We start from the raw sequence: 59,651 nt of genomic DNA, 5'->3' as shown, positions 1-59,651 counted from the left end.
TATAGGTGTGTGTAATAAGTGGCCTACCACATAATCTGGCCTGTCCTATTTGTCCATTCACTTGTGTGGCCAAATTGGTTCCATTTATTACTCTTTATTTATAATGCACCAACATATTATATAGCAGTGTACATTGAGGAGGCCATGATACAAATAACAGTAAACCATTTAAAATAGAAGGTAAAGGTGGCCCTGCTCAAATTAATTTATAATTGCTGCAGTATTGGAAACAGTTGATATATATGGCAGGTGGAGGTGGTGAAAGTGTATATGTCTGTGGTAAGCAAATATTGGCACTGCCATTGGTGACTGGCATTTCTATGCAGCTTCCGATGGTGTGGTACGTTGGAAGGTGGAGCTATGAAATATGCAGAGGCTATCTTACTTATTTGAGACACCACACCGCCAATAGAAGTCCCAGTAGACCATGAGAAAGTTTATGCATCTGCCAGAGGCACCTCGAGCATGGAAGTTTCGTCCCTCCCTCCATGTATGCACAAATGTTACAAATTGTACACGCTCATACAAGGTGCTGGGCTCCTTGTTTTAAAGTATGAAATTCGCCCTAAAGTGGCCAACTTCTGGTTACTAGTTCACAACTAAATCCTTGAAGTAACAGGCACCAGACTCCCAGTGTTCCTCTTCTCAGAATACATACCAGGCACGGCTCTCAATCATTTTACAGACAGCTAGGTGACTATTGGAAACCCCTGGAATAAGTGCTTACAGCAGTCATTTGGCAGACCCATCAGCTTGAGCGTGTTTGTAGTATTATACATGAAAGTCCAATTCAGTTTAATAGCATCGGGACACCCTGGTCCTCCAATTTAGACATGAGCTGCTTAATAATTCATAGATACTATAATACTAGACTGCACCCAAGGAAAAATGGAGCAACCCAAAGTGCCCCAAAATAGTATAAATGGGCAAAATTATTCTTTGGTGCTGGTTTAGATGAAAAATAAACGGGTGTATAACGAAAACTTGTTATGGGATCAACTCAACCATTGTGGTTCCAGTAAATAGGATAATGACTTTTCTAAGGCCGACCTGAATTGCAAGCTGGATCAATCCTTTAAACTCACTGTACAAATGATCTGTAAGTAGATTTGGATGTCCATCCAGCATTTGAAATTCAAATGTAATTTATTTAATCCATAATGCAAAAACATTTTATCGGGAGTACGGGTCTCCAGGAGGAAATGACTTGGATGCAATACTTCTCCTGGAGTGGTCTCCAATAATATACCTTGTATCATGCCTTTTCCACAGTCTCGAGCAAAATGTAATTCAATAGCATGGATAGTACAGATAACAGATAAAAATAGATAAAAATTAAGTCATTTTATAAAAAATACTTTTTAAATAAAGCCTAAAAATAAAATGTTTAAAGGTCTTGATTCAATTATGGCATGGAAAGCATCTGCATTTTCAGGCAAATGGATTAAATTAACTGGCTTCCTTGGAAGGACTTTAGAGATTCACAGGTCTGTTTCCTTCTGTAAATGTGTGACATCTATGGAAGGTATGTGGTAGTTCAAGGAATCATGTTAGCTGATACTATTCAATTATAGTAAGTCTTTCAATGAATTACACACTGAGACCTCATCAGGGTATATTTACTAAAATTCGTCTAAATAGGTGGTTCTCAAACTCTGTCCTCAGGACCCCACAGAGGTCACATTTTCCAGGTCACCCAGCAGGTGCACAGGTGTAGCCATTACTCACTGTCACATTTTAAAAGATACACAGGTGGAGCTAATTATTTCACTTGTGATTATGTGAGGAGTCCTTGAAAACATGCACTGTTTGGGGTCCAGAGGACCGAGTTTGAGAACCTGTAGTCTAACTCATATATTTACTAACAGATTGTTTAAAAAAAATGTCAAAAATCATCAGTTGGTAAATGTGTGATTTAGGGGTGTATTTTAAGTCGATTTGGGCTGAATTTTGTTTGATATTTGGTTGAGTTTAGGTTCATTTTGTGTTTCAGAGTCTAAAACTCACATTCACTTAGATGATTTTTTTTGACATCGTTTAAAAAAAAATAAAATCTAAATCCTCTGAGTAAATGTGTGATTTAGACCCTGAAAACAAAATCGACCCAACATCAACCGGAATCAACTTTTAGTAAGTATACCCCATGGTGTCTTAGAAAACATATTTGAAGGTGCTCGCATAACTCCAGGTGCTTCTTCATTTTTATTATTTTTTAAATGTTTTGTATTTTCTCTGTTCACGTGCTCTTGATGGCATTCTACGCGGTGTGTTGCACACTTTGTTTTCTATTACTTTTTCTATTTTTTTATTTTGGCCACAGTAAATTTTGCAGTACAGTATCTTGTACATCTCCACACTTTGCATTGATCTGTAGGGCAGGTAGAGAAACTGAGATTTGTTATTGTTAAATCCTTTTCTGGTAGGAGCATACAGTTATTACACATAGGACCACCCTGAAGCTTTGTATGGTGCATGAATTGCTTTCTTCTTTCTGTGTCTGCTCCTCAGTCTGCTTATTGCCCATCTACAGTATATTTGCACTACCCTTCTGCTGAGCACAAAACGGAGGGTGGAGATGGGGAATTTCTCTGTTTTGCCCACTGGTAACAGCTGCAGGCAAACCCACATATGACACTGACTTTATGGAGTAATAAGCAAGTGAGTTAATGGCAAAAATGCATTTATTTATTAAGTTATTTATATAGCTCATACATATTCCGGAGAGCTTTTACAGATATCTGGCCATTCATATCGGTACCTGCTCTAGTGGAGCTTACAATCTATATTTTCTACCACCTATATACACTAAAGGTAATTTTTTTTGTCGAGAGCCAATCTACTAGTATATTTATAATGTCTATTTCTTCACTGTCCATAGGGTTCCATAAAGAGACAATGGGGTGTAGGTGGTACTTGGAGGACCGGACACTAACAGCAAAGCTTTTTCATGTCCCAGGATGCTCCAGTCCTTCCCCCTATACCCCGCCCACAACCTGAGGGCAACTCTGTTTCGTCGGTGTCCAGCAGGAGCTGGATCACCGTTAGAACAGTGGGGCTGCTATTAAGCAGCCCAAGCTTTATTTTTGTAATTTAATTTTATTTTCATTTTTACTACAGAGCAGCAGCACTAGACAGTCCTCTGGTTGTCTGCACTGCTGTTCCATCACCCCTCGGCGGTGCCACATCAGCCCTCGGCTAGGTACTCTTGGCCGGGCTCCCGGGGGACCTAGCTAGCAGGGCTCCTCAGACCCCAGACTGCAGCCGGGACTCAAGGGGACAGATAAAGCGGATCCCCGCTTGCGGGGACCCACGTCTATGCGCAGTCTTGCCTCCAGTCTCAGGAGACAGACCGGAGATGCTGATGTGTACACCGGTTCGTTCGGGACTCCACTAGCCCACCAGGGCATTACAAATACTGACGCAGGGCACAGATTAAGGCCAGGGACCCGGTTGTTGATGTCAGCATAGGGGAGAAGGTTCTCTCCCTGCGGCCCCTCCCCCAACTCAGGGCGCCGTTCCACTGCCACCCCTGAGCTGCTCCTTCCTCACCCTCCACCCCCTCTGAGATTCACGGCAGCCATTTTCTGCATTCAGGTATCCTGGAATGGTGGGTTCGGTCTCCCTGTATACCTCTCCCAAGGGCCAGGTTATTCAGCGCTATTTCCTACCAGCCACTGCGGTCTGTGTAGTTGAATTTAGTGCCCACTGCAGTTACATTGTATGTGACTTGTGCTAGCACTGCTGTCTATTTTTTCACAACTGTCAGCTTATACCTTTTTTCTTTCATTATAACCCTGGAATACTGAGGTATAGGGGGTTTATTGTACCTCACAGCTAGCTAGTGCGCTTCACTTTTTCCACATTTTGTTATGTTACAGCCTTATTCCAAAATGGAATAAATTCATTTTTGTCCTCAAAATTCTACACACAATACCCCATAAAGACAGTGTACAAAGTTTTTGTTTTTTTTGTGCAAATTTAATTAAAAAAAACAGCTAAAATCACATGTAGATAAGTATTCACAACCTTTGCTCAATACTCTGTTGGCGCAGCAATTACAGCCTCAAGTCTTTTTGAATATAATGCCACAAGCTTGGCACACCTATCTTTGGTCAGTTTCGCCCATTCCTCTTTGCAGCACCTCTCAAGCTCCATCAGGTTGGATGGGAAGCGTTGGTGCACAGCCATTTTCAGATCTCTCCAGAGATGTTCAATTGGATTCAAGGCTGGGCTCTGGCTGAGCCACTCAAGGACATTCACAGAGTTGTCCTGAAGCCTCTCCTCTGATATTTTGGCTGTGTGCTTCGGGTCACTGTCCTGCTGAAAGATGAACTGTTGCCCCAGTATGAGGTCAAGAGCGCTCTGGAGCAGGTTTTCATCCAGGATGTCTGTGTACATTGCTGCATTCATCTTTACCTCTATCCTGACTAGTCTCCTAGTTCATGCCACTGAAAAACATCCCCACAGCATGCCCCAACACCATGCTTCACTGCAGGGATGGTATTGGCCTGGTAATAAGCGGTGCCTGGTTTCATCCAAACATAATGCCTGGCATTCACAGCCAAAGAGTTCAATCTTTGTCTCTCATGGCCTGAGAGTCCTTCAGGTGCATTTTGGCAAACTCCAGATGGGCTGCCATGTGCTTTTTACTTAGGAGTGGCTTCCGTCTGGCCACTCTAATATACAGGCCTGACTGGTGGATTGCTGCAGAGATGGTTGTCCTTCTGGAATGTTCTCCTCTCTCCACAGAGGAATGCTGTAGCTCTGATAGAGTGACTATTGGGTTCTTTGTCACCTCCCTGACTAGGGCTTTCTTCCACGATCGCTCAGTTTAGACGGCCGACAACTCTAGGAAGAGTCCTGGTGGTTCCGAACTTCTTCCATTTACGGATGATGGAGGCTACTGTGCTCATTATGACCTTCAAAGCAACAGATATTTTTCTGTACCCTTCCTGAGATTTGTGCCTTGAGACAATCCTGTCTCGGAGGTCTACAGACAATTCCTTAGACTTCATGCTTGGTTTGTGCTCTGATATGCACTGTCAAGTGTGGGCACTTATATAGACAAGTGTATGCTTTTAAAAATCATGTCCAATCAACTGAATTTACCACAGGTGGACTCAAATTAAGCTGTAGGAACATCTCAAGGAGGATCAATGGAAACAGGTTGCACCTGAGCTCAATTTTGAGCTTCATGGCAAAGGCTTTGAATACTTATGTACATGTGATTTCTTAAGCAGCATGGTTGGAATGAAAATCTGGTAAGGTATGAAAGCAAATGACAATCAGCAATTTGCTCCCAAACGCCGGAAAATGAACAAAAACTGTTGTTTGAACAAATTGTTTAGATCAAACATTTAACAAACTTGTCTGAACTTACATTTTCATCTGTGTTCTGGCATTAAGGAGCAAATTGCTGATCATCAGTAAAGGCCCCCATACATCAGAGATTGATTGCAGCAATCGTGCAATTTGCAATCGATTGTGTATAAAAATCTTTCCCTTTTTCAATCGATTACAGATTGCAGAATTGCCACAATCGATTGAAAAAGGGAAAGATTTTTATACACAATCGATTGCAAATTGCACGATTGCTGCAATCAGTCTCTGATGTATGGGGGCCTTTACTCCCATATGTTACCAGATTTTCATTCCAATCAATCAACTAGTTGGATGGTTGGACAGAAAATCTTTACGTGTGTATGCAGCATTAGTGTGTTTTTTTTTATTATTATTTAAATTTGCAAAAATCTCAAAAAACTTTTTGCACGTTGTCATTATGGGATATTGTATGTAGAATTTTGAGGACAAAAATTAATTTATTCCATTTTGGAATAAGGCTGTAACAACAAAATGTGGAAAAAGTGAAGCATTGTGAATACTTTCTGGATGCACTGTATATTTGTGAGGGCTATCACATATTGTATATCTGTGTTATGCACTACACTGCCATATTGTACATATATCTGGGTTGCTCACTGCACTGTGCCAGATTGGTTGCTACAGTTATCCTTGCAGCTATGTCTAGCAAAGACAAGAATAACAAGCAGCCTGCTGCTCCCACTCTGGTGTCTTGTAAGTCCTGTTTAGCAGGCTTAGTTTCAGTGGATCTCATTCAAGATGGTCCCCTGGGCTTCTTTTTCACAGGTGTTGGTAAAACGGCGGTCCCTGTGGTAGCTCCTCCTATTGGGATGGCCACAGCGGGTACTCCCTGTGAATCCTTTACCTCCCCCATGGGTAGATGTACTTTCTACCTGCAGAGTCTGGCAGCTACCTCTACAGCCTTTCAACAAATGCTGCAAAAGTAGAGTCCCTTAACTAGGAAACCTACTAAGCATTTGGGGTTATCATTTGGGGAGGCAGAAGAAGCAGACCTATCTCACTCTGACTCCCCCTAGGGAGAGGGGGAGCTCCCCTCTAATGTGACTATACCTGCACTTGTAAGAGCCGTAAAATCGAATCTTCAAATAGAAGAGACGGAACCCGCTCCTAGGGCAAAAGAGACACTATTTAAGCGACAGAAGGTAGTTTTGCCAGAGTTTCCTCACTCGGATCAGCTATTTGATCATGTGTGAAGCATGGATTATGCCTAGTAAAAAGTTTCAGCTGCCTAAATGCTTGATTTTCCTTTTACCCTCTTCCAGCTACTGATTGCTCTAAGTGGGAAGTTCTCCCTGCAGTGGATTCCCACATGACACGTCTAGTTAAGAACGCTACCTTACCTATCCACACTGCAACCTCCTTAAAGGAGACTATGGATAGAAGTATGGAAGCTTGCCTGAAGTCTATATGCTCTGTTACAGGAGCTATTACTCGTCCTGCCAGGGCTACGGCCTGGGTGGCAAAAGCAATTGAGAGTTGGGCAGGGGCCCTAGCAGATACATTTCCCTCTGATGTTTCAAGGGAACAGCTGTCTCACATTAGAAATGCAACCTCCTATTTAGGGGAGGCAGCTTTAGATACTTGCCTCCTAGCTTCCAAGGCATCTGCTACTTTCATGGTATCCCGCCGTATGGTTTGGCTTTGCTCATGGAAAGCAGATTCAGACTCTAAAAAGACTTTGCAGTCTCTGCCTTATTCTGCGTAGATCCTGTTTGGCCCAGAATTGAACAAGATTGTGACTACCTTGGCAGCTTCCAAGACAGCGTTCTTGCCCTCTGCATCTACACGAAGCCTCGGATGTCATCATTTTGGTCCTTTCTTCCTCAAGGAAAAGCCAAAGGTTAGTCCTTCCCACGGCAGTCGGCATCCACTAAGGCTTCCAAGCCTAGGACCAAACAGGCATGGGCTACAACATGTCCAGCTACCAAATCTGAGGACAAGCGTTTAACCTGACGGGGCGGGCCTCTCCCTGGGGGCTCCAAGGGTGGGAAGCCGACTTCTGCAGTTAGCCCAGTTCTGGCGTCAGACCACCTCAGACGCCTGGGTAAAAGAAGTGGTCTTCCAAGGATATGCCCCCTCGTTCCTGAGCTGGCCCCCCCAGCACTTCTTTTGCACAGGACCTCCATCAGATCCAAGCAAAGCCCTGCTCCTCCAGAAGGTCATTCAGTCCTTCCTGCTCTCGGAGGTAATAATTCCGGTACCCTAATCACAGAGAGAAAAGGGCTATTATTCTACCCTTTTCTTGGTTCAAAAGCCTGAGTCTCATCGGCCTATCCTCAAGTCTCTGAACAAGTTTATTAGGGTGCCCAGGTTTCGTATGGAAACCCTACGCTCTATTGTCCTGGCTATGGCTATGGTGTCTCTGGATATTCAGGACGCTTGGCTACATGTACCTATAGCGCCTTCTCATCAGCAGTATCTCCGGTTTGCTGTCCTACGGCAACATTACCAATTTCAAGCACTGCCGTTTGGGCTTTCTACAGTTCCTCGGGTCTTTACCAAGATCGTGGCAGTTATGGCTGCCTATCTTCGTCGTCAGGGGATCAGACTGCTCCCATACTTAGACCATCTCTTGCTCTTCGCAAGCTCCCAAGAAATTCTACACTGTCATTTACAAGTAACCATTGCCTTTCTACAAACGCACGGTTGGCTGATCAACTGGAAAAAGTTTCCCTGACCCCTTCTCAAAGAATGGTTTATCTGGGAGCTTCCCTGGACTCAGGCACAGTGAATCTTCCTGACAGCAGACAAAAAGGAGTTATGGTAAAACTTACTCTTGTTAACTCTCTCTTCAAAGTCCATAGGGTCCACAGGGCACCCGCCCTGACGCACCTGGCTTCTATGGGTTTCTTCTTTTGGTCACTTGTTTCCTTCTCTGTGTGAGAGTGTGATTCTTCAGTGTACCTGTCTTCCTTCTCTCCTATCCTGCTCCTGCCTTGGGCTTGTTAACAAAACTGAGTTGCCCTCAGGCTGTGGGCGGGGAATAGGGGGAAGGACCATGGCATCCTGGGACAGGAAAAAGCTTTGCTGTTGTTGTCTGTCTGGTCCTCCAAGTACCACCTACACACCCCATTGTCTCCCTGTGGACCCTATGGACTTCGAAGAAAGAGAGTTAACAAAGGTAAGTTTTACCATAACTGTCCTTTTTTTGTTCCTGAGATTTTCTATAAACTACACTGGAAATTGTTAATGCATTAACATGAATCAATATATAACTGTTATAGCAACAGTGATGAAGCTGTGAGCATGACCCTCTGAATGTAAAATGTGCACACAAGCTCCTCAGTCTCGTGTCCTTTGTTTGGGCTACGCATATGAGAACCAGCAAGTGCCTTTTTTTTTTTTTTATATACAGTATTTTTCCGTTTCCATTAAGATAAAAATTCATTTTTGCTTATCCTCATATCCATAACTATATCATGGTATCAATGTCTTGAGATGTAGTGATGATCTAGATTAAATTTATAACAATCCTCATCTGTTTTCATTTTTTTAATTAAATGCTTTAACAATTTAAATCAAAAAACAAACAAAAAAAAACCTCCACTCAACTGCCTTGTTAATGATGTGTGAAACATATATGATGTTTCAAGGGATTTATTGTGTTCTCCTGATAGATCATAGCCAATTATCACCTGCTTCAGTGAAGGAACAGGTGTACCAGGTAAACGATATGACACCTTTTTGCTAAGGAAGACCTATACTCTGGAGAGCATGCCCAATAACGATGCCATCTACTCTTATGGCATGTCATTTCTTATCACTATTCACAGAAAGCAAGGAGACTATCCACACATGGCAGACAATTGCTTATACATTAGTCCTGCTGTGTTTAGAAGATGGTTACCTATATTTATATATCAAATATGTTTTAAAAGATGCTAATGTGAGTTTATTGCGTGTTGAGTTTTAAACTGTATTGGCAGGGGGTCTCTAATATAACTTGACAATGTCCCTACATCTCAAACTGCCTATGAAACCTGGCTGGCTGATGACCCTCCAGAAAAGCATCCTGGTTCTAGGGCTGCAGTAATTCTCTTGTGCTGTAGTCACCATTTAAGTGGACCCTGAACTAGAGCTCGTTTAGTGTGTTTTTTTTTTTTTTTTCTGCTCTGTATTGATCACATTTGTAATCTAATTTTAGTAGTTAGAACAAGGGTGGCCCTATTCCTGGCAGATGTGGCATTATTGTTCATGGCTCGCTGCATAAAAAATGTGTCGTGGTGCAGTAATGCATGATTTTACCCCCAAATTCTTCCTAAACATTTATTCCCCCCCCAAATGTGAGAACTGTGGTGGTTCCATGCAAAGGCCCCCACAACTTCTAATAACTTATCCCTGCCAGCGCTGTAATTGCTTCTTAATGCAAGTAGTCAACCATCAGACTTTGTGGAGAATTCGGATTTGTCTGGCTTTCAATTTTCCTCAGGTTATCAATGCTGGGAAAATAAAAATTTTGGTGCTCTTGTGAGAACGATCCTTGAATGGTATAAAAGTCATCACTTAATATTTCTGTGAAATTAGTCCCTGATGTCAAAAGATGCTAAAGCTGGGTAAACACTGGGGCAATGTTGGCCCGATTTGCCGATTCGTAACGACAAATCGTCTACATCGCTCAGTGTGTGCATGATTGCATGGACAGTCACTGGTGGTCCCTGCTGCACATTAAACCTAACAACACTAGCGATATGGTGCACACCGACTAGTGGATACGGACAACCAGGCGATATATCGTTCCGATTTGGCCTCTGAAGGCCTCACCTTTTGCCACTCCCAGCCAGTGATCTTAAAGATTGTTGTTCGAGTGTGTACTGGAGCAGCGATAAATCGTATCCGAACAAACTATACAGTATATTGTTTGGTCATTGGCAAGATTGTAGTGTGTACGCTCAATATTGCTTGTTCTGGGCTCAAGGGAAAGTCGGAATGAATTCCGGTTGCTCCAGTATGTACTCAACTTTACAGTTGATACAATTTTAAGCCTTTACAGGGCTAGGCAATGTGGTTATTGTTTTAGTATAAATATATATACTGTATATTGGATTAAATGTCCCTATATTGAGTATATGAAGTTTACATCTCTTGCTTTTATTGCTTATTAGCTGATAGTATTATCTCTATATTCTAGCCAGCATGACCAAACTAAGAGATAACCACATGATGCCCAACTACTGTCCAAGGTTTTTGTACAGACATATTGACCATACACATATATTGGGGGTGATTGAATTGGGTGCATGTTTTAGCAAGGTAAAAAAAACTTGGCGCCTGACTAAAAAAAAAAAGTGGTTGCAGGGTTTTCAGCGCGTAAAAGTAATAAAAACTTACCTATTCGGGGGTCTCAGGTGGTCTCCGCAGCCTCTGGTGGCCTCCCCTCCATCTTGTCACTGACAAGGGGGCGGCTGGGAGGTGCAAGGGTTGCTGGGAGATGTAGTTCTGCCAGCATGGCTACAGGGGGCACAAGCACCAGGGGTTAACTAATACACACTTACAAATTATCACACACACTCACCCTGCTGCAGAAGACCTGACGCTGGATGCAGAAGACACCACTTCGGAAGGTGAGTAATTAAGGACTAATTAAGCTAATTGGAAACTTCCAATTGCTTAATTAGTCCTCAGGGGGGTGCCGCCGGGGTTCAAGAGCAAGTCCCGCTAATATTTCCTAAAATTAACAATTTTATGAAAACTCAGACTTGCTGTGGAGGTGCGAGAAAAAAGTTGCGGTGATTTCTATAGAATTCACTGCGTCCTATTTTCAGTCCCCTAATTGAATAGCAATAACACGCGGCTGTGGGAAAAACCCCACACCCGCAATTGGATTCCCCCCCATTGACTTCAAATGAATAGAGAAATAGTGAATTGAGATTGTTTTTGTAGCATTAATTTACAAGATGTAAAGTATATTGCAATTGTTTTATTAAAATAGGTTTTTATTTTTCTGGTGGTAAAAGAGAGGGTACAGACACTACATAGTTTGGAAGGGTGATAAATTGTTATTTTGGCATTGTAGGGTTACCTGTGTTCTACTCCCGGGTAAACCTGGTACCACAAAACCCTGAAAGCTGAGGATTTATTTGCACTGCGTTGTGAGGTTGAGTATGGTGAGCATTTCATTTGTTGATGAGCTGTGTTCTGCATTCCAGATGGTGAACCCCCATCACTTTTACAGGACATTTACCTTTTAGAGACAGTACTAGTTACAAATATTCATATTGTAGTCATCCGCAGTCACAGGTAGAGAAAGGTGGCAATTGTCATTCATTTTTCCTGCACCATTTTTAATGGGATTTTGGTCAAACAGATATAGTTATTGTTGTATTACAATTATATTAAATGCATATCTCTAAATATGACCTGTTACAGCACTATGCATGTCCTGGAAGTGGCAGTGGTCTTGCTCAGATCATTTGCATCATTCATTTTCTGTTCTATGCTTTCTTTGTCTTGTAGTTCATTTTCAGCACAATCCTTTGTATTCCCCGACTCACTGGATGCTGGTAGAGAGTGAGAAAAATATGTATGCAATACAGTTCCTGCTACATGTTGATGAACTTATCATACACTGTTTTTGAGTCCCAATCCATGTAACATTTTGGCTCTATTTTAGAAGATAATCTAAATCTCGCTTCTAGGAAGGGCTCACATACTTTTTTAAAAGCAAATTTAGATATTGAGTTTTTCAGTCCATTTTAGTCATTCTGTTTACTGTTTGAGCATTGAATGGAGTAGGACAGCTATGGGGTTGGTTTATCAAATCTTGCAGAGAGATAACGTGGATAAGTTGCCCATAGCAACCAATCGGCTTCTGTAAAATGACAGAAGCAGATTGGTTGGTACTTTATCTCTACAGTATTTGATATATACTCACTAATTTGAGTTATTACCACTAATGTTAATCTACATTCAGCAGTTTTTTTTTTATTCAAAATTATAATTTTTTTACAATATAACAGACATGTTATTTTGCTAGATGTTTTGTAGAATAATATAAGAAATAAAATAAAATGAAAGAAACAAAGAAGAAAACAGACAAAAAAAGAGGGTAGAAAGCAAAAAGGGGGGAGAGAAGGATATCAATAATAAGGGTACATCATCAAATAACAAACAGGCACACTGGAAACATACTGCAACTGGTTACAAGTATGTAGAAAAATATTAAGAATGAACAGTAAAAGACACAAACCTGAATCAGAATGACCTAATCCCCACCCCTAAATAAGTAATAAATGAAATGTAACTTATTTTAAGACTGCTCAATTAATTTAAGTTAACTGAAGTACCAGCTGTTCTAGCATCTGCTCTATAATTGCTCTACCATAACCATTTTATTACCGGGTTAGTAGCTGAGGAGGGGTAGGATGCTCCCGCTGTTTCAAAATCACAATGAGTTTGGCCATATTCTACCTATTTGCTTGTAAAGTACAATCATATGACTCCAGAAACTACAGTACATCCCCTTGGTGGAAATGGAATAATGCTACAAGGGGATCTGGGGTTATAGAAGTCCCAGTTACTTTACAGATTAGCCCAAAAATCTTGGTGCCATAACTGTCTATGTTTTGGTCATGCCCAGAAAACATGGTAAATATTTCCAATCTGACCATAATTTCGCCAGCATTGATTAGAAATAGGTTGCACAAAATGTGGCCTTCTATCAGGTGACAAATGCACATTTCGGCATGTGAGATACATTTAGAAGAATATAGAGCTCCAATCATCTTCTCTAAGGGACAGAAAAATCTACCTCCCATTTTTATAGGTCCGAAAAGGGACCAGGTTTCGAGGAGACCAAAAGTAAACTACCTTTTGGGCTCCAGCAGGAGTTTTCTAACATTCCAAACCTATACCAAGTCATAGGCTTCCTGTGGCAGAAAGCAGAGCACAAGAGAGTCTTAACAGAGTGTGTGAAAACCACACAAGAAAATAAAGTTGTACATCAATGGGTTATTACTTGGCTCTGCAGGCAGGGTTGTTTCTCTTCTATTCTTATTAAAATGTAAGTTCTCCGAAAGCAGGATCATCCCTAACCTTTGTTTCTGCAACTATCTTGTCTCTGTTTTCCCCTCTGTCTGGTGATGCCTTACAAATCAATAACACTAATAATCCCCTATGAATAACACAATGAAGGTGAACACAAGTATTCCAAGTTAGAACTGGATGGATATATAAACATCATGTTTTATGTTCCTGTCCGCACATGGGACATGGGATGTTCTTCAAGTATGATGGGTAAGAAAAAATAAAAACAGCAGCCATTCTGTTGTTAGGTGATGAACTGCTAAAAATAATTTAAGAAAAAAAATATTTTTCATCTGTATTGATTCCACAAAATGATTTGTGTAGCAATCATACTGTGGAACATAGGAGAAGTGAAGTTACACCTGAGCACCATAAATAAAAAAGATAACGCAATTGCCCTAGGTGGCACCCACCCATGTGTACTTAAGGAGGGATGCATTAATCATTGCAAAAAAAACCTTACTGTGCCCATTACCCACAGATCATCATGCCCAATTGCAACCTCTACACCACTCATTCTGCAGGAATGTAATCATGTGAACTTGAATAGAAAGCTCCTCCAGTAACGTGCTGTCATGACTTACAGGCTTTGAATTTCTCAGCAGTAATATGTATAAAGATATGCAAATACGAGCAGCCGCTAGTGGAGAGGGATTCCTTGCCGTATTGTTGCTTAGAAACTTATGAGGATTGCTCTGACAAATAAAATGTCTGATACAGGTTGCGTCTCCCATATCCAAATATTCCGAAATATGGATTTTTTTTTAGTATGACTGAGATAGTGAAACCTTTTTTCTTTTTGATGGTCCAATGTACACAAACTTTTTTTAAGGCACAACATTATTAAAAATAAAGTATAAAATTACCTGCAGGGGTTGTGTATAAGGTGTTTATGAAATAAATTAATTTCATGCATGTACACAAACTTTGCTTGAGTCAAAAAATTATTGAAAATATTGTTAAAATGGTCTGCACGCTGTGTGTATAAGGTGTATATAATACATAAATGCATTCTGTGTTTAGATTCGGGTCCCATTCCCAAGATATTTTTATGGTATGCAAATATTCCGAAATACCGAAAATTCTGATATCCAAAATACCCCTGGTCCCAAGCATTTTGGATATGGGAGACTCAACCTGTACCTGCTGCAGATCCCTGCTCATACATACGGGGAAACGTAACTGATGCGGAAATTCTACAAAAATGGCCCCTTAGTTCTGATGGACCACGCTTTCACATAGTTATGGGCTCCCTCATAATCGGCTCAGCGACACACGATTGGCAGAAAGCAGGTGTGGTACCAAGCCTAAAAAGGGAGCAAAGTTGGAAACCCAAATTTCTATCCCTGAAGGCCTGACCTCTGTCAGGAGGGTGAGATTCTAAAATGGATTGTAGAAAATAGTTTGATAACAAGCTTGTCATCATGGCTTCATGGTGTTCCAAAAGCATTGTTACTGTTCTGCATAACAGTCTGATACATAACATTAGAGTACCTGGTCTAGGGGGAGAAAGTATGTGGATGGAAAGCCTATAGACTTATAGAGACCTGGTTGAAGGAGAGAAGGCAAAGGATAGTTGTCAATGAATCATACTGAGGTTTAATTATCAAGACATGCCTGATTATTCATTTAATATTATTGCTGCTTTAAATAATATGGCAAAAAAATTGACGTTTGGAAAAATGCCCCTTGATAGATAAACTCCCCTGAGTCTGGGTTGAGGTTATTGGTGGTCAACCAGCGGATCACTTAATATTGGGCCCTTTCTTTTTTTTTTTTTTAAATCTTTTTAGTACTGAACTTGTAGATGATATAGAAATGAGTGTTTTTTTCTGTAAGATGCAAACAAATTCATTGCAGAATACTACATTTAAGATATAAAATTATGCTCTAATATTAGTTAATGTTCTGTTGCATTATGTACTAATTTTGCTTTCATTCTATTTGGTTATTGCATTTCGTGTTTTCTTAAAATTCTAAAAAGAAAGTAAAGAAATTGTTTTAGATGGCAAAATATGCTAAGTGGATAATCGCCTGAGAACCCCCCCCCCCCCCCCCCCCCCACACACACACACACACACACACAATTTTGGCACATGGAGAACACAGATACGTACCTTCAATCTGGTTAGCGTTTGGCCGAAGGTCACAATCTTTTGTCCCGCACATAATTTCCTCTTCTGAAATCTGCAAATTCTTTATCAGGAAGTACGTGTTCATTTTCCCTTTGCCTTTTACTTCAATGACTCCCCTTTCCGTTATTTCATAGTCTAGGTGTTTCAGAGCACTGCCGAAATAACAGGTGATCACAAAATCAGAAAGGTATGGCTTAATTACATTTGTTGTTCACAAAAAAGTGTGTGTTGCCAACAGGGACGGTTCTAGGGGCGGGCTACCGGGGCCATCGCCCGGAGCGCTGGCCTCTGGAGGGCACCGCTCCGGGCTATGGCAGCAGGTCCTAGACGCAGCCGCCGCCCGCAAGTATCCCCAGGCCCCTCCACCTCCAACCCATCTCTAGCTGCTCCCTCTCCTCCACCCTGACAGGATCAGTACCCTCGCTGCACTCATGGACAGGCTCCCCACTGCTTGTGTTGCTGCACTGCAGTAATTAGGCACGGAGGGCCGGGGCCAGGATCACATGACCTGGCACAATAAAGTTTTGGTTTTTTTTTTTTACCTGCTGCGTGTGACGACACTAGCGCGCTGAAGAAGAAAGAGTGTCCGTGAGGAGCCCTGTTGCCGTGAAGAGAAGATTCAAGTAAGTGTGAGCCACTAGTTGTAGCCAGGAGGGGAGAAGACACAGTCCGGGAGTTAAGTGCACTGCAGTGAGGGGAGCCGTGGCCGCCGGAGGACGTGAGATTAGGTCATGCTGTGGTATTAGGAGGAGGAGGGGAATGGGAACACAAGGGGGAAGGGGAGCCATGTATAGGATGTGGATGGGAGAAGTGGATCACTGTGTGGGTTCTGGTTGGGGGAATGGAATCACTGTGTGGGTTCTGGTTGGGGGAATGGAATCACTGTGTGGGTTCTGGTTGGGGGAAGGGAAGCACTGTGTATTCTGGCAGGGGGAAGGGGAGCACTGTGTGGGTTCTGGCAGGGGGAAGGGGAGCACTGTGTGGGTTCTGGCTAGGGGAATAGAAGCACTGTGGGTTCTGGCTGGGGGAATGGAAGCACTGTGGGTTCTGGCTTGGGGAAGGGGAGCACTGTGTGGGTTCTGGTTGGGGGAGTGGAAGCACTGTAATATGGGGAAGGGAAGTACAGTGTGTGGGATGTGGACAGGGGAAGGAGAGCGCAGTGTGTGGGCTCTACTGTGGTGAAACGTGTATAAATTGTACTACTGCACGGTGTAATGTGAATAACGGACACTAGTGTGTGGTGTAATGTGAATCGACACTATTATGTGACCACGCCCCTTTCCCATTAGGCCACACCCCTACATTTTTTGCCGACGGCTTCGGCACGCACTGGCCCTCTTTCGGGTATGGGAGCGCCAAAGGAGACTTTCGCCCTGAGCTCCACAAGGTCTAGAACCGGCCCTGGTTGCCAATTTAAGACCGATACTGTGTGTATGTTTGAAAACCAAAGTGAATTCTAGCTAAAATGTGTCATTTACTCTACATACGAGGTATGTCTATTAAATAACGAGACTGATTAAATAACTTCTCTTTAATTATTGGTATTACAAATGTAATGTTTGTCCCCTTCAATATACTCCCCATTTGCAATAATACATCGCTGTAGTCTTGTTTACCACTGGTCGAAGTCATGGAACAAATCAATTTCTGTTATGTTGAAACAACTATCTGCCGTTTTTTTCTCTACAGCATCAGCTGATTCAAAATGTGTCCCTTTAAGCACGGATTTAACTTTTGGGAAAATATAAAAGTCGCAAGGTGCTAAATCGGGCAAAAATGGAGTATGTTCAAGTGTAGTAATGTGATTGTCGTCAAAAACTTCTTCACAGAAAGTGCTGTGTGATCAGGCGTTTTGTCCTGGTGAAGAATTAAACCATTTTTCCACAGTTGCGGACGTTTCTTTCTGACTCTCTCAGCTTTTTCAAAACTTCCTTATAATAATGCCGGTTAACTGTTGTGCCTTCTGGAACCCATTCTTGCAAAATTACACCCTTGATATTGAAAAAATTTTACTAAAAATTTCAAATTGACACATTGTTCAACTTTTAAACTAAAGCTGGCCACACACTAGACCAACTTACATCCAACCAGCCAACTTGTTGATTGGTTGGAATGAAAATCTGGTAATGTATGGGAGTAAATGATGATCAGCAATTTGCTCCTAAATGCCAAAAAACAGATGAAAATGGTCGTTCAGACAAGTTTGTTTAAATGTTTGATCTAAACTATTTGTTCAAACAACAGTTTTGGTCCATTTTCCAGCGTTTGGGAGCAAATTGCTGATTGGTTGGAATGAAAATCTGGTAAGGAATACAATCAACTAGTTGGCTGGTTGGACAGATAATCTTTAGATGTGTGGCCAGCTTTAAGCTGGCCACACACTAGACCAACTTTCATCCAACCATCCAACTAGTTGATTGGTTGGAATGAAAATCTGGTAAGGAATGGGAGTAAAGGATGATCAGCAATTTGCTCCTAAATGCCAGAAAACAGATGAAAATGGTTGTTCAGACAAGTTTGTTAAATGTTTGATCTAAACAATTTGTTCAAACAACAGTTTTTGTCCATTTTCCAGCATTTGGGAGCAAATTGCTGATTGTCATTTGCTTTCATACCTTACCAGATTTTCATTCCAACCAATCAACTAGTTGGCTGGTTGAACAGATAATCTTTAGATGTGTGGCCAGCTTAAAACTGGCCACACATCTAAAGATTATCTGTCCAACCAGCCAACTAGTTGAGTGGTTGGAATGAAAATCTGGTAAGGAATACAATCAACTAGTTGGCTGGTTGGACAGATAATCTTTAGATGTGTGGCCAGTTTTAAGCTGGCCACACATCTAAAGATTATCTGTTCAACCAGCCAACTAGTTGATTGGTTGGAATGAAAATCTGGTAAGGTATGAAAGCAAATGACAATCAGCAATTTGCTCCCAAATGCTGGAAAATGGACAAAAACTGTTGTTTGAACAAATTGTTTAGATCAAACATTTAACAAACTTGTCTGAACAACCATTTTCATCTGTTTTCTGGCATTTAGGAGCAAATTGCTGATCATCCTTTACTCCCATTCCTTACCAGATTTTCATTCCAACCAATCAACTAGTTGGATGGTTGGATGAAAGTTGGTCTAGTGTGTGGCCAGCTTAAAGCTGGCCACACATCTAAAGATTATCTGTCCAACCAGCCAACTAGTTGATTGGTTGGAATGAAAATCTGGTAAGGAATACAATCAGCAATTTGCTCCCAAACGCTGGAAAATGGACCAAAACTGTTGTTTGAACAAATAGTTTAGATTAAACATTTAACAAACTTGTCTGAACGACCATTTTCACCTGTTTTCTGGCATTTAGGAGCAAATTGCTGATCATCATTTACTCCCATATGTTACCAGATTTTCATTCCAACCAATCAACAAGTTGGCTGGTTGGATGTAAGTTGGTCTAGTGTGTGGCCAGCTTTAGAATGTTTTCCGCACTCTACGGAAAACACAACCAAATTAAATGGCGACTCACAATCAACTGCACGTTAGAGTGTTGCTGCTTGTCATGCAGGTTCAGACAAGTTCAAGGTTACTACGTATGCAGTTAGAAACGGTTCTGACTGCTTTGTTTACTAGGTGGAATCACAGTCTCATTATTTTATAGACATACCTCATACAATATAGCTTTCTGTATAATCTATAATTCTATACAATCTCCATGTGTACATATTCAAAGAGGGATAATATTTGTAATCGCTAATTGTTGTGAACCATCCGGCCAGACAGGTCTTCTCTTATAGCCACAGTCACCAAAATCCTAGGTAATCAATCTATTTAGCTCTTTCTACATGCGAGCGTATAAATATTTATCATTTGTTATGAACGAAGTAATAGGAAAGCACTTGTCCTTGGTGGTGAACAAATTTATGCGACACCAAGGAGAACTGCTTTCCTCTTCCTTTGTCTATATGAAATGTATATAGTTGTCAAAGGCCGTAACCCCAGAGTACTAATCAAAACACTTTGAAAATAAGGGGTAATTTAGAATACTGAATAATGAATGGATAACTAGTGCAAAGAATCAACCAATCCTCTTATCCTGCCTGAATGGATAAACAGTACATATTTTCATATTTATGAGTGAGTTTTATCTGTTTTGGGGGTATCAACATTTGTTGCTTGGGTAGTTAGAGATACATGGTAATAACAGAGTGAAAGATATACAATGCTGGTGCAGCATGCATCAAATTGCAATCATATATTTTAACGGAGGACCAGTTAACCCTTAATAAAAAAACAAATGTTCTCCACCTTCCTGTCTCCTATTCTCCCCTCTCTCCATCATCCCTCCTTATCATCATCATATATACTCTCTGGGTTACAGTTACATTATTAACCGTGCAGACAAAACTGCTGTTATTATACTTCATCAGGGAAATACTGAATTATAGCTGCCACACTCATTACTGGAAGAGGCGTTTCAACTTGGTCTGCCAGTGCTAAATCCAGCAGGTTTTCTGCGATAGGGCAAAATAGGGCAGTCGTAGAAGATGTGAAAAATGTATTGTGTATTTACTGGCTCTTTATTCTACTTCTAGATCACATTTTAGGCTAAAGCGCAAAACAAATACACATTACCCTTACTGGAATGTTGTTGGGCTGAGGTGAATTTTATCTGGAACACCGTGACTTTCCATTCGGGAAGCTGTGTTCACTGTATCTCCAAACAAGCAGTACCTGGGCATCTTATCGCCAACAACCCCAGCTAGCACAGGCCCGGTGTGAACTCCAACTCTAATCTGCAATAATAAAGAAACGGTTATCTGTTACTTAGAGTATATTACCACCTTGCTTTTTTAATTGTAATAATTATGATGATGGCATAGTCATCTGTGGCTACTGACTGCCTAAAGCTGGCCACCCACATGGCGATGTGCACACGATCAGGCGATGTGAACGATTTCCCGTGAAACTCTCCCCGGCAGCTCTGCACACGATTTGGTGTCCAATCTTCATACGATCTCTCCTGCATCCAGACTTTCACAGTGCATCGCCTCTTAGATTGTCAGATCTGCCCTACTGCATGGCAGATCTGAAGATGCGATGTGCGACCAGCTGGGATGCGCATCGCATCGTGATCGTGAGTGGGAACTCGCGATTTACTCAGGATTTGGCCATATTTTACACGATCTGTCGTTCCGATGTGTCGGAATCGGCCAGATCGGGTAAAATATATCGGCATGTGTGTGGCCAGCATAACCGTGCCCTAGTTCTAGAGATTTCAGGGGCAAGTCAGCCCACTGTGGCTGCTAATAGGTGAAGAACCCAATGGATCAAATCTATAGAGCATGTTATTCACCTGAATTGGTTCTCCAGTTATAGGACTGATAACTTCCCTTGCTGCAATCCGCATGCCCAGGGCAAAATTTGCCACTCTCTCCACATGGGTTTCTACAGGAACCGGCACACCTCCCACCACCATATATGCATCGCCGATAGTTTCAACCTGTGATAAGGATACATTACTGATTGTACCACATTCATTTATTTGTAGAAAATGAGCACTTTGCAAGGACTTTTGAACTATAACAAATGGGATAATGTAAATGAAACATACAGGAGCAGTATATAATGTGCAAACGATAAGACTGTTTGTAACTGCATTGTAAATTGTCAAGTACAAGCAAATAAAAACAAAGCAACCCGATAGCTCTTCCTATCTAGGGAAATACATCTATTATAGCGGTCTATTAGCTCCTCCGACAGTGATTTGTCTGTCACTTGAGGAAATAGTGGGATTACTGTACCCTTTACTTTCACAAGGATGGCAATACAACTGTCAGTGATACATGAGAACGGGTGATTTTTACATATATCGCAATTTTTTATTCATTAATATATTCTATTATGTACTGTGGCATTACATTTTTATATTTGTAAGATTAAATACTGATTATTTATGTGACTTAATTATCTAGTTGTTATTAAGAGCGCTGTTTTTTTTCTTCATACATGAGAACTTTGGCAATTAGCTATGGGCTATTAGATATTTCACTGCATTACTGCTAATGTAGACCGGTGATCCTTTCCCATAGCTGCCCCACATAGATCTTTATATGTACTGCTTATGAGGAACCATGAGTCATTTGTACAGCTGCAACATTCTTTTTACCTTACCGACGCTACTCATTTCCCAATCAGAGCTCACGGTTCTTCAATTTAACAGATAGTTTAGCTTATGATGAAATGCATCAGTCTAAGCTGTGGCAGTTGATACATTTAATGATGATTGTGGGGTTAAACGATGGTTATAACACCCAGACTGGTCTAAAACCTCTTCACCTAGAAGATTCAGCACTAAATTACACTTTACAGTACGGATTGGGGTTTATGAAAATAAATAAGTACATGTTCTGAAATCCTCACCTCCTATTGGCCAGTATACTTGACTTCTGAAATCGTCTCGGCGAGAACACCTAGTTATGCAGTGAATGTGAAAGTGATAATGGTGGATTTGCACACTCCTTACTTCCAAAGCCCATGTCCTGTCAGCTTCTAGGGAAACTTTGATCTTCCACTAATTCTCAGTTTGTAGCTTTGCGCTTGTCGTCTTATCCCCTGTATATTATGGCACTGATCCTGGCACATGCAGTCCTGCCTTTACTCTATTGAACAAGAGGATAAGTCCCTGTCTGCCAGAAGTCTGATAATCTGCACATTCATGCCCTGAAATACATCACATATGACATTGTTTATTGTCATACAGTGTATGTAGCCCAGTCGTCATACAACCACCCAAGAGGACAAGTAATTCTCAAGACCTTTACTACGTTATTCCAGCCCCCCAACTTTGTCTCCTGCATAGCTGTGTGCAACTATTATTGAAGACGGAATATAATAGGTGCTATAATCATAGCAAAAAAAAAAAAAGTCACTGAAAGACGATTTGGCTACAGGAGAGCTGGGTATTGGGTGATTCTGCACCTGCTACAAACATATTACAGGTGTTAAAGAATTTAGGGCGTAGTCATAATTATACCTTGTACACATCATGGACACTTGTAAGATGATCAAATCTTGAATACATTGCATTGAGCATGTTGACTATTTGGATGGGCTCACAGGCAGAACATATGTTGGTAAATGTCACTACATCACTGAACAGTATTGTGCAGGTCTGAAACTCTCCTGTATGTGGAAAATACTCTGTTAGTATACCTTCTACAATAGTGAAAATGTTTGGCAATATGTATAACCTCAACAGACACTAGAATAACACACATGGGGGATCTAGCATTATGCATTTCAAGTTTATTTTAATGTTGGTTCCACAACTTCATCTGGGATTTGTGCAGAATTTTAATTACCTTGGTGAATGTAATCATATTCCCAGGGCATTGAATGAATGGCTGTGGTCTATTTGCACACACAGAGATGGATTTCACAACTGATTGCTGTCTCTAAGTCATGATTTTTTAATCCTAGAAATATGTATTAACATTCTGTTTATTAACATTTATATAGCGTTAGCTAATTTTGTATAATAGAGAACAAACACATTATTAAAATTATACTGGGTATTAACAGAAAGGTAAAGAGGACCTGCTCACAAGCGTGCAATCTATAGGACAAAATTAGTTTTATACATTAGGTTAAGTGCCACATATTGCATATTATTCCAGGTGGATTACAAGGGTAAAAAAAAAAAAAGTACATTGATCTGTAGCTGTGTAGCTGTATGATCCAGTAACACAGCAATGTTGGTCTGGGGGTCAGAGGACAATTTATGTATAGAAAGAGAACATGTACATTTTGTGTGAACTGTATAGAGGGGTAGCATTACCTTGGGAATGTAAAAGGATGGTTAAAAAAAAATGGAAGCTTGTCTGAAGAGGTCAACTTTCAGGAAACGCTTAAAAGTTTGGAGGCTAGAGGAAAATCTTGTGCTTAGGAGGCCATTCCACAAAGGAAATACTGTAAATCCTGTAACTGGGAATGGCAACAGCTAATAGGTGTGGATGTGAGAAGCAGGTCTTGCGCTGAGTGGTGGGGTTGATTTGGTAGATATTTTGAAACAAGTGGAATTGGGTTGGTGGCCTTGTATGTTAGCAGAAGTATTTTACATGTGACTCTATAAAATACAGGTAACCAATGGTGGGATTGGCAGCAGAGCAGGGATTCAGTATAATTTACCACCGGCGGTTCTAATCCCGACCGCGGCATCCCAGCAGGGGAGGAAATCCCGATTGTCCTCGGGTACGTATAAACTAACCTAATTTCTCCCCCCTAACCCTCCCTTAGGTGTGCCTAACCTTAACCTCCCACCTAAGTGCCTATCCCTAATCCCCCCTCTAAGTGCCTAAACCTAATTCCCCCGGGGGGGTGCCTAACCTCCTTCCCCTAGCCTAAACCTAACCTCCCAGGGGGGTGCCTAACCCTAAGTCCCCCCCCCACGTTGGGCTCCCGGCATAGGGAAAATGACAGGCGTCGGGATTTCGACGCCTGTCATTTAACCCTTGCCGGGATTATACAGTCGGGAAACCGGCGGTCGGGAAGTAAAAGGATGTATTACAAGGAAATCAGTCTAGCGGACCCCCCCAGCTGTTGTAGAATTACACATCCCAGCATGCCCTGCCACAGTTTTGCTATTTGGCCATACTAAAACGGTTGCAAGGCATGCTGGGATGTGTAGTTCAACAACAGCTGGAGGGCCGCTTATTGCCAACCCCTGGTAGACACTTCTATTCAAAATTGCTAAAACTTTATTTATGAGAAGACCAGTAAGGAGAGAATTTCATATGCAGTATGTATGTAACAGTATTTGAATACTGATTGGATGTGGAAAACAAAGGACAGTTCTGAGCCGAAGATATGCCCTGGGCAGGGAGTATGAGGGGTAGGGTTATTGTGTTGTCAGAAGGTGGGAGTATAGCTTGTTTTTGAAATATTATATTTGAGGTGGCGAGAGGACATCAAAGATGAAATGGCAGAAAGACATTCAGTAATGTGGGTCAAGACAGGTGGTGGGAGATATATAATACTGTCGGTTAAGTTTTGATATTATCTGCATGGAGATGATGATGAGGATCTAGGACTGAGAAGGAGGTGGATGCAGAGAATTAGACACTGAAATATGTTGGATGAGAACCAATAGAGAGGAATTACAGCAATTAGATAGGCTGGGATGAACACGAGACGGGGACCATCTGAATTGGGAGTAAAGTAATTAAGCAGAGTGTTGGTAGAGGAGAAGCTTATCATTTCATGTTGGGGGGAGAGGGATCAAGCCTGGAGAGAGATGATGTGGAGAAGTTGTGCATAGCAACTAAGCAGCTTCTGGCTGTCATTTATCTAGCACAGTGGTTCTCAAACTCGGTCCACAGGATCCCACACAGTTCACGTTTTGCAGGTCACCCAACAGGTGCACAGGTGTACTCATTACTCTCTGACACATTTTAAAAGATCCACAGGTGGAGCTAATTATTTCACTTGTGATTCTGTGAGGAGATCTGGAAAACATGCACTGTTTGGGGACCGAGTTTGAGAACCTGTGATCTAGCACAGTCTTTGAAATGACAGATGCTGATTGGTTGCTTTGGGAAACTGCTCCACTTTCACTCCAAGACTAGATACATCTCCCCCTGGATCTTCTAATTTATTTATGTTTTTTAATATGTGTTTATTAAGGAACAACACAATACACTGTTTCCAAAATAAAGGATGAGAATAAAATATAAATACAGAGAGAAACAATCAGACAGCTAGGTTATCTGTAACTCAAGTCAAGTGATACTGTGAGATCTATTTTAATAAAATATAAATAGAGAAGGATTTTCTAAATCTTGTTGTTTAAGTAAGAAGCAAGATGGGCATAGATGGTAGTCGGATGGTGTATCGTGGAAAAGTTGACAAGGGAATTAAATGTATTAATTTGCTGAGAAGGAAGGATAAGGTGCGCCTGTCAACCAATCAATACAATGATTCCAAACTGGCAGCTCCTAACAAGCAGGATCTGCTACCTGCTGGGTAAGAATATGAACAAAGAAGGTGGAAGGAGCGCTTGTTCGTGAAGAAACAACAAAAATTGTAGTAAAATGAACAATGATTTAATCGATACAAATTTACACAGATAATAAAATGAGCAATGGCTCTGTGCATGAATACCAGAACGTCCTTTCCTGTGCACTATGAAAACCAGTGGTTAGTAGATGGATAAAATGTCCATTTCGTGCAGAATTAATAATCCAAATGGATAAAAACAAGTCCTGTTACTTTCAATGAAAGCAAACAAAGTGTCCTCTTAATAGAGAAATGGTTATTTAAGTTGCAACAGTAGTAGCAATAAAGACATTCTTTTGTAACATGTATATATATATATATATATATTGTATGCACAAGATGTAAGATTCACACTTTATCTTAATTATGTTCACTTTGTTTATGATTACTATGGTAACGACCTGACCCCAGTCTTGTGGCTCTGCGGATGATGTCATGATGCCCGCAGCGGGAAGCTGGGCGCCAGGCGTTCCTGTGCACGAGGGTGATGGTGGTGTCTATTTAGGTGAGTTGGATTGCAATGGTTGTTGTCCTTGAAAAAAGTTGCAGTAAAGCATCTGAAACATTGGTCTGTTCAGCGGTGTGCTGTGATCATTATTTTTACAAGTCCTTGGAGTGCCGTCCATCACACGTATATATTTAGGGGTCAATCTATGGGCCATCAGGATGTGCACCTTGGCCATTTAATACAAGGTTTTTGACATGTTGGAGTGCCAGCCATCAATATTATAAATATATATATATATATATATATATATATATATATGATTTATTATACATAGTAAAAGTATATCACTATAAATAACTTTTTTGCCCACAAATTAATTGGAATAGACTGTAAATATTGACCCCATCATTTATATGCCATGATTTAGCTGCCAGGTAGTTATGAAAGATTGGGACAAACTTTGTACACATGTACATATTTAGTAATCTAGCTGAACATTCTGACCTGGCATCATTAGGTTTCCTTAGAACAATCAGACATTGGGCAGGTGAGACTGTATATAGCTGAGGGGAAGTACCTGCTTGAACTTTCTTGCCTTCCTTCAGCTGATTGGCCACATGTGGGGGAAGCATAGCATACAGCAGGGTCTCCGTTTTCTTCTTCTCAGTCTCCAGGTGTTTAGACAATATACGCAGCTCTTCCTTCTTCCTCTCCAGCTGGTTGGACAGCTCCATCTCCGCCAGTCTCTGATGGTTCAGCAGGATCAGGTCTCTTGTTACATCATGTTTTGCAATGTCAGAAATGTGCATATTTATCTCTTCCAATTCCTGCAGACTTCGTAGCTTCGGAGAGCACATGTAGATCATGCACTGTATGGATTCCATCCAAATCATATGGCCTTAAAGAAAATATTATGTACTTTGTGATGCACTGGGTACACTACAATGTAAAACCGTTAAATGGTGGAAACGAGGAACAACTAGACCTGCCTACAAAAGGACACCCTGAAAAAACCAAATGGTACTATTGCTTTTGCAATGATTCAAACGGCACTATTGCTTTTGCAGGGGACCTCCCAATGCTGGTTGGCCCCCTGCTTAAATATATAGGTTATACATTTAAGAAACAGTGCCAATTGGATTTTCAGGGTGTTATTTTGTAGGCAGGTCTAGTTGTTCTCCGTTAATGTATATTTTTCTCTTTTTTACACTATACAATGTAAGATATGTGCTGCCATCATTATAAACACATACTGTACTTTCACACCAGCCTTAGAGACATGCAAGAGATAAATCTACCTATAGAGAATGTGCTTTACTTGCGCTGTACATGCCTAAAATATAATGTACTGCAATTTCAACATTATACAGTATGTAGCTCTAAATAGAGATGCAGACTTTTGTGCACACACTGTGCAAATAACTGATTTGTAATATGTTTGTATCCAACATGGATTTGTTCTTGTTTATTTTATTTTTGTTGATAATTAAACATGATATGGTTCTTTGTATAATGAGGCAGATGTATGTAGCTCTGGTAAGTGATAAAGTGCAGTGTGATAAACGACCAACTGTGATGTTACAGGCTGTGTTTAAAAAATGACAGTTGGGAGCGGATTGGCTGGTCGTTTATCACTCTGCACTTTATCACTTACCAGAGCTTCATACATTTGGCCCAATGAATGCTATATTGTAATATAAATCATGTCATACATTATATTGGTCTGACAAAATATGTTCCCCATGCTGGAAACGTTTGTTATTGCTAAGGTTTCTGTCTCACTTATTTTCATTCTAATACTCAATAAGGCAATTTGATATATCCCACTCATATTTGATTGCAGTTGAGCAGGCAACTTATCTACACACAATAAGTTATTATTTTTTATATGAATTTGTAAATAAATAATGTTTTAGATATACATTTGAAAATAAGTTTTATTTGATTAGCAAATAAGAGCAATAGAATCAATTACTTGGAGCTAATTACTAACAATATCACAGGACCAGTAACACAACAACCAGAATTGATCTTTGATAAATCTACTGCAAGTCAGACTGTTAGTATGTGATTGGTTGCTATGGGTAACAGCACATTTTCACCTTTGCTCCATGTCTGTATAAAGCATGTGGTTCTCCAATTGCTATTACTGGGTTTGGGAGAACTAGATGAATGGAATAGAAAGACATAGAAAACAATACAAATTGGGCAACACACAGTGAAGACACGGAATGATGGCGTACTCTGTACCTCTGAGCTTTAGCATTGGCTGCTTCTTCCAGGATTCCGGCATCATTTCCCGCTTTGTCTTCAGTACAAACTGACTATTGACAAACATCTGAATATTTGCAATGGTGAAAGTAACTTGTGGATGGACAATGGTAAAATATTCATCCAGTCGGATATCCATGGTTTGTATTCCTGGGACATACTTCTGTATATTCACCCCGGCCTGTTTTACCTTCATCTGTGCAATGTAAGAAATGATATCATCTTATCTTATGATCACAAATTATCTCATATCAAGAGCTCACAGACTTAATGGTATGTGAGTAATAATCAGAGGAGAAATGTTTGAAGGAAATAGTCTTTTTTTTGTTATAAAGTGAAAATATTATCTTACAGTATCTTCTAATTCTTTCAGAGTTTTTTCCAAGTGTACCCATAAGCTACTTAAGGTGTAAGCAGCCGTTTTGTGACTGAAACAATTTATTGAGAATGTAGCCTATTTACTAGAAAGCAGTGACATCACTGTGGGATAGAGCTGCACACACTGGCCCCCATTTACCAACGAAGCATAACCCCTTTAGCGCTCACTAAAAGGGTTACGTCCTCATTGCTGCATCTAACAAACAGCAGTAATCTAAGAATACTGCTGTTTGTCAAGCGTCGCTCTCGCCATCTTTTAGATGGTGAGGGCGATACGGTACCCATTGCCGGCAATGGAGACCCGGTGGTGCCTTTGCGGCTTCAGCTAAACCTTCCAGGCACTGCCGGGTCCCCGTGTCATGCGCAGACAGACCGACGCCCATGCACATAACACCGGAGCCCATATCTGGCAGCGTTCGGCTGCCAGCAGCCCAGCGGAGGACCTCGCCGAGGACAAGGACTTCGCAGGCCCTCGACAGAGGGGTAATTATTGGTAAATACCAGTGAAATTTTCATTATTATCACAGTGATACTAAACGAGAAATTGTGCTAGTGTTTGCCTTCGTTGGTAAATGGGGGCCACTGTTTGCAGTTGATAGGTTCCCTTAATGCACTAAGGGCCTGATTCTGATTTGGGAATAAAGTAAGAAAGAGCAAGTAACCTTGTACCTGGACAAACCATGTTGCAATGCAAGGGATGCAAATACTTAGGTGTTTCGGCATGCAGGGTAAATATTGGCTGCTTCTGCATACAGCCCACAAATGCTGGACAGCTTTATTTTTACGCTGCAATATAGATTTGGGCTTGGACATACTCTTCTTAAATCTAAGGGGTCTATGTAATAAGCCTTGAAGAGAGATAAAGTGGATAAACTACCAACCAATTCGCTCCTGTAATTTTTCAAACACAGCCTGTAAAGTGACAGTAGGGTAGGTACACACACTAAGATGATATTGGGATGATTTGTCATATTGGAGCGACAAATAGTCTACATCGTCTAGTATGTACCCTCAAATACACAATCCCGCGGACGACATACAAGATTGTTTGATTGACCGTGCTGCGTGTTCAGTCCTGTGTGCAGCAGTGCATTTTAATAACGGATGGAACCAGGTATCATTCTGTGTAGTGTGTACCGGCAATCTGTGATGGTCCAGGGCGAAGGGAAATCGCCACAATCTGCACGATTGGCGGTCGTCCTAATGTGTACCTTACCATCGGACCTGATTGGTTGGTACTTTATCTCCATTCACTTTATCTCTCTCCATAGACCTCTAAATCCCATAAAAATAACCAGAATCCCATAATCTCTTTGCCCTTTTAAAATCTACCCCACCTGCAGTACAACATGATTTTGTCAAGGTGCAAAGCTACTTGCATCTTCTTACTCTATTCCCATATCAGGCTCAGGCCGTAAATTATCACCATGTCTTGTGTCTAATTCAATAATATAGCACATGACAAAAATGATGGCTCTTACTTGCTTGTCAAACACGATATGGAAGGGAAACTCATTGCAGAATGCCTTCTCATCCATCCATAGCCTGGTGGGATAAACCGGTTGAAAGGAATTTAGCAAGCTTCCTGGAAACAAAATAATTGTAGTGATAATTTTAAGTTGTGAAGTACTGTTATCACAGTCAATATATAAGGGCTTATTTATTAACCACTTGACTGATAATTTTTTTGTTTCCAAAATGGCCTAAAATGTGTTTTTTGTTTATTTTTAAATTAATAAAAAAATAAATATGTAAAAAAAATTGAAAAAAATACAGCATATGTCTAGGGGGTCTTACAACCCGCCCCGCCCCTTCCCCTCTTGTCCATAGGTTCCCATTGTAAAAATGACCCCCCGCCCCTTAGTGACAATAGATCCCCAGTGATATTATCCACCACTACCCTAGTGGTAATAGATACCAGTGGCATAAGCACCCCTGGTCGCATCCCATGTGACTGAGCAGTTCAGTGGTTAACATGGTGCAAACAATTCATGAAGTGCTATGATCCTTAGCAACCAACCAGATATTGGCTTTTATAATGGTGAGGGGAAGGGGGGACATTTTTATATAACCTCTTTAAGACAAAATGTACGTAGAATGTAGATTTTTATTTAAAATTAATTGAGGGATGAGAGATCATGTGCAGTGTCAGTCCCTTCCTCTCTCATGGCACTGTGCCAGAGTCTACTGCGCATGCGCTGGTTTCCGGGAACATGGGACCCTGGCCATGTTCTTGGCGACTCCTCTACTGTGCATGTGCAAATCTCCAGGAAAATGACTGCCACGCCATTTTCCCAGTGATTTCTGCAGCACCAGTGCAGGACTCTGGAGAGTTGAGTATACTATATGGATGCAGGGTGTGCACTGTGGGTCCCCCTGGACCCAGGGACCCGTATGCACCGCACACCCAATATTTAAATCCTTTTTGAATATTGAGAAATTGTTTTTGGTTTGTAATAATGTAATAACTGAAATTATATCAGCAGGTACCTCTTCCAAACCTGACAACATTTCTGATGATGTCCCAGTGTGATTTCTTTAATTGATCGTAACATGATACATTATTTCCTGCATTTATTTGCTTTAATTCTCCTTTATTCTCCTGTGATGTAAACAGAAACTTGGCATAAGCGTAATAAGATAGATTTGCTGGGATTCAGCATGATAATTTTCCATATTCCATAAAGTTATTCTTGATTATGTACTTCGTTTTCATTTCTTAGATTTACTATTCATGATTAATTAAATGTTTTTTTTTTTTTTTTAAAGCTCACCTCATCAACCTAGCCCTCTCCACTGACACTTCCTCATCTGTCGTGAAACGTGCACTCGTCTTTCCTATCCTGAAGAAACCATCTGTTGCCCCTTTGCTTCCAAAATACTGGAACTGTTTGTCCACAAATGCCTGGTCCTCTATCTCTCCACTCATTATCTTCATGATCTTCTAAAATGGGCTTACACCCTCTACAGTCCACAGAGGCTAAACTCACTAAAGTGACCTAAAAACTACCTATGGCTTGGTTGAAGGTTCAGTTCTCATTTCTGATATTCCTTGCCCTCTCTGTTGCTTTCAATAGAGTCAACTCTTTTTCTTCTCTGCTATACCCTTTTATCTCATGGCCTTCACAGTAATGTTCACTTTTGGTTCACCTCTTACCTAGATGTCCAAATAGTATCTCAAGCTCAACATATCGAAAACAGAACTCATCATCTTTCCCCATCTTACTGTCCCTACCCTTACCCTCATCTATTTCATGGCTCACAGCATCACACTTTCCCGTTTACCATGCCCGCTACCTTTGTGTCATATTTGACTTCACCCTCAGTTTCACTTCATAAGTCCAGTCCAGTGCCAGTGTTGTTGTCTCCTAATTCATAACATTGCCAATACATGTCCCTTTCTTACTCAGGAACCCGTATTCACGATCTCCTGCCTTGGCATTTGTTACCTCCTATTTTACTTTTTCCCTTCATCCATCTTTCTCATCTAAACACTGCACCACTCTGCAAATCCCTACACTGGCTCCCCCTTACCTTCAAAATTTATTTCTTGCCGCTCATCCTACCTACAAAGCTCTTATCAGCATCTCCAATGATATATCCCTTACCTCGTCACTAGATACGCTTCTCCATTCTGCTTCTGATCAATGCCTCCACTACTTCTGATCGATGGCTCCACTTGGATAAACCTCTCATACCTACAGGACTTCTCACACACTGTTCCCCACTTATGGAAATCCCTTGTCCACCTGACCACATCTGTCTCAAAGCCCACTGCTTCATTGCAGCCTATACTACGCCCATGTGAGACTACTCTTACTGCATGCTCTACCTAACACATCTAGGGGAAGATGTATTAAACCTTCAAGAGATAAAGTTGAGAAGTTGCCATTAGCAACAAATCAGCTTCAGTAATTTTATAGACTGTACTAGATAAATGTTGGTTGCTATGGACAACTGCACTTTATCTCGGTTGAAGGTCTGATACATCTCCCCTCTAGTGATGCCCCACTAGTTGATATACCTCCCTTCTAGTCCTCCTTCATTAACTCTAAGGGGTCTATGTACTAAGCCTTGGAGAGAGATAAAGTACCAACCAATCAGCTCCTGTCACTTTACAGACTGTGTTTGAAAAATTACAATTAGGAGCTGATTGGTTGGTACTTTTTCTGCGTCCAAGGCTTAGTACATAGACCCCTTAGTGCCTTAGCTTTCCCCCTCCCTCGACTGTAAGCTCTCATGACTAGGGCCCACCTTTTATCTACTTGCTCCATACCTATGTTTAAATGAGCCCTAATATGTTCGATGTTCTTTACAAATAATGTTGACACAACGTTGTTTATAGATTAGTATTTGTTGCAGAGCGCCAGACATCGTTTTGTTTTTTTTATTTCCTCTAATGAGTCTGTTTTATACATGGAAGCACATGGATTTGGTAACCAATAAGGCAGCATATATTGGGTAGTGGTGCCAAATTTATCATCTTTCTCTTCAAGAAGGAGATGGGGGCATGGAGCATTTCTGCTGACTCCCAGATGCAAAACCAGTATATTGTTTTGAAGCGTGAAATATTTAAATTAAATTGAAGAGGTGGAGGGAGACCATTTATGTTTTGGGCGGAGCACAGAGGGTTTTTTTTCCCAGCAAAGGGATATGATTATTATATTCTATGTATAGTGATGGAGACTGGGCTTGATCCGTACTTCCAATTGAATAAACACATAATATATGAAAGCACATTTGTAGGTGCAATTTTAACAAGGTAATAAACACATAAAAAAATGTATTATAGACCATTGTAAAGCTGCATCAGCTCTGCCCCCTGCTCTTCTTACCCTGTCACCATGGGCAGTAGTCCTAGGGTTATTACAGGGGTATGCAGTCGCCTAATCCCGACAGCCAGCTTCTCGACTGCTTAATCCCGGCAAGGGTTAAATGACAGGTGTCTAGATCTAGACGCCTGTCATTTTACTGATGCCGGGAGACCGGCGCCCGGCATCCCGATCGACGGGACGCCGAGTGCTGATAGCTGATAACCCAAGGGAACCCCCGGGAGGTTAGGGTTAGGCACCCCCGGGGGGAGGTTAGTGTTAGGTACCCCCCGAGGGACTTAGGTTTAGGCGGCGTGTAAGGGTGGATTAGGTTTAGGCATTTAGAGGGGGGGTTAGGGTTAGGCACCCCTAAGGAAGGGTTAGGGGGTAGAATTAGGTTAGACAATACTTACCTTGGACAACCAGGATTTCCTCCTCTGCCAGGATGCCGGTGTCGGGATTCCAACCGCCGGGCATGGGTCCCGCGGTAGATCATACCGATTCCATTACAGGTGAAACACACACAGTAGCTGTCGTCTTTAAAGTAATATGTTAGCATATTGATAATAGCGATATTGTAGAGCTTTTATCTATATAATAAGCGAGAAAGCTTGCCTGTCTGTCCGTTTGTATGTCCTTCATGCACGGCCAGAGTTTTGGACCTAGCTCCACCAAATTTGGCATGGTGGTGTAGTTCGACCTGGATTAGGTTTTTGTTTAGGTTTGAACTTTGTCAGGGCCACACATTTAAATTAAATAGGTTCTGGGGCTGGCTCCAGTGGAAACTGGCAGACTGCCAAAAACCTGTGATAAAGCTATCAAAGTATAATTTTAACCTCAGTCGGATCAAACAGTTCATATTAAATCCAGAGCCTCTGTGCAAGAGTGTAACTAGAACTTTGTGGGCCACATAGTAAGATCTTAAAAGCCCCCCCCCACCCCCGCATTGGTATAAAACACGTACATTTGCCCCCTCACATTGCCCATTCATGTTATGTCACACAGACTCCATCCAGGTTATGCCACACATTGCATTCAGGTTATGCCACACAGTAGTACCCCTTATACACATTATGCCGCACAGTAATAGTGCCCCTTACACATTATGCCCCACAGTAATGCCCTTTACAGATCATGCCACATAGTGATAGTGCCCCATATAACACATTATTCCACACAATAGTGGGCTCCTTATGTCTCTCCATAACTGCCTGCCAGTGTGCCAGCTGTAATCAGCTGTTGGGCCAGCAGCAAATCAACATCGCTGACACCTAGGCCCCCTCGACTGCCCTGACTGGACCAGCCCACCTTGTGTGCGTGATTGGGTGCAGGGGGAGAGCGGCGGGCCACAGAGGCAGCTCAGGCACCATAGCAGCCTTACCCCTTGCTAGTTACGCCACTATTTGCAAGCATGTTAGCAAACAGCGGAGTCCTTTTCAGGATCAATGAAAATGGAGTTATAGGCGAAGACAAATTAAACAAATGAAGGCTGCAGGTGTATTTCAGGGTCCAGTCTTCAACCCCGGCAACGCTGGGTATCCCAGCTAGTATCAAATATAACTGGATGCTTGTTGAAGTCACAAATAAAGGACCAGCTGACCTTTCTGATATTGAGACTGATTATTACCTACCAAATTCTGCCTCGGCTTTAATGTTTTCTTTTGATCTTTTACCATCTGCAGAACTTCAAATATAACATGTTCCCTCTTCCCAGTGCGCTCCTTCTCCTCAATCTGATAAATGATCCTCATTGTCACATCACTGTCAAAGAAATCTTTGGCCACAGATTCTATTATACCTGCGAAACCAAGTTATAGGTCAACCAAGATGTTATACATTTACACCTTTTGGGGTATATTTACTAAAGTGCGGGTTTATAGAAGTGGAGGTGTTGCCCATAGCAACCAGTCAGATTCTAATGATCATTTATCTAGCACCTTCTAGAAGATAATAGCTCTAATCGGATTGGTTGCTATGGGCAACATCTCCGCTTCTCTAAACCTGCAATTTAGTAAATATACTCCTAAACATCTTCTCTATCTGCCATTTTGTCCCTAGTGGGAGATGAAATTGTGACAATAGAATCATGAGAAAATAGAATTTGTTGGTAATATTGTTGACAGTAATTATTTATTTTTGCGTCTCACTTGTCCAGTACTTTCTAAACTATTAAAATGACAGCTAAATCTGTTTCTGCCCTCTAATATACAGTATCAATGGCAAATAAGAAATAAAGTAAACAGAAAAGTGTTACATAGTACTGTAGAGCTGCAGAGATTATACATAATGACACATGCAGACTGGCGTCCACAGCCTAGAATGAATACTATGGAAGCTCTTGCTAATGAAATGGTACTAAGTACCATTTTATACTCACATGTACATGGATCTATAGACAGCGCTGTCTTAGCGTATAGGCACACTGGGCAGCTGCCCAGGGCCCCACAATTCTAGGGACCTTTGACAGGGGCATCTACATAGAGTGTGCGGCCGCTTGCTCCACAAATAGGGCAGCCAGCTGATGGGCAGGCAGAGAAAAATGCTCCCTGACCACTCTGATTGTAAAGTACACACAGTCAGAGTGGCTAGACAGCATTCTAATCTCTACCTGCCTTCCAGTCTGCAACCACAGAGCCACATTTAGGGGGTGGAGGCAAGGGGGGCACAATCCCCTGGGCCCCCCTCTCTTAGGAGGCCACCATACTTTAATCACAGCTGCAGTGAAGAGCAGGAGCTGCACTGCGAGCTGGAGACGAGAAGAGGGATGTGGAATCTGTAATTCTTGCTTTACATAATGTTTTATGTATAAACAGTGATTTTGTTGAAAGTACCAATAAATCGGAATGTTAATTTTACTGACCGTTTACATTTGTAATCCCGTGAATGGGTGGGTAGGGGCCCCAGTGCATTGCTTTGCCCAGGGCCAACAATGCTTTTTAAACAGCCCTGTCTAATGATTAAGAAACAATAATAATAACAATTTTATTTATATAGCACTCTTCTCCTAAAGGATTCAAAGTGGTTTACATTTGCCTTTACAGCACAAAATACAAAACAATCTTAACATGGGACATTAGTGAAATGCTTGGGTGAATAGGGGAGATCTGTAAATATATTGTCCTGATCTAAAGAGATCAGCATACAGTATATTACCAATACTGTCTGTACAAATATGTTATATGAAAGCAAAGTTGCTCTCACATTGATCACTGATTGTCCTGGGGCTCATGTAAAGTTGGAATTATTATGTATTTTTTTAATGCACATTTCCATTCACCATGTGCCCATATAAATGACCTTAGGGTAAATTTACTAAGATGGGAGTTCTATTAAGAAGTGATGTTGCACATAGCAACCAATCAGATTCTACTCATTTATCTAGCACCTGCGTCCAGCGGTATTTCATACTGATCCCCTCCCTCTCCCCATCAGACTCTCCACCTCTCTACAATCATTCAAACGGGCTCTCAAGACTCACTACTTCATTGAGGCCTTCCAGCTCTTATCTTAACTTGCTGCTACATTCTCCTTCCTCCCCATCTACCCCATTCTGTGTCACACCTGTTTGTCTGCCCGTCCCTTTTAGAATGTAAGCTCTTACGAGCAGGGCCCTCTATATACCCTCTTGTGCTTCTCCATACTTTACTTTCATCTACTTCTTACTCCCCACTAGGGCACCTAACACTTGGTTGCTTTGCTCTGCTGCTTATGTGGGTGTTATGGTCACTAATGTAGCAATGTATATTATCCACGTCCTTGTCCTGCATTGTTTTGTATTGTACTGTAAGTCACTGGTCACCTATTTATTTATGTACTTTGTAAGGCGCTGCGGAACACTTGTGGTGCCATATAAATAAATGATGATAATAATAATAATGAGACCTCAGCATTTACGAGCACTGTAAGCACAAATCTATGATTTTGTTACTCCTAGTGTAAGCCAAGCGCATGTGCTGCTATTTTCCCCTGACGTAAACCTGTGCATGCATACGTTACTATCAGCGTGGAATTTTGTCTTTTTTCATGAGAAAATTTAAACCTGCAATATTTCATTGTAAAATGTGTTCAACTTTAAATGAGACCCAAGGTCTGTGTCTGAGATCAAATAAGCAGCGTAATCGGCTTTAGCCAGATCTAATGAGCTCATACCTGGAACGATGTGGCAGAAGCCACTTCTGTCAGAGTAGTAATGAAGAAGCATTGTCCCATCAGCTGTTTTTTCCACTCGAAAGGAAGGTGCGTTCATTTCCTGTGGAGCACATAGAGATTACACATTTCGGATAACAGCCAGACTATGTGCAGCCACATGATCAGGTATGTGTGGTAGGAGGTGTGGCTGCTGTTACTGTGTATTTGTAGTTACAACTCAGAGTATATCCTGGATCAATAAGAATTGCAGTTAAACATAAAAGACCATGTAAAAATAAACAGTTATGGTTCCACAATATAGAAGGTTATTAACTAAAAATACTGTACATCTTTATTCCATCATAAGCAGAACCGCAAACAATTACTGTACAATGTAATTTGAAAGACGAGATGTCAAAACAACGACTGGAAAGTTTGTATCTCTTAATGTTCTTTTGTATGAGACTAAAGGCCTGATATAGAGGCGGAGGCTATGCCAGGGTTTGTAGAGCAAATTATTTTGTACTGCACATGTGGCTAGTCAATCGCAGGAGTGTCGCAAGCCTTTTGTGGGCATGTATTGGTCAGCAACTGCATCTGTGTACGCAGTTACACTGGCCCGGTGGCCTAATTCTGGCTGACATTCTGAGCAGTAGATTGGTGGGATGGCTGATGGGCCATCTTTGTATGCAAGGGGCAGAATAGAGAAGCTACAGGTGGGCATCTATACATCTCCCAGCAGCTGCTGTATTTGAATATTTTTGCAGTATCACTACATAGGCTACAGCAGTTAATGCCGTCTTCAGATGGCGTCAGCACCAGAGGCCAATATACAGAATGCATCGCATTCCGGATGTTGGCAAATTTGCCAGCATTGCATCCCCCATAGAAACTTATGGGGGGTTCGGCTGCCTGCGGGAATGGAGGGATCACAGCAAGTATTGGAGATACCTGCTGCAGTCCCTCCTTCATACATCCGGGGGAAACGTAATATTTATGATTAACCCCCGAAAAAGGGTGTTTTGCAGGGAATAAACCTCAGATATACAATGATAAATGGGCTCATTAATGACACTACTGGTGCTCTGTTCCATCCACGTCCTGTGGGCCATGGTGTTACAGTTTTGGGGGTAGGGCTTGCACAGGGTGGATTATAGCCCTGCTATGGTCCTGTTGAGCAGCATTTTGCTGTTTTCATTAACTTTTTCTCATAAGATGGTTTTCAGATGACTAATGAAAATAATTTAACTCCTAGTACGGAACGGGATGCCGGTGGTCAGAAGACCGACCGCATCATTTTGATGTCTAAAATACCGACAGGTGCTGATAAGTATACTAACCCTCCCCCCGATGGTGCCTAACCAAACCCCCCACCCTTCCTACACACTAAACCTAACCCACCCGGGGGGTGCTTAACCCTTACCCCCCCTTCCTGCACACTAAACCTAACCCTCCCAGGGAGGTGCCTCACCCTAACCTCCCCCCAGTGGTGCCTAACCCACCCTCCCCATAGCCTAACCCTATACCACCCCAGGAGGTCCCTAAAGCTAACCCCCATCCCTGGCCTAAACCTAATGCTAACCTGGATACTTACCTTTTGGATGCCGGTGGTCGGGATGCTGATGTCTGTATCTTGATCCTCTACTAGATGTTGGCATTCTGACGGGCGTTGGGATATCAACGTCCATGATCTAGTCTATCGGCATTCTGAATGCTTCCCTTTGCACATAGCCTGCGTCTTATATGTACTTATCATCAGTGTCCTGGGATACGAAACAAATTACTTGGTGGGTACTATTGTATACGATAGGCAATGCTTTTTCGTATCCCATGGCAACACAAATAAACGGCCAAATATGGTTACATTGCAAGGCTGAAAAGCATAGAGGGAATCCATTGTGATAAATTTACTAGTGGCTGAAGGAGAACAGGTACAAGAAAATAAATTATTAAGCAGAAGGTGGACAACCCCTTCAACATTTATGACATTATGCACATCTAGCATACACAACATTATATAATATATAGACTTTACCTTGTAAGAAAGTGTCAGATAGCTATGAAGAGCATCTAGATTCTCAATAAATTCCATCAGGTTCCCTCCCAATGTTCGTAACATTCGATCATATCCAGACTGCTTACAGAAGGAAAAGAAATAGGCTCCAAACAGCTTGAGAACTTCTTCCTCAGATACATCTAAAAACACAATTACAGAAAAACACCAGCACTGACTGACCTTGTGGGAGATTTATCAATCCGCTAAATTATTCTTTGGGTTTTCAGCATTTTTCGGGCGGTGTGAAAACTGCCAGATTTATTAAAGGGAAAAACAACAGGAAGATGGCTGCAAAGGCGCTATTTGTAACTACATCCCCTACAAACTACAAGCAGTTTCCTATAAATAGCTTGTGGGTTATAGTAAATCACATGCAGTTTGTGTCTTTTCATTTTGTATGCATAATGCAGAAGGATTAAATGCTGCACTTTGTGCCATATCCATCCATATGATGGCAGTTTTATAATATCATAATAAACTGCACTTTGATATATTTCCTACTTCCACTTACTGTACATCTTTATGCTATGTTCTAATTCAGAGGTCGGTTAGTATGATACAGCTCCCTAGAGCTTTTCCCTATCTTCTCTGACAACCTTAATAGACTCTGTTGTATTACCTCATTTTATCAACAAGTTTCAGACTGTGAGCGCAGAGTTTGAACAGTGATGGTCTAACTAATAAGTGACTCGGAATAAAGCACTTACTAAGCATTCTGCAAGCTTCTTTAATCATTCTCAATGTAATAACATCATCATAAACTTCATAAGTCATAAATGTATCCTGAACTTCAGCCAAGCATCTGAAAGGTAAATAGAATTAGCTTTAGTATCTGCCTATTTTACAGCACAGTACTTACAGATAAGATTATGGATGTACTCATGAATTAGTTATTTGATGATTCCATTAATTCATATTAATATATTCTAACATATTATGAGAAATGACAGGCAAAGATGAACATGTGAAAGCAATCAAAAGTCTATGTTTCTACCTCAAATTGTATAATTATAATAACAATAATGCCTGAATGTAATAGCCTGTGATTTTAGGGGCAATTTTGTCAATAAGGTTACTAGAATTAAGTGGCAATTAGTTTTAAGGAAAGAACAACCTGGTTTTGCTTCAAATATAAAACCCAGTGGCGTGGTCTAACAGTCTAACATGGTGGACACTTTATAGGAAATCTTTGTGGCAATCTGCTCTCATCGGCTGAATTAATCTCCAAAGGGCCTCACAAACATCATCCTGAGAGTCTTGATAACCACCCATCTCCATTGGAGTGTTTTTTTGAGAGCCCCACTTGGCGACATCCTCTGGTCCACTGATGAACCTGTCAAATGTGGCTTTCAACTGATCCACCACCTAGTATACTATTTCTTCCATGATCTCCCCCCCATCAGGATGAATTGTGACAGCTGTTTTGAGGTTGCCCTCCACCCACTGTTTGGCCCTGGCAATAAAGGTGTCTTTTCTGTCCATATACACTACCTAAACCAACTGGGTGCTGCAGAGAGATTGGACTTTTATGGCACTCTATCTTCCATGTCATGACCAGGGCTAATCATCAGAGGTTCCTGCACTTCTTTGATCTCCCAGCTACAGCCTCATCTGAAGCTATTGATTCTGGCTAAGAATGCAGTGGAATTCATCATTGGGACACTGCTCTCCAGGTACAGCCTCCACTGTGTATTAGGCCAGTGATGGCCAAACTGGTGCTCAAGGACCTCTAACAGTTTGTTTTCCAGACCACCTGTGGATCTGTAGAATATGTCTGTTTGGAATGAATGCACCACATGTTTTAAAATGTGACGTTACACCTGTGCACCATCTAGGTGGTCTGGAAAATTTGAACGGTTAGAGGCCTCAAGGACAAGATTGACCACCCTTGTTCTAGACAACCACTGTCTCCTGGTGAGGTGTGATTGTGCCTCAGCTGTTTCTGCTCTTGAACCACTGTGGCTTCCCCTGCACCTGCCTTAATCACTGATTTAAAATGAGAAGCCTCTTTCCACCAGACTCAATGTTTTGGGAGAGCCTGCTTCTGTTGGGTGATGCTGCAGACATTCTTTAGCACACCAATTTCATACCATCATTACCTGATCTATCCTGCACACTCAGGGGCCTATTCATCAACACTAATTGGGCCGGTAACGATGCAGAAATGCTAGTTTCAGCATATTTAAGTTACTGGGCCATTCATCATCAAGGGTCCAAATGGACCACCTGATATTCAGCAAACTCCGAAAATGTAATGTTTTCAGAGTATGCTTGCGAGAACAAGTGCCATCTTCAGATGACGCTTGTTCTCGGATCCCTGCTCCTTCCTATGGGAAGGAGTTCTGGGGGTGCGAAGAGGGATCTGAGCGGATCCCTCTGCAGCTGTCCCCACATAATACGGCCCCCGATGATGAATGGGCCCTTCAGTCTCATCCTTTCCTGATGAATGCATTTCCTGGCATAGCAGGTGAGGTGTGTCTGCAGCACTGACAACACAATTGCCTAGTATGCCTGAAATCACACAAATTGATGCAGTATGATGCCAGGCTCTTTGTCATACTTTCTTTCGGCTGACCATTTACTACTCCACAAGTTTGTCAACCATTTCCCAACTCTGTGACTGAAAATGAGTATTGCAATGTCCACTTACTGAACACCTTGATCCTGGAGATGGCCAAGCTCTCACTCATTTTCCATGCCAAGCTTTGAATGGACTGATACCATAGCTCCTAAACTTACTGCCTTATTTAACAGTCTCCTTGAGGGGTCAACCTTTGACACTGGAATCACTCATGCTAACATTGTGGCGATTCCGAATTTAGGACCACATTTATGGTGCTAACTATAGATCTATTTTGCTATTGAACATAGATCTTAAAATATTTAGGAAAGGGGCGTGGGCGGGCTGCAGAGTGGAGAGGATGCACTTCGTTGTGGCTCCTCTAAGTACCATCAAAAATTCATATATATTGAGGCCACAGCTGACCCAGGAGATCTCATTTGTCACTCCTGACTCCCTGATGCACCGCTGAACCCCTATCTGCCTTCTGGGAACGAGCTCCGGCGCTGCTGAGGCCTACCTGACTTCCAGAGGCCTGGGACTCGATTTTGGAGCCCTGCAGGTCGACATCACCGCCTCATCACCGTACGTTGGCACGATCTCCCTGTCACTCCGCTGGGCTCTGCTTGAGGTGGGGAGACTTGAGGTGGAGTGCTGAAGGCCCCTGTGACTGCTGGAGGACACCCGCAGCTGGAGCCGTGAATCGCGGAGGGCCGCCATTTTGGAGGTGGGTCTGGGAGCTCACCTGCACCAGGAGCCAGGCTAGACATAGCGCTGTGTGTCCTGGCCACAGCATCTGTGTTGGCCACAATATCTACACTGGCTTGCCTTCCCCTGCTGGAGGGCCTCTCCTGCAGGACCTGGACCCTGAATGATTCTGCTGGGCCTTTTCTCTGCAGCAGCCCTCCTCCCTTGTGTGCTGGTCACCTTGGGCTGAATATCATTTCCTGTAACCTGGGGGAAAAATCACCTTCTTGGGCTGAAGTTTTATTTAATTCTGAAGATCCCCTATTGCAATTTGGAGAAAAATTCATCATCTGCAGTGAGTACCTATCTCTGACAAAACCCCATAGGGAGCTCCCTTTCTGCTAAATATTTTATTCTCGGGTTGATTCTGGGACTTGTAGTGCCACAGCTTTGTTGCTGCTATCTGAAGATGCTGTAGTTACAAACTTCATCTGCCTCACTGATTGTTTTGATGTAATCTACCAACAAGCATCACCCTCATTCCGGTCACACCGTATCGTTATTTATGATAAATCGGAAGGGTGAGTGCAGTCATCATATGCTGGAAAAGAAAAGAAAATATTGCTGACCTCTGGTGGGCGTTTTTTTTTTTTCAAATGACCGCTGGCTCATGGAGCTTACTTTAGCGTCCAACTGTGAAAAGTGGGGTGGGACAGAGGACGTCTACCACAATACCTTCCGTGAGAGTCCTGGTGAGTGGCGGGACCTACACCTCTCCTACGCACTTCCAGAACACCGGACTCAGAGCCCAATAGAAAGGGCACCTGATATCTACAATATCTGACTATACTCAATTACGTTATATTGCTAGAAGTTAGACAATATTATGGATCGACATGTGGTTAAGACACCAAGAGGTCCCAGGGAACATCAGACAGGAAAGGGCAAGGAAGTTCCTTCGACTGCCTCCCCATCCTCTCCAACTTCCCATACGGCTAGTCCAGGAAATAGCCCTAGGAATTCAGAATTAGATGTTGGGACCAATAATAATATTGCTGGCTCTTTTACAACACACAAGATTACCAATATATTAGCCTCATTATTGGATCATAAATTAGCTCCATTGAAAGACTCTTTAGACACAGCCTTGACACAATTGACGCAACATGACCAACGTATCTCGGAGGTGGAACAGAGGATTTCGGACCTGGAAGATGAGATTGTTGTACTTAAAACTGATCTATCACTCCAGGAAAAAGCAACAGTCTCCATGCAGGATAAGCTGGAAGACCTCGAAAATAGAAATAGGAGGAACAACGTGCGCATACTTGGTCTCCCTGAGCAGGGGCGTATCTTCTTATTGGCCTGGATGGCCCTTGCCAGGGGCACCGGCAGAGGGGGGGTGCTGTTTCAGCCCGACATCACTAGCACATGATCTCCTGTCTCCTCTGCTCTTAGCAGTGTCCCCAAGTCAGCTGCAGCAAAGCAAAGATCCCTGGTCTCCTTCTGTCTACTCTGCTCTTACCAGTGTTCTCCATTGATTGTTGGTATGTATTAGCCTTCTTATATGTCCCTTTATATCAGAAACATTTAAAATTAGGGAGAGTACATTTTTTTAATCCCTAATATATCTCTTCCCCCACAATACCCAACATATACCAATCACCACTCACTAATTCCAATATGTCACCTGTGCAGGAAAAGAGTGCAAGCACCACATCAATCACAAGGCTCTATTTGCAAGGTAATTTGCATATATGCAAATTATCTTGCCCACAATGCATCTTGTTTGTTATTGATGCCCTCTTTTCCTGTGTTGTTGACATATAGAGATTAATAAACAGTGCTTTTCATGTAGTAAGTGTTATAACTGGGAAAAAAATAAATATATATATATATGTGTGTGTGTGTGTGTGTATATATATATATATATATATATATATATATATATAGTCTCCCTATTTCTACAGGCATGTAAATTGAACTACCACCAGTGTAAGTGTAATAAATTTATCTTTACCTGAGTTTGGGGGGACTGGCTATGTTCTTTATAGGTTGTAGCTAAACCCATGTTGGGAATAAGACATGATCCATGTCTTCATTCATATGTGGGATAATATAAAATATTCATGTGAGTTATCCCTGTAAGTTAATGGTGGAGTATAGGTATCAGTTGTTAAGAAGCGTAATGCAATATAGATAGCCCAATTTGAATATATATAAATGATGTTACCCATAATGCATTTTGTTTGTTTTTGATTCAATGTCTTTAAGCTTTTCCTGTGTTTGTTTGCATAAATAAATTTATATATAGTGATTTGCAATAGAGTAAGTTCTATAAAAGATATATATATTATAAAGAGAAATAAAAATTATACTCTCCCTATTTCTTCACGTGTGTGAATTAAACTACCCCCAGTGTGTTTTTTGTTTTTTTTAGTAGAAGCAGTCATTGGAGGGGGGCACCAGTCCGTTAGTTTGCCAGGGGCGCTCGGATCAAAAATGCTAAATTGATGGCGCTTGTTTCTGAATGGTTGCCTCGTGAATTAAAAAGTGTTCCAGATACAAGAATACTGCTGGTGGAACACGTCCATCGCATCGGCCCAGACAGACAAAATACCAGAAATAGACCACGACCTGTCATTATGAGAGTGTTGAATTAGGCTGACAAAGCTCGACTAATGGAAGCATACAGAAAACAAACAGATCTAAGATATCAGGGAGCTAAAATACCCCTGTTCCAGGACTTTTCCTATATGGTTGCGACAAAAAGAAAACATTTATTTTTTTTTTCTCTCTAAACGGTTCTTATTTTATTGTTACAGTAGGCGATTATTTCAATCACAATATTGGGTTTTTAAAAATTTACAAATAGGTTATATAATGCTTATATGGATATGCACGGAGATATATTTTCCCATCTTTTTCTCTATGACATGGTGCTCTAGGGTATATATTTTCTTACTCCGATGCCTGCTCGCTGGGACAGGTGGGAGTCGTATTGCTATTACAAATATTTACTATTCAGAGCCTAGGGTAGGAATAGGTTGATCTGGTTACACAACCCTCTAACTCCACAAGGGTAAAGTCAGTACTTAAATTTGTTTCATGGAACGTAGAGGGGTTGAACACCCCTATCAAGAGACGTAAGGTCCTTAAACATTTAAAAAGTATAAAACTAGATGTGGCATTTTTGCAAGAATCTCATTGGAATTCTAAAGATTCCAATACGCTGAGAGATACTTGGATAGGTGATTACAGAGCCGCCTCATTCACATCTAAACGTAGAGGAGTTTTGATTCTTTTTCGTAAAAATATCCCATGTAATATTAGAGACACATTGTTAGATCCTGATGGCAGATTTATCTTTATAAAGATATCACTACATGACTCGGTTTATACCTTGGCCACTGTTTATGCCCCTACTAGCCCAAATGAGATATTTTTCACAAATTTATATACTAGATTGCAGGGCTGGATGGAAGGGGAATTAATTATGGGAGGTGACTTCAATTGTGTAATATCCCAGGGTTTAGATACGTCCAATATACCAGGTAGAGACAGAGAGACTCTAGTGTCCCCTATACAGTTGTTAATAGACTCATTACAACTATGTGACCAATGGAGATGTCAGAATCCTGTAGCTCGTTAATATACATCCACACCACACCTTTTCACGAATTGATTTTTGGCTATTATCTCGTTCTTTGTATCAAAAGATAGAGTCCTCAGGGATAACACCCATAGCAGTTTCAGATCATGCTCCGATATGGTTTACTCTTTCATTACAATCCCCTATTATTACTTCATATAATTGGAGATTTCCTGTATATTTAAGTAAATCAAATGACTTCAATACCCATTTGAAGAGAGCATTTTGTAATTATGCAACTGATAATATTGAACATTTGGATGATGTTAACTTATTTTGGGCTGCCTCAAAACCGGTACTTCGAGGACAAATTATGGAGCATGTGGCCAGGAAACGTAAGCTGCTAACTTCTAAATTGAGTGCATCTACTAAGCATTTAACAAAAACATATGACTAACTCATTTTGAATGAGACACCTGAAAATAGACAGAGATATGTAGAAGCTAAAAATGAATATGATCTTTTGTGTGAAGAACAAGCCCAATATTCACATAATATTCAGCGTAACAAATTCCTTCGAGGATGTAATAAATCGCGTAGATTATTGGCTAATTTAGTCAAAACTCACAATACATCTTCACATATTCTTCAATTACAGAATAATTTAGGTATTTGTGTTAATAGTTCATCTGATATTTCTGAACAGTTTCAGCAATATTATAAACAACTATACAAGGCGCCCCCTGAATAGCCTGCATTAGCTATGAGATTTTTGAAGGAGGCAGGTTTACCAATATTGACAGAGGAGGAAAGAGAATCTTTAGTAGAACCGGTAACGGAGTTGGAACTGTTACCATTAATTAAGGCATTATCTAAAGGCAAGACTCCAGGACCTGACGGTTTCGGAGCGGAATATTATCAGATTCTTTCCACTCAAGTAATGCCACATTTGTTGTCCTTGTTTAATGCTATTATTGGAGGGAAAGCTCCGCCAACTGGTTTTAATGAGGCCAGAATTATAGTATTGCCAAAACCTGGAAAGGACCCCACATTACTGAACGTCCTATAGACCCATTTCGTTACTGAACCAAGATCTAAAATTATTCACCAAATTATTGGCTCAACGACTTCAAAACATTCTTCCTAGAATACTCCATCCAGCACAAAACGGATTTGTTAAGGGTCGTACATTTGTACATAATATACGCCTGTTGATAGCAGCTTTGACGCGTTCTAAACAAATAAATATTAGAGAGGCAATAATAGTTAGTTGCGATGCCGATAAGGCATTCGATCACGTTTCCTGGTCACATATATCACGTATCTTACATCTCCAACACTTTGGCGATGGATTTATTAATATTTTTAGGTTACTTTACACACGCCCCACTGCCTTTCTGACAATTAATGGATTAAATTCGTCTTCGTTTTATTTATCAAGAGGCACACGCCAGGGATGCCCCTTATCCCCATTGCTTTTTGATCTGGCTCTGGACCCTTTAGTACGCACATTTATTAAAAATGATTTATGGAAAGGAATTTTACTGGGGAATTGTACGATTAAGGTTTCAGCGTTTGCAGACGACCTTCTTTTATACTTTAGTGAACCAAAGAGGGCCTTCCCCTCTTTAATTAAAATATTACAAGATTTCCACGATATCTCAGGTTTTTTGGTGAAATTTTAGTAAGATTGACGCTTTAGCACTATATGATGATGCCAGACTAGGATGGGGGGATCAGTTTCCCTTTCGCTGGGCTCAAGGTCATTTAACATATTTAGGGCTAAGGTTTCCAAATAAGTTAGAAAATGTATACACAGCTAATATCACATTTGCTATTCAACAGATGTTACAAGATTTTGAAAAATGGAAACACCTGCCTTTATCTTTTCTGGGCAGATGCCAGTTATATAAAATGACCTCCTTCCCCAGATTATTATACCCACTCCAGATGCTTCCTTTTCTTCTAACAAAAAATGATGTTGAAATAATTAATGGAGCTTTAGCTAAATTTATTTGGGCTGGCAAACGCCCCAGAATTTCGTTATTAAAGTTACAACAGCCACTATCACTCGGAGGGGTGAATCTGCCCTGTGCACAAGATTATGCTATAGCAGCCAATTATAGATATGTTCTAGACTGGATAGGGAATAGCAGTCATTTTGTGTATAAGGAATTGGACCAAGCTTTTAGCCTTGAGTGTAATTTGGTCAGTTTATTACATACCCCGCCCTTACATATTACTTCAGATATTAAACGCAACCCTCTTTTGAATACCCCTTGCTCCGCTTGGCGACTATTAAGTAAACGACTTAATCTCTCACACACGGGATCTTTGTTTAAACCAATTTTCACTGGTATTAATTTACAAGATGATATATCTGCAAAAGTTTTTAGGGACTGGAATCTACAGGGACTTAGTTTGGTCTATCAATTTTTAGATGAAGACTGCTCTACAGTATTGTCTTTATCTACACTTAAACAGCGCTATCCCAATATTAATTTTCCAATGTTTGCATATTTCCAAGTAAGAAGTTATATTCTAAAAACATTGTCGTAGCTTGGTCAATTGGATAAAGTTAATGTTTTAGATGCTGTGGTGAGGAGTGAGAGGGGAAAAACATGGTCTACATCAATGCTTTATGATTATGTACGAAGGCGGTTGGACCTTGCTAAAGTTAATACAGGTCTGGCCAAATGGAAAGATACATTTCCAGATTTGACGCTTCAATATGTTATTACGTCCTGTACTACATTAAACAAACAATTAGTTTCTTCTTCATATGCTGAGATGCATTACAAAATATTGCACAGATTGTATTATACACCAAAACTTAGACATTTAACAGGAACATCAGATAATTCTAACTGTTTTAAATGTTCGGCACCTAATGCTGACATAGGGCCCGATTCAGAGCCGGACGCAAATAGCGCTCGCTTGTCCAGAAAATAGGGGTGGCTATTCAAATGAACCGTTCGCTCTTTGCGGTCTGTTCACGCCTCTAGGTCTGAACGAGCGAACAAAACTTGCGGTCGTTTTTTGGAAAACTACGCCCCCTGGCCGCTCGCATCCTACGTCATGTCCGCTATTTATTAGATTAATCGAGTACATATGAACTGCTCGCTATTCTTGTGGCTGGTTTTTGCTACCACAATTTTGCGAGCAGTTCTGACTATAAAATAACCCAGTGAAGTGGTCAATGACGCTGCTGTTTTAATTATGCACACCCATAAAACGCCCATTTTGACCTTTAAGCACGCCTGCGTTCGGATCTCCACTCCCCGTTTTCAAGCACCTTCCCCTGTTACCACCCACATACGCCTCAATCTGTCACTCAAATTTTCAGGCATTCGCTATTTTGCGAGCACATGAATTTCGACCGCACTGACTGGTTCGCGCATGCATATAACGATCCGTACGCATGCACAGTTGGGCAAACATCGCTCGGAGCGAACGAGCGGCCGCTTACGAGCGGCTCTGAATCAGGCCCATAGTGCACTGTTTGTGGTCCTGTGAGATTGTTCAGGTATTTTGGAGAGAAGTACAGTCTTATATAAATAATATATTAAATATCCCTTTTGAGATATCGATGGCTTGGGTGCTATGGGACCATTATTGTACCGCAACTCAACCGAAAATATCAAAGGGAAAACGCTTACTATTAGCTAGAGTTGCGAGAACAGCTAAAAAAAACTATCCTGTCACAATGGATCGATTCTAATTGTATTCCCTTACAGCTTATGTTACCAAGATTAATGTATCTTTATCAGATGGACTGGGTAGAAAGCTCACTTGATATCGAAAATAGTGCAAACATTTTTTTTGAGATATGGCTCCCCTATATCAACAATTTCTCCCCATCTACCAGAGAAAATATACGTAAAGTGGTAATTTTGACTACATGGTATAATACAGAGATACTGGAAAATGGCCATCCACCATTCTGAGGGCAAACTATAGTGTTTCTAGCTTGATATGAGATGCGGGAGTGTTTTTTTTTTGCATGACGCAATCAATATATGGTTCATGCTTTGTTATATATACTATTATTCTAAGATGCTGACTATTAGGTGGAAATTCTGTTTGTATTATATGACATATATTTCAATTCTTTCTATATTATTATGTCATAGAAATGTTATAATTACAAGTTATATTGAGAAATGTAATCTCTGTCTAAACTGTATAATAACAATAAAAATATTATTAAAAAATATATATTTGGGAAAATCCTAGCAAACTGATTAAAAGTCCTTCTACCATCTTCAATTCAGCCTGATCAAGTCGGATTTGTTCCAAGTCATCAGGCCCCTGATAATGGCAGATGAACAATTGACTCGGTACATACCATAAATAAATATAAGGCTCCATCTCTTGTGTCAGCCCTACATGCAGGGAAGGCTTTTGACCGGTACTCTAGAACCTTCATGTTTTGTACCTTATCTCCGATAGGTTTTCCAGGAGAATTCCTTGCGGGCATATTGGCACTCAGTCTTGGCTTAATGGAGTGGTCTCTTCTGTGTTTGGCATAACCAATGGCACAAGACAAGGTTACCTTTTCTCTCCTCATCAAACCCCTAGCGTTGAGTGTTCGCTCCAACCCTGGCATTCAGTACTTAAAATGGGCAAACATATGACCAAAATTTCTTCATTGCTGACTATATTCTCCTCATGCTCACTTCTCCACAAACCTCCCTTTCTACTACATTTTTGGGAACTGAGCATTACAGTAGATAATCTGGCTACAAAATCATTTCCCACAAAAACTAAGTCTTAGATTTTTATATTCCTCCCAATATGAAATCAACCCTACAATCTCAATTTCTGTTTAAAAGGCACATGCAACAGCTAAAATATACTGTCATAAATATTACAAAACGGTATCATCAGCTTTATCGGGCTAATCCCCACCTTTTGTCACAAATAAAACAGATTTATTGTCCTGGAAAATACTATTAATTTTTTGGAATTGGGCAGATAAATACCATTACAATGAACATCCTTCCAAGACTCTTTTACCTTTTTCAAGCACTCGAAGTGTAGATTCCTTTCCCCCAGGATTTTAAATGTATTCAAGACATTATAAAATTTCAACCTTTTTTTGGTTCAACGAAAGCCTCAAGATAGTAGCGTAGACACAGTATGATTAAAATGAATGATAACGATATCGATCATATCATTATCGTACTGTACATATCGAGCATTTTTCAGTGCCCAACAACCTGCGATGCACAGGCCAACCTGGTCGATATCGACCAGGTTACTATAGGGACCCGTGATCGTTGATTGCGGATCACTATAGTTGTTGGTGAGTTGGTGTTGTGCTGGATGATCGATATCGATCATCCAGCACACCCAGGAGATCGAACAATGATATCGTTGTCGATCATCCCGTCTGTATGCACCATGTCAAAGTCGAATCGATCGTCCAGCACACCTGGGAGATCGAACAACGATATCGTTGTTGATCGTCCCGTCTGTATGCACCATTACAAAGACCTTCTAGTAGTGATGTTGTAAGATTTGCCAACATCAAAAGATATTAACAAGCAGTGCAGCTTGTCCATTGTGTCCAATGGAATGTAGCATCTTTCACTACAGAATGAGCCTGTATTGAAGCTGTACCCACTTACCTTCCCTCTCTTCTGTATTATGATTGCCTCACTCTCACTGACCTATTGCTGTAAAATCTGACCCAGCAATAGCCCTTTCCTTATCAATTTGGGATCGAACCAACAAAGATTTTGGTCTTGCTCCAGACCCTTCTCGGTTAATCGCCATTTTTGGTAAACCTACTTTTATCCTGGGTGTTGACCTGTTATTGCCCACAGTTTGTCTACATGATGGTATCGGATTCCCCAATCAGCCCACCAGATCATCCAAACTTTCCTCCATTTGCCAATCTATCTGAATCACTGAACCTCTCACAAAAAAAAAGATTTATACATTTTTACAGTTCAGAAACTTTTATTTCCTTTAAAAATCCCGACTGTGAGACCTTTCACTGCATTTGAGTCCCTTTATAAAAGACAACCGTCGCTTGTGTATTTGTCTCCACCCCTGTATTCTGAGCCTTCGGTCCTTGATTCATTGGTGAATAACACTCATGAGCTGGCACTGGAGGAGACAGATACTGGTGAGAATATTGATAGAGATGAGTGGTTGGAGATCTGGGAACACACTGTTTCCAGCTCCATGTGTGTTAATATATATAATGCTTAAAAGCTTCTATATTTTTAGTATTATGTCCAGTTTAGGCAAGGTAATACATGACAGCAACAGTTAACAATTCAGCCAATTCATTTGTTAAGAGATGGGACCCTTGTACCTTCTGCCATGGGCTCCAATTCCCCTCCCCCCCCCACATCCTTCTTTTCCCCTGTTTTTCCCCTACTCCCCAGTTTCCTCCTTTCTCCTTATTACAATAAAAGTCCGTAAAGCAGTTGAGAAGCTGACAGACAAAATCCCGACTGCCGGCTTCCCGACTGTCTAATCCTGGCATGGTACAAATGACAGGCGTCGAAATCCCGACGCCTGTCATTAGACCTACGTCGGGAGCCCGACACCAGGCATACTGATTGTAGGTAACCCGGGCACGCACAGCCACGGGGGGGTTAAGGTTAGGCACTTGGGGGGGAGGGTTAGGCACTTGGGGGGGAGGGTTAGGGTTAAGTACTTGGGAGGGGGGGTTAGGGTTAGGTACTTGGGGGGGTGGTTAGGGTTAAGCGGTAAATCATACTGATTACAAAAGTCCTTGGTCTCCAACTGTTCCAACTACTTTACATTTGTCTCACCAATGTCTTATTATTTTTGTGCTGTTTAATTATAATATCCATATTTTGTAAACAAGTTTGTGCTTATTATTGTGTGTACTTGTCTGACCCTGGCTACAAATAACATTTATAAAACCCCTCCAAAAAAACCAACTAATTCCCACTTTAAATCTAGCGTCTAAATTACTAAAATCACGACAGTGCCCGCAAATTGCAGACTATTACACTTGGGCCTATATATTTTCATAGTACTCACCGCTAAAATAAAACAGTAAGCCAATAATGTAAATTATAATTATACTCAATACCATAGCCCAAGTAAGATGATTTAATTGTTCAGCAGTTCTGGTGACCAGCCCAGAGTGCAAACAACCTGATAAATCATCTAGGCAACTCCAAGGAACCCAGGTGCTTGAGAACACACTACCCTCTCCTAGTGTTTTGAAAAATGATCACAAAGGACAAAATGTTAATGTTAATGTAGAATTTATCATTCATTAATTGGTTAAGAGAGAATTCGACATGGCAATATGTGTATAATGACATATATCCCATGTGCAGGAGCAAAACAATAATTTCACTGTTGTTGCATATGGGATAATGAAAATTACTGATGGTTTCATGTTTCTAAACAGGGATTTTTTTTACTGCATACTTCCCTTGCCTTGCACCTGTGTCCTTCTTAAAGACATAAGTCTGTGTGTGTATATATATATATATATATATATATATATATATATTTATAATTTTACTTGTGTATATTACAAAAAAACCTAATAAATTAATAAAATTAAAATATGCTCTTTCCATAAGTTTTACTGTATACTTATCAATAATAATCAATCCATTGTGTTGTGGAAGTCTACATGAAGAACAACTGCCAAAAGAGGACACAATTGTTTTAAAATTGGATTAAACTAGGAAATCATTAAATTATAATTTGCTGATTTTAATTGATAATATCATTCAGACATAATCACAATATTTTTTCCTAGTCACTGTGATGAGTTTATTAGTGTTAAATAGTTTAACGAGGAAGAGAATGTCAGGGACAGAGTGGGAGAAAGTCAGAGATCATTTTAAAACTGAATTCATGATATTTTTAGATGTGGCGTTCCTGGCCCAATTATTTTAGATAAAAATACTACTGTAATGTAATTGCAGTGGATACACATCCCCCCTGCTTATTTCACTGGTTTTAGATAACCTCCAGGTGAGTTTAATTTGCAGACTTTGAATAGTAATATATATAAAAAGATGTTGGTTTGATGAATTAGAGTTCGTACCTTCACTGTGTAAGTGGTGATATATATATATATATATATATAGATACAGTATATAGATATATATTTATAACCTAGAGATGTATGCAGTTAACACCTATTTTATCATTGTATCACATAGGAGATTAGCTGTGGCTTTTTTACTGTCTAGAAATTGAGATTATTATAGAGATTTCCAAATATATGCTGTAAAATACCCCAGACAAGTATTAACTATAAACTACAGACCGTTTATTCTGAAGTTGCTATCACTGGTAACATTTTCCCCAAGCCAAATATTAATGCAAACTTGATTACATGCAATTGCAATAGCACTTACTTTAGTTTCAGCCAGGTGTCATCCCCAAATTTTTCTATTACTAATGATTTTAAACAGGTATTGATAAATCCATACTAGAAAAACAAAATCACTTAAATTATTTACTGATGATGACTCTGCACTAAATATTTCAATCATAATTCATATTGTAAGAATTTTTGTTAAGATTGAAAAATAGTTTAATTTTATAATTTGATTTATAATATGTAATTTTACTAATTTAATTTTGCAATCAATATAAAGAATATTAAAAACAATAATGACATTTGTAATAATACTAATAATAATATTAATTTCAGTTTTAAAGATTAATAAATCAATAGAAAAAAATAAAAATAAAATATGCATATTATTGTCTGTACAGTAACCTGAAAATAAAGACTTTCCTACCATGGTCCTGCAGATAATGATCGTGTGACTGTGCCAGGCAACTCGTTACTGGACTAGTAATATCCTTCTATGTCACACTGTGTACTAGAATTTTCCAAGAAAACAGATTATATAGACGAACTGTACATCTAGGCACACCTGTTGTGGGAGGGAGGACGTGACATGCCAATCATGAAACGTTCTAAATTATTTGGAAACTCATGGTTGTGTGACACTTTAGAGAATAAGATGGTGAGTTTTTATAATGAACATTTTGGTGATGACTCATTTTAGTCAGATGCATCTGCAGCCACTTTCCTGGACGGTCACGGCAGCCTGCTTACTAGCTCTGGCTAATGCGAGAATCCACCCATGCATGCAGAAAATCCATGCGTATGCATGCGGAAGTGTATCTTGCCCCCTGTTTTTCTGTCCGCAGCCATCATCATTAGTACATACCCCCATGCCCATGCTCAGTGCAAAATATCCGTCTGATACAGGTGTCCCATCTACGGCTGCACGCTACGATTGAGCATGAAAGACGCCCCACGCTACCACGACGCTCCTACTAGATCTGTGTGCACGCAAGGTAGCCACGCAGTCACCACTCAGAAATGCCCATTTCACAGATAGTGTGGGCAATAAGGACGCATCAATCCGTATGCACTAACAATCTCTGTCCATGTGCTTAATTCTGATGCGCAATTTACTTCCATGACGCAGGCGCCATATGCTGAAATCCACGATATCCGTGCGTATTTCCACTTGCATCCAATTCAGAATCAGCCCCCTTTATGCATCCTTCATATTGTATCTTGTCTGCAGAATAATGCAATGGAGAGGCTTCATATAAAACATATACTTATCTAGGTCTGTGTAGGGATGTGTGAGTGCGAATGTGGCCAAAGCAATAGCCAACATTTAGAATAATAAATAGGATGGTACAATATAAAATTTACTTCTACAAATGCTTTTAGGTGCACATTTGCACAACGCTACTGCAAATAGGACATGTGTGGCGAGTCCCTGCTATCTGCTGTATATTTAGGAATGGAAATCGGAAAATGATCCCTTAAATCCCATTTTGTATGTAAAATTATACAAGAAAATTGTGATACTGTAGTTAGGTTCTTGCACATTAAAGAAAATCAGAGGTGAAGCCAGAGACAGCCAGTAATGATCACAATACTCACAATAGGAAAAGTGCTCAGCACACTGAGGGCGGGCTGTACTAAAGTGAAAATACCATTTTCGGGGGTTTGACAGCATTTCCCATATATACTAAGCACCGGAATGTGATGCATCTTCAGGTGGCATTACCAATAGAAGCCTATGGGCTTCTTTACGGGACGCCCCCGAGAGTGATCCAATGGGATCCCGCCCATCTCTCCCCTCAGCGCGAGCGTTCTTCTGGGCATACGCAGAAGGATGCCAGAGGGACTGGGTGTTATCCAAGACTATGTCAAAGGATAGCTCTTATAGGGAGAGCTGTCCTTTGCAATTTAAATCGCAGTAATCAACCTCTGTATGTATCCGGTAGTCAACCTCTGTATGTATCTGGTAAGAAGTGGGATGTACCGTATCGTGGATGCGATGCTTAGTACATCCCGCCCTGAGAAATAAGGGCCTGCACTCAAGTCTGTTTTGTGGATGATATTTAGCAACTACCCATTGACTTGTGTCAAGTGATTGCAGTTACAAGTGATTCCTATGTACAGTGTATCAGTCGCATCTCACCTGCAGCTGAATGGGCATCACTGGATGATAACTGGGCATTTGCATATAGGCTAAGTTTGCTGAGGGTGTGCCAAGCGTGTGTTGCTGTAATTCCTGGAATATGCCAATTTATGTGTACAAAGATATCTAGTTGCCCCTCTGCGACTTTATGCAAATAGTGCTATAAAGTCTTTCCCTGGTGCACATCCGTGCAAGTGACTGTGCATGGACTGAGATACCCACTGTCAGTGCCCATACACACTGTAATACTGCCTGGTGGATCTTTAGACGCCCTCACGCCACCTTCTGCCACACCATGGAAGCTTGCCCCAACCCTACGGCAGGTGCAGAGTTTCCATCTGAGTACAATGGCCTCCTATGTGAACAATTGAGCGCCTGTGTATGAAAACACTTCAGTCACACGCCCATAGCATGCCCATAACACGCCCATAACACACCCATAATATGGACCATCTCCGAGCATCGGTTTAGCCACCTCCCAGGAACATTTGGAAATAGAGTTCCTAGGTATTGGCGTTCTTTTTGTTCTTATGTTCACCTCAAAGAAATCCAAACAAGAAAATAATCATAGTGTAACACCGTTTGGGTATATACTGATCCACTATAAGTGAAGGAACTTTGATTGATCAGAAGAATGTGTTCTTAGGAAAGCCAAACCCAGTTATACATTAGACACACACCTTTAAACCCCCCACAGGTATTAAAGTTACCATATGATTTTCCTCACAGAAAGAGGAACTCTATTTTGGAATGTTTTGCTATAGAGGACGGTGATATCTTTTATTATTCCAGTTTGTGAGCGCTGTAAATCACTGTATTATATTGTTTTGTCTTTGTACCTCCCAGGAATAGCCAGCACTTCTCCAAGTCATTTCAGATACTGTGCGTCTGACCTGCACCAGCGCCTTTGTGCAGTACACACTGTGTAGCGCACATGCTTTAGAGATTTTTGCGCAAGCGCAGTAGCAATATATATAATCTCTCAACTACGTGAACATGGGCATTGCTGTGACTCTGACTCAGAACCACAATGTGATTAATGACCTAGAAGTGATGGGAAATGTCTATGCGCACCGTGGGAGCTGCACACTTAACTGGGTTAGATGTAGGTCACCCACCTTACACATAAACAATAGCAAGACAAACAACGTCACAAAAACAACCAATGGGGGTGCTTGGTAAAATACCAAAAAATGGAGAGAAAAAATACACCTTGAGAAAGATATTCAGTTGAAACGCATTGGTGAGGTTGTGGACCATGCTGGGTGTCAATTCCAGGAACCAGTGAACACATGATTTAGGAAGGGGTTGATCCGGAGCAACTCCGATCTCAGGTCATGTACTGTCGTTTGTTTACATCTATCACATGTCCTGGTGTATAATATTTCCAGCCAGATGGTTCTTATATTGTAAATTTTGCTTTTGATTGTACCATCCCATTGGTATGCAATTTTATTGTTTTAGATACGTACTTTTTATAGTATCTGTACTGTTTATGATGTTGTTTGAGTGCATGCACGATGCACCTACTGTGTTTCTTAATTTGTTGTCAGAACCACAATGTGGCCACACTTACAGCCAATGGGCGGGCAGCTCTGAGCCATGCTATGTGTGTCCTGCACTCTCATGTGAATTCACTATCAGTGTTTTGGTGGATTCCGACACCATCATCAGGACAATGCAAAATACTCTGAGTGTAATTTCCTGTCTATTCCTCCCAGTTATGGATCAGTACTGTAGATTACATCCATATTGCAGGATTCTGAGGGCCGTGCATAAAGGGACATGTTTAAATTTGCTGTATGTAAAACAATGATACACACCTATGCACTATAAGACCCTGATTAGCTATCATAGGGTTACCATCATTTTTTATACACTGGATAAATGGGTAAAACCAAACAGAATGCTTCCTCACCTTCCTCTTACACTTCCCTGTTGTTTACCTCTGAAACTCCATCTCTTCTGATTTACATCAAACGTAAGCTTTACTGTGCAATCATGGTACCTGCAACCACTCTGTACGACCAGCATTTGATGAATTACGTGGTCGTTTCGTTCCATCTGATGTGCTGCACATGAGATGGGATAATGCGACGTATGACGCGTTGTATATATGTTAAGCATGTAACGATATGTTGGGTTGCCATTCGGCGGATCACGCAGTGTATATACGATGCTGCGATATTCTGATACATTGCATTGTCGCGTTGCTGGGTCGCCGGATCACTGAGGTGTGTACCCAGCTTAAGTTACCGCCAGTCTATTAAAGGAAAGTGAATTACTACCGTATAGGTCACAGCACTGTTACAAAGCCTTAAGTATTGTGATTATTAAATCTTATAAGTGTCAATGTATATCAACTCTTGGGGACACGGACTCCTGTCATATTGTATTTAAGTGTCTGAACTTGAGATATATATATATATATATAGTATATGCTGCAGGGCACTTGTGAGAAACAGGAGACAATGGGGGTCATTCAGACCCACTCGCAAGCGGCAGTACGCTCGCAAGTGGGTCGATGGTCCCCACAGCGCATGCACACGACGGAGGGAGCTCCGTCGTGGGCATGCGCGAGACCCGGCGAGCGAAGGACTTTCCATCGCTCCGGGTCTCGCACCAAAGGGAGCGTGCTGTCGATGTTGATTGACAGCA

General features: G+C 41.1%; 1 protein-coding gene across 1 annotated transcript; it reads right to left on the bottom strand.

The window, feature by feature from the left end:
• Positions 1-11,333: 11,333 nt before the first annotated feature.
• On the bottom strand, positions 11,334-55,341 carry LOC148527280 (putative guanylate cyclase soluble subunit beta-2). The gene is made up of 15 exons (XM_088469238.1): positions 55,278-55,341; positions 54,888-54,961; positions 40,381-40,475; positions 39,653-39,813; positions 37,639-37,738; positions 35,121-35,287; positions 31,169-31,280; positions 30,160-30,263; positions 28,280-28,496; positions 26,607-26,927; positions 22,562-22,710; positions 20,882-21,028; positions 20,167-20,321; positions 15,522-15,691; positions 11,334-11,879 (listed from the first exon to the last, which is right to left on the bottom strand). The coding sequence occupies exons 1-15, from the start codon at positions 55,278-55,280 to the stop codon at positions 11,743-11,745; spliced, it is 2,112 nt and encodes a 703-aa protein (XP_088325364.1). The 5' UTR covers positions 55,281-55,341; the 3' UTR covers positions 11,334-11,742.
• Positions 55,342-59,651: the final 4,310 nt, after the last annotated feature.

The sequence above is a fragment of the Taudactylus pleione genome, unplaced genomic scaffold (assembly GCF_031769625.1).
Source record: "Taudactylus pleione unplaced genomic scaffold, aTauple2 ptg000089l, whole genome shotgun sequence".
In the NCBI taxonomy this organism is placed as follows: Eukaryota; Metazoa; Chordata; class Amphibia; order Anura; family Myobatrachidae; genus Taudactylus; species Taudactylus pleione.
Note: the sequence above shows the minus strand (reverse complement) of the source record. Positions and strands in the feature narration are given on the sequence as shown.

Coding starts and splice junctions, on each gene's coding strand:
- LOC148527280 (XM_088469238.1), bottom strand. Junction 28,497..30,159: donor ATATCGTGTTTGACAAGCAA/GTAAGAGCCATC, acceptor TACATTGCACAG/ATGAAGGTAAAACAGGCCGG. Junction 15,692..20,166: donor CTCAGCCCAACAACATTCCA/GTAAGGGTAATG, acceptor TTATTTCGGCAG/TGCTCTGAAACACCTAGACT.